At 38.3% G+C, this 60,948-nt stretch overlaps 1 protein-coding gene across 4 annotated transcripts; it reads left to right on the top strand.

The window, feature by feature from the left end:
* The first annotated feature begins 410 nt into the window (after positions 1-410).
* On the top strand, positions 411-31,134 carry si:ch211-86h15.1 (uncharacterized protein LOC558435 homolog). 4 transcript variants are annotated; one of them, XM_053483490.1, is made up of 5 exons: positions 418-731; positions 3,398-3,828; positions 17,393-17,478; positions 23,249-23,403; positions 23,511-24,389. In XM_053483490.1, the coding sequence occupies exons 1-5, from the start codon at positions 551-553 to the stop codon at positions 23,867-23,869; spliced, it is 1,212 nt and encodes a 403-aa protein (XP_053339465.1). In that variant the 5' UTR covers positions 418-550; the 3' UTR covers positions 23,870-24,389. The 4 variants fall into 4 exon arrangements, with proteins under 4 accessions (XP_053339466.1, XP_053339465.1, XP_053339468.1 ...); XM_053483491.1 differs by lacking the exons at positions 23,249-23,403; positions 23,511-24,389 and adding an exon at positions 30,707-31,134 and having other exon boundaries at positions 411-731; XM_053483493.1 differs by lacking the exons at positions 17,393-17,478; positions 23,249-23,403; positions 23,511-24,389 and adding exons at positions 4,829-4,920; positions 5,181-5,871 and having other exon boundaries at positions 419-731.
* Positions 31,135-60,948: the final 29,814 nt, after the last annotated feature.

Raw genomic sequence — 60,948 nt, 5'->3', positions numbered from 1 at the left:
CCCGCCTCAGCTAAAATCAGCTAAAAAGAAACATATTTGCTAAATACAATTTCATTCCCTTTCATGTAGTGTCCGTAACTTTTTTTTTCAAGTCTTTTAATATGCTTCTAGAAGCATACACAAATTTTTGTATTAATACTTAAAGAAATATGAATAATTTCATTTAATATTAAAAATGCCAATTTTTTGAGCATACATAAAAATCATGTCTCCAAACGGTTGAAATTAGCAACTTGTAGGTAAGATTGGTCACTTTCATGTGGCATAAACTTCAGAAGTAGCTTCTTTGGCACACACATTTTTTGTATTATACAGTATGTATAACAAAAAAAAAAGTTTTTTTTTTTTTTTTTTAGCACCAATACAGTGTTTTGGCCGTTTACCCTTATTTCAATTTACAGCCTCCGCTCCAAGCCATGTGATGGCGCTACAGAAGATGTTGCTTTTGACACACTAGCACTGTGAGCTGAAGGAAGAAGAAGAAGGACGGTAGTAAATCCAGTCTATTGTTGTCATTAAGTTTGCTGCGGCCGGGCTGTTTAACGGCGCCATGACAAACCTGCAGCCTTTAAGGATTTTCCTGACGGAGCGCTTAATGCTGGCGGCTCAGGAAATTTTCAAGGCAGTGGAAGTTACGATTACTGAATACCACGACGAAATTTCCCGTTCCAGACAAGAAAACGAGCTGCTGAAGAGCAGGCTGCTGGAGGCAGGTATCCAGGTTTATCCAGGTGAGTCCGCTGGGTTTGGGTTCAACACTTTAAACGCGGCTTACTGAGTAGCGTACGCTTCTGGCTCGATCCGAAATGGCGACACGGTCACTATCTAAGTGCACTATGTAGAGTGTAGAGGAACTGTGTGTACACAGTAGGCAGGGTATTAGTCAGTAGTGAGGGAATTGGGACTCAGCCAAAGCCTTTTAGGTGATTAGCTAATAATTGAGCAGTGTGTATGTTATGTTTAAACGCACAAACGCTTGGAGAAGCGTAAAGAGATAAAAACACTACACAACCGCCAGGTGAAGGGAATAACACTGATTAACAATTCCATACCCATATAAACTAGTCACGTGATCACGGTCATTTATGCCTGTGTGGGGAGAGCAAAGGCTAGCCTATCTGGTCTGATCACACAGAATCGACAATGTCGCACATATTCCTGAAAAAAAAAAAAAAAAAAAAGTTTAGGCTGCATGTGATAGGAAGGTATACCAATAGAACACACAATGCTTCCAAAAGTGGCAAAGCAAAGTTGTTGATCTGTCCAGCCAACTACCCAGAGCACCCATGGGATGCACTAGACAAACAAGGCTGATCCATGGAGGCCACACCTCGCAACCCATAGGGTTGCACCCCAAAGGATCTGTTGCCAACATCCAGGTGCCAGACACTGCAGAACACCCCCTGAGGTCTTATGGAGTCATGGCCTCGAGGGGCCGGAGCTGTTTTGCTGGCACAGGGGGAACCTACACAATATCGAGCAGAATGTTTTTAGCTGTTATATTATGGCTGATAACATGATAGTACGTACACGTTATTGTTGTTGTTAGTCTTTCGGCTGCACCCGTCAAAGGGGTCACAACAGCGGACCATCCGATCCGCACACAACTTGGCACAGGTTTTACACCAGATGCCCTTCCTGATGCAATCCTCACATTTGATCCGGTCTTGGGACTGGCACTGCATCCGTTGGCTGGGGTTTGAGCATTGGGTAGGTATTGAATCTGGGCCTTTTGCGCAGGAGGTGAGATACCTACCACAAAGCCACCAATACCCTTTCGTTGTGTAAGCATACACTGATCAAACTAACTTTATAATGTTATGTAGCATCGATCGATATGTGCATATATATACTGATCAAACTACGTGTACTGTATATATTATACAGTTCTCCTTTGTATCATCAAAGCGGCTCTGACCCCTCTAGGCATGAACTCCACAAGAACTCTGCATGTGTGATTCGGTATCTGGCACCAGGACGTTAGCAACAGATCCTTTAAGTCCTGTAAGCCGCGAGGTGGGGCCTCTGTGGATCAGACTTGTTTGTCCGGCACATTCCACAGATCTGGGGAGTTTGAAAGGCCAAGTCAACACCTTGAACCACTGAAAGAAAATGCTGCTATTAGAGAATATGGTTGCTGTGCAGTAGTGTACTCGGTCTGCAGCAATGTTTAGATAGGTGGTACGTGTCAAAGTAACAGTCACATGAATAGCAGGACACAAGGTTTCCCAGCAGAACATTGCACAGAGCATCACACTGTCTTCCAGGATGCCTTCTTCCTATAGTTCATCCTGGTGTCATCTCTTGCCCAGGTAAATGACAAACACGCACCTGGCCATTTGTTTTTCCTTTTACTGATTTTGGTAGGTATAGTAATTACATTACATATGAAGATTTTAGTAACAAACTTTCAAAGGTGTTTTTTTTTGTGTCGTGCTGTTTTGTCTTGTCATTTGTTTTGTTCTGGAAGCTGTCACTAAAACAAATTCTTTATACGTGCAAGCGTACTTGGCAATAAAACTGATTCTGACATGTGTTCACACATGTTGTTTATTTATTAGTTTATTTGACAGAAACATGGGACATTAATTCATGTATATGTAGTTGTACCAGAATTAGCCAAATGTCTATTTTTCATCTACAGTCCCTGGATAATACTGATCTGTTCAATCGTGGAAGTTAGATCACATGTCCAGCGTACATTGTCGCATGCATGCAGCATGCATCCCAAGATGAAGCTGGTACTGCTAAGAAACGCTAAGCAATAACGATGGAGGAAAAAGGTGAAAAGATGGGCAGACATTGCTTTTAAAAAAAAAAAAATTTATACAAATCTTTCAACCATTGGAATGATTCTAAAGAACACTGTACTGTAATGTATTGTGTATAGCCAGTTGTGTTAGTATCCTATTACCTAGATAATGTTCGCGGACTTGGACGAGCAAATTGGATTTACGAACGAGGTCTCGGAACGGAACCCGTTCATATGTAAGGACTTGCTGTACTAACCACAGTATACTAGGAACACCCTACAAGACCTGCTGTTTTGGAAGTTGCTCTGATCCAATTATCTAGCCATAACAGTTTGGTCTGTGTAAATTCTCTTAAATCCTTACAGTTGTCAATTTTTCCTGCTTCCACTACATGAGCTTCTAAAAGTGACCGTTCACTTGTTGCATAATATATTGCTTGTCAGATACCATAATCAGTGATATTGGCTTCACCTGTCACTGGTTTTAGTGTTATTCTGATAGATGTAGATGACTAGCGAAAGAATAAAAAGCATAAGTGGAGTCACAAAACAGAACTTCTACATGACTTGTATATGTTATACACTGACTGAGAGAGAAATTATCTTTAGATAATGTTTTTATAATATTGAACCCTTCTGTTTCAGAGTTGCAGCCTGGCCTGTCTGTCTTCCACAGAGAACCCTGTGCTGGATTAGAGAGAAGAGATCCAGGTGAGAAGATTCATGTGAAGCAAGAGCCAAGTGCTTCAAGGGAAGAGCCACGAGTTCCACCTCCTCAAACAAGCGTGCCTGAAGAACCAGTTTCCCCAGCTGCATGTCTAGAGGATGAACAGAAAATTGAAGAAATGCTGCATCCACAGATGACGGACATCAGTGCGAGCCCTTTGCTTGAGGCTCATCAGTGTATGCAGATTAAAGAAGAAACTGATGAATCAAAATCTGGTTTGGGAACTGAAATTTTCTGCATGACGCAGAGCAGCACGTCTGATGATCTAAGCAGTGCTGTTGCCTCTAATCATGCCAGCGTGCTTGAGACACAATTAGACAATCTTTCCTCAATGCAGAATGCCTCTGAGGTAAGTGACTTTAATTTGTGACCTTTTAAGGAAGTCTGTGTAATGACTAGCTGACTCGAGTCTGCTTTAAATTCCTAAAAAAATGTTTTTTAGTGTGAAACATTTTCTTTAGATTACCAGAATCTGGCTGTGTTTTATTGTTGGATTAAAATCATTTTTGCTTTCATTTGTTTGCTAAAAAGAAAAAATAAGAATACCATGCTGATTTCCACTGAAGTGATAAAGCAGTTGAAGACATACACTTAAGGTTTTGTTCAAGTTGTCTTCATTTATATTAAAAAAAAAAGAAAGAATTACTGCTAGTGTATTTCATTTCATGTTTTCCTCTCCAGTGTGATTGCTTTTCTGTCTGGTGTAGAATTTTCTGCATGCACCACTGACACTGGCAGGTCAAAGAAAGATGTGATCTTTTCAGCTTGATTTTGTTTAGGAAGGAGGCACCAAAACTAAGCTTGAAGAATCCTTTGTTAAATATTATATTACCAAGTCAAACTACATATGAAAAAAATATAATGTAGAATGTAGTTTATAACTGATTCTGTGTTTTATTTTGAAGACCATCATGTTAAAGGTTGTATATGGGGCTGCATCCTAACCTTATCGCAGAGACAACCAGCTTTTATGCTGAAATATTATGGTACATAGCTTAGTTGATCATTCCATCACTGATTCAAACATAAATTCCACAATGCATCAGTTATCCTACTTATATGTTTGATTGTTTGATGTATATGTCCTACACTGTTTGATTGGTGACTGTGGTGTTCTTGGAAACTACTACATACTAAGCTGATTGCTTTTTAACATATTATGTGAGGTGACCATCCAAGTCTAAATATTTAATCTGATCCTTTTAGAGTTGGATTTTAAAAATGTTTTGCATTTCAACCCAAACCTGGTTGCTTTTTTGATAGCTCTATTGCTCTTTGATAATGCATGATGATTAAAATTTATCCAGAGTTGTGCATTTTTACGATTCCTCTTATGGTACGACCATCAGGAAGAGGCCATTTCGAGATTTTTCATATTGAACACAATTCGGTACCAGGAGACATCATACAGCAACATGCCAAGACAGCGAACATCTAGAAGGTTTGTATGATTTTGTAAATTTTGAAAACTTTTAAGTAGTTGCTCCATAAGGCTGTCATGTCGTAAACAATGAAAATTACACTGTATCAGCAAACCTATATTTTTACTATAGATTTAATAGTGAACTTTAGTGAGACTTGTTTTTAAACTGACTATTAATATTTGTTAATATTTTGTACAATGTAAAAAAGAAAATGTATTTTCATATCAGTTGATGTCATTAGAATGTATGTATTAATTTGTTCTATTCTGTTTTCTAGGTTCCACTAAGTAGAAAAAAATGCACTTCACAAGTCTACCCCAACAGCACTAGCTGAATCTCTTGTTAAAAGAAATGTGTGAAGTATGTTTACAAAAAAATAACATAATGTTATAATGATGCACAGTTGTATTTTTATTTAGTGCTCATATTGTTACTTTTTTCCCTGTCCTCAACTTGTGAGAGTATAATGTTACTATGCATGCACTGAGACATGTTGGATATGTTTTTATCCTGAAAGAACTCCTGGTGATGCAGGTGTCATACAACTTTAAATGTTCTTGCTTAAAAATATTCAGGATGCACTGGAGATCACAGAAGATGTCAGTGATGAATGTTGAGGAATGTGGAAGTAGCTTGGACGAAGATCTTCACCCTAATTGCACTTTTGGCAATGAAGATATGGAGATTGATGAATCAAGTATGTCTGGTGATTCAGATGTGAATCAAGTGGTTTTCGATAAAGTACCGGTACCAAACATAAGTCCTGGGCTGCAAAATCCAACAGACAAAGAAGAAGAGGAAGATTAAATAAATGTTTTCTTTGCTGCAAGCTAAAACGTTTTCATCACTGCTGTAAATCTTTATTAAAAGACTTAAGTATTTTTTTTAAAGCTTTATTGTGACGTGTGTATATAACATTACAGACCTTTGACGCTAGGAGGAAGTATTTAGAAAAAAAATACCATAACATTTTTTTAAAATACCATACCATAACAATACCATAACGTTTTTAACATTGATTTATTAATTATACTGTATACCAGTAAATTTGACAGGATCACAGGCACTCAAGGCACACTTAGGCCTGTGGTGCTAAAGGCTAGTCAGTCTGGTGGTCCTATTAAAAAAAAATGCTAATGTAGTGGCAATTGCTGAAAAAGCAAACTTGTGGTTTGTGGGGCTTAGCAGACAAAGAGTTCAAGGTTGTTGATCAGCCCTTCAAATTCCCCAGATCTCATTCTATCCCTATCTTGATACTTAAAGGATCTACTGCTAATGTGCTGGTGCCAAATAGCACAGCACGCCTTCAGAGGTCTTGAAGATTCATGCCTTAATGGGCAGAGCTGTTTTGGTAGCACAAGTGCAATTTTGTGCTTAATGTTTTTTTTATTTTTTTTATTTTAATGTTATGGCTGATTGATCATCCATGTGGGCCAATTGGTCTAATTTATATCCCCAGTAATTTCCCTTTAAAAAGAAATAGGTCTGGAATCGTATTATTGTTTAAATTCTGACCTCGCCATCTGCATGTCACAGAAAATAAAATATTGACCTTGCCTACTGTGTCTTTGGATTCCTATTCTTTGTTGACAGGAATGGAACCCACTGTGGTTATCTCCAGCTGTATCCCTTGTGTTTCAAGGTTCAATGTGTTGTGTGAGATGTGCTCCAAGATGTTTTTCTGTTTACAACATTTAAAAAGGTCATTATTTTAGTTACGGTCACCAGAGCAACTGTTTCATCAGCTATCTTAAACAGTAAATAGCATTATTCAGGACAAGTATGTATTTGTAAGCTTGTGCAGGCGTGTGCAAATGTTGCAAGCTCGCATGTGTTAATTTGCATGCCTGTAATATTTTAAGTTCTTGAGGTCCAAACAGCAGTCATGATAATGTTAACGGTTTACGCTGCTGTCCTTGTTTCGTAATAGTGCTATATTGCCTGAGGACAACCACTAAATATGAAACTTTTTCTTCATAAACTATAAGATTTGTAATGGATTTAAAACAAAGTAAATGTGTTTTTTTTGTAATATTTTTCTACACAGTTTTTTTTTTTCAATTATTTTTTTTTCAAATCCATTATAGTACAATGTAGCCTTGAGGCAACAAACTGCTAAACTTGATTTTGTGAAACAAATCTATTTCAAGTAGGAGTAAATGTATAACCATTTTTTTTTAAAAACCACTGTAATAGTATCATAATATTATACCATAGAGGCTTTTAAATGGCTGGTTTTGTAAAGTTGTTTCCATATGTAAGCAGTATGGATTGGGAATTCACATCGTACTTATATATACAATATTGTACACCATTCTTTTAGCTACCTTGAAAAGAATAAATCTCTAAATTTGAATGACTGAGGCAGATAGAAAGAAATAAAAAGCGCAACAAAAGGCTGCGTCCTGAATTTACAGAGAAAGAAAAAATATGGCTTCATCTGACACCTTCCTTACCGGACATCCTCACTAATGGTTTTGTGGCTGAATAGTAAGGAATTCCCATATTCACACTCCCAAGTTTATTGGAAGGATGACAAAGGGGAACAGCAACCTCGGGCTTCTATAAGTTAAGCAGCCCATATTTGGCAGAGTTAAAATTACATGTCTGCAGTTTAACATTCCATAATTCTGGTCAAAATGATTACTGCTTTGCAGTATTAATGTATGTAATTTATTTTTTTTTATTTTTAAAAGAGACTTAAGTCAATTTGTACAGCGATGGTAGGAGGAAAAATGGCACATTTCTAAAGCTGGATATGTGCAAGTTAATTTATCAATCATTTGTAGTTGCTTTTACATAGAAATGTGATATTCCTTAAAATCCAGTTTCATTGAAATCAAAATTTGTTTTTTAATTATTATTAAAAATTATAATTTATTTCATTGGAAGTGCTCTTTCCTTATACAGATGAGAATTTTCATCTCTGGTTGTGTTTTTTTTCTCGGTGGACTATATTAAATTTAAATCAGTTGTGCAAAAAAAAAAAATTAATGAACTGGAAGGTGGGCCAGAAGTTCTGAGCGTTGCCAGAGGTGGGCGAAGTACAAAAATTATGCACTTGAGCAAAAGTAGAGATTCCCCAGGGCAGTATTATTAGTCCAAGTTGGAATCAAGGAAATCCTCCACTTACTTATGTACTAGAGTAAAAGTACAGGAGTAATAGCCTTTGAATTTACTTAAGTATGAAAATAACAGGGCTTATATCAGCTCACAGTAGGCTTTTTCATTGAGTTTCTTGGCTAGTGCATTTCCCACCATTGGCGGACAAACAAAAATACCTTACTTATGCTGATCATTATAGTCAGCTGACTGGAGGGAGCCAATGGAAGCTAAGCTGGGATTTATAAAGAATGTTGCATGGCCTTCTCAATATACACTTTATACATGTTTATGTTAAGATATTTCTGGAGTTTTCTCTCTCACACACACTCTCTCTTCCTCCCTCTCTCTCTTTCTTTTTTTCTGTCTGTCCCTCTGTATGCTTCTGATTTCAACCATCTTTTGCGTTTAGGCATGTCTTAAAAGAAAAGCAAGCCAGGCATTTATGCATAATACTTAGCAGGTGGCGAACTTCCCAGTTCAATACTACACAGTTTTGTTGTTAGGTAGTGCAATGATATGTAGGAATGTAGTTAAGTAAAAGTACAAATATTTGCTGTTCTTTTGAGTAAAAGTGACATATTAAGCTAAGTGCACATACAGTAAGTAAATTACAATATGTGAAATATGAGCTTAAGTACAGTAACAAAGTAAATATACTGTTACTTCCCACCTCTGGCCATGGAAAAGTAAACTGACTTGTACACAAATCAGCCATAAAGCGAACACCACGGCTAGGTGAACTGAATAACCATTATTAATTACATACTCATAAATTGGTGACGGGAGCATGGGCACACATGGCTAATTTATGCCTGTGGGGACCAAAGCTAGCCCATTTGTTCCGTTCCTACAGAAAAGAGAATTTAATTTAAATTGCTGAAAAAGTTAATGCTGGTTATGATAAAAAAGTAGCAGAACACTCAGTGCAACACAGCTTGCTCAGCAGGCAAAGAGCTCAAGGTTGTTAATCCGGTCTGCAAATTCCCCAGATTTCAATCCGACTGAGCATCCATGGAATGTGCTGGACAAACAAGTCTGATCCATGGAGGGCCCATGATGTTAGCAACAGATGCTTTGGGTGAACCCACAGCACCCAAAGGAAGTGTTGCTAACATCCTGCCAGGCACCAAAGCAGTGAGGTATTGTGGAGTCATGCCTCAAGGGGTCAAAGATGTTTTTGTGGAACAAAGGAAACCTACCCAATATTAGGCTTAATGCTTTGGGTTTTGTTATAGTTGATTTGTGTATACAGTATGCTTGCTTTTATTAAATTAATATTATCATTAAAAAAATCCTTATGTTTTGGACTCTTAAACTAATTGCCTCTAATTGTTTATTAGCTTTTGTAAAAAATAAAAATAAAAAAATCATTAACTGAACTGTCTCAGGCTGTTTTCTGTGTATTAAGGTTTTTCCATTGTAAATCAAAACGTTTTTCTTTTGACAGGAACTTAAATTGATTCCTCATAGTCTGAAACAAAATAATTATTTTCCACTTGCTTTATTATTATTTTTTTTCTTTAAATATATTTAAAATCAATTTAAGTTTTTTAGTAGTAAATAGGAAATATTCCTCATGGGTTTACAACACATTTTCAAGAGAAAATTTGTCACACCCTAAAAAAAAATACAGTAGTTCTAATTAGAATAGAATCTATAATAGAAGTCGTAGTTAAAAAGACAATTATAGTAAATATTTGCTGCAATAATAAACTATGATCAAGTTTATTTTTGTTTTCCTAGCATTAATCTAATTTATAATTCAATTCAGTTTTATTTGTATAGCGCTTTTAACATTTGTCATTTTTGCAAAGCAGATTTACACAATCCATATTTAAGTTTGAGCAACAGTGGCAAGGTAAAACTCCCTGAGATGATAATAGAAAGAAACCTTGAGAGGAACCGGACTCAACAGGGAACCCATCCTCATTTGGGTGAAACAGAGAGCATGAACTGATCTGCATTCATACTGTGTGTTAGGTGGCAGGCAGTTCAGCCACCGTTGATGTTAATTAATGTTAATATGGAGTCCAGGTAGTTAGTGGAGGCTGAGGAAGACTTGTAGGAAGTTCCAGTTATGAACTATCGAAGTCAAGTTCTTAGAGAAACAGCTGTCAACATCAGTCGAGGCCAGAACCGTCTTCATGGTAGAGTGAAACCGTCCCCAGACACCGGACGCATCCCTAAGAGACACACTGGGCATCCAACCAGAAGCGGGGCACCAGGATGAGTCAGACAGGTCCAGAGGGAATATGGATCACTGGCAGCTCAGGAACGACATGTGTAGCTCGACAGAGAGAGGGAAAGAGAGAAAGGGAGGGGTAGAGAACAGGAGAGAGCAGAAGAGGAGAGATAACAGTTCACAGTCACACAATGTAAATGTATATTTAGTGTAGAGTGCAAGCAGAGACTCCGGCAGGACTAACTATAACAGCATAACTAAAAGGGAGAGCCAGAAGGAAACAAAGACATGAGGGCTCCCTGAGATGTAAACAAAACAATCACCTCACGGTCAACAAACCTGAGTGATTAATAAGAGTGGGGAAGACAGCATCTAAATATACCAGTTTACCATAATATTCTACGTCCATGAGTCCCCCAGATCTGCTCCTTTACCTACGGCAAATATATTTACAAAAATGCTTGATTAAATAATAGGTTTTTAGCCTGGACTTAAACACTAAGACTGTGTCTGAGTCCCGAACACTATTTGAAAGGCCATTCCATAACTTTAAGGCTTTGTAAGAAAAAGCTCTGCCCCCTTATGTAGTTTTCATTATACGTGGCACTGACAAGCAGCCTGCACCTTTTGATTGAAGTAGGCGTGGCGGATCGTAAGACACTAGCAGTTTACTCAGATACTGTGGCGCAAGACCATTTAATGCTTTATTTGTCAAAAGTATTATTTTAAAGAACTGAAGATAAGATAGGTGTGATGTGCTCGTATTTTCTGGTTCTAGTGAGGACTCTCGCTGCTGCATTTTGGACTAGCTGAAGCTTGTTTATGCACCTAGTTGAACAACCAGACAGTAAGGCATTACAATAGTCCAACCTAGAGGTGATAAAAGCATGAACTAGTTTTTTTGCATCGTTTAGCAACAATACATTTCTTATCTTGGCAATATTTCTGAGGTGAAAGAATGCTATTCTCGTGATATTATCTACATGAGCTTCAAATTAAAGGCTGAAATCTTTAATCACACAGAGGTCTTTTACTGCTGCACTTGAAAAACAGAGAGGTCTTCTAAAGTTACAGTGTGATCTAAAATCTTACTTCTGGCTGTATGCGGCCCCATGACTAGAACTTCTGTCTTATTAGAATTAAGCAGAAGGAAGTTAATTAGCATCCCATTTCTTATGTCCTGCACACATTGCTCAACTTTAGTAAGCTGTTTTTTCTTATCTGGTTTTGCTGAGACATATAATTGTGTGTCGTCAGCATAACAATGAAAACTAATACCATGCTTACAGATTATGTTGCCCAAAGAAAGCATGTAAAGGGAATAAAGCAGTGGGCCTAAAACTGAACCCTGTGGAACACTAAACTCCACTAGAGAACATGTAAAATCATCACCATTTAAATCTACATACTGTTAACAATCAGTCAAATAGGATCTGAGCCAGGAGAGGGCTGTTCCCTTAATTCCTACTACATTTTCTAATCTGTGAAGAAGAATAGCGTGATCAATGGTGTCAAAAGCTGCACTAAGGTCGAGTAATACAAGCATAGTTACACAACCCTGATCAGATGCCAATAGGAGGTCATTTACTACTTTAATGAGTGCTGTCTCTGTACTGTGATGAGGCTTAAATCCTGACTGATACAGTTCATGTATGCCATTCCTATGTATATATGAGCATAGCTGCTCCGCTACTATCTTTTCCAGAATCTTATAGATAAAGGGGAGGTTTGCCTGTAATTGGACAGCTGGAGGCAGACAGTGGAATTGTGAATAAATTTCTTGTACTTAATCCGAAGAATATTATTAAATCTAAAGTGTGACTAGCTTTATGACTGGGTCATACTATACACTGATTTACTCCTACTTAGTCCTGTATGGACATAAATGCTGTTCTCAGAGGGTCTTCTGGATTCTCAAAATGAATATTAAAATCTTCATCAATTAATGTTTTGTCTACAGAAATTACTAGGTTTGTTACTATGGAGAACTTTAAATGCATAAAATTTGTTTCCGTGTTTTTGTACGATAGTTAGATCATCATTGTAAATAACTGCGCCTCCTCCTCTACCAGTTAGCCGAGGCTCGTGTATGTAGCTGTATACAGGAGGACTAGCTTAATTTCAAGCTACATACTTGTCTTGTTTAATCCAGGTTTCTGTTAAACAGAGTATATCAAACTCCTGATCCATGATAATTTCATTAACAATAGCTACCTTAGATGCGAGAGATCTAATATTTAACAGTCCTAGCATCAGATCAGAGGTGCCGTCTGCACATTCAGTGTGATCTGAGTTTGTGGTATCTATGTTCATTAAATTACTAAAACAGACTTTGAGTCTTTCTATATTTTTGCTTAGTCTCAATAAGGTGAACCCTGAGTGACGACTCTATGCAGCTAGAAGATGGTTTGTTTAGCCTGTCTGTCTGCTCCCTGGCCTGGGCTCTGGATTGTCACAGATTAACTAGGCCTCTTCTGAGACTATGAGCTATACGACAGGAGGATAACATCACTTGATCTCCAGAGCAAATCTTTGCAAAGACTTGTGCTGTTGGATCTTTTATTTTATTACAGAAAATGAACTGAAGTTGTATTGATTGTATTTTTATTTTTCAGGTTGTATCGATCTTAAAAAAAAATCCATTTAATTCATTTTTGGTTTCTAAGCTAAAGCTTTTTAATTTTTTACCATTTTGTTGTTGAGTTATTTAAAGTTTATGAGTTAAGCATTTATTTATGTTAATTGTAAGTTGTTCTGTGACGTCATTCCATAATTGCGCAGTTGCATGTCTATTACACACGGTAGAAATTGTTAAGATATGGAAGTTGTGGAGAACACAAGCTGTTGACCGTAATCAAAGACTCTGATCAAAAAAAAATTATTAGGTACAGCAAATAAGTTGTTTTAACCATAGTGGATTTATGCAAGAAAACTGTAAGAAGTGTTGAATGTTTGACGTTAAAAAATAAATGAAGAAGCAAAAAATTCATGGACGTCAACGTTGTGAGTAATTCAGTTCAATAAGAAAGATACGTGTCAGAATTTGTGGAATAACATGCCCGTACACACCGTGTTTTCCTATTGGGATGGTTTTAATAGCATGTTGCACAGTACCTCAATTCCTTATTCCAAATAGTTCAATCTTTGTGTCGTCAAACCAGAGGATTTAGTTTTCCATGGTCTGAGACTCCCAACAGGCTGTCACTAGTGAGGAATGGTTTCTCTTTGGCCACTCTACTATATAGGCCTGATCAGTCGTGTGCTGCAGTGATGGCTGTCTTTCTGTAAGGCTCTCTTATCTTAATAATGAATGTTGAATGATGAATGATGAAGGCTACCATGCTCCCAGGTGCTTTAAATGCTGCAGGTCTGTGTCTTTACACAATCCTGTCTCGCAGGTTTTTTTTTTTGGTTTTTTTTGATGAGTGTGAAAAGTAACGTGTAAAACTTGAAACTGAGCACTGTGTCCTGGATTTAAAAACTACACACATGGCTTGAATCCAGTTAGACAAATTCAGATTCCATGTGTGCGATTAGACTGGGCGCCATGTCCTAGATTTAAAAACCACGCACGCACGCACACAGAGAGAGAGAGCTTGAATCCAATTAGACAGGTTTTACGTGTGTGATCAGACTAAGCACCATGTCCTAGATTTAAAACACACAGACACACACGACTTGAATGCGTGTGCTTGTGTGTGTGAGATTCAGAAAATTGCCATGAATGTTATGATCAAAAGTGATATGCCAGAAACTGAGCTCTAGCTGAACATAGCCTAAATGTTTAAATGTAAATTTTAACTTGTGCATTGCATTAAACCAATTTTAATTAAAGTATTTTAATAAGTTGTAACTGGTGGCCAAGTGATTCTGATCCGTATACTGTACATTAGGGCTGGACAATAATTTGATATCAATATATGTTGCGATAGAAATTTTTAAACACTTTTTTGATATTTCTATATACATTTGAATATATATATATATATATATATATATACAGTGACGGACTGGCCATCTGCAGTACCGGGAGTTTTCCCGGTGGGCCTGCTTAGTCAGTACGCAAATATATAAAAAAAGAAGGAAACCATAATATTGCATCTCTTTCCCACTCGTATGGATGAGTGTGTCGATCGCACGCAAGTAGGGATAACTACAGGCTGGAGCAATAGGCGTGCCGAAAGGTCGGGGCGTGCCGAAGGGTAGAGGGCATGTCGAAAGCTTTCTCATTAGTAAAGGAGCTTCTACGTTGGCCAATCAGCGGTAATCCTATTTATATGTAAGTACCTTTTATTTTAGCGTGGAAGAACATGGCGGCGGTAAGGCTTGATGTGGTTACTCATATATAAATATATTGTTTTCTTTATTTTTGTCATTTAATTGTTTGTTTAATTGTTGTCAACAGACACACATTACTGTGAGATAAAACATGGACAGGTTTTCCCTCGAAGTAAGGGTTGGCAGTTTGTGTCCGTTTTGCGCTACAGTTGTTTTTAGGCCTCGTCATTTTATTCTGACCGAGAGTTAAGTTAAGTCTTTATTTGTCACTTAGTTTGAAGGATTCTGTTCCATGGACTGCTACTACAGCATAAATGAATGAATGAGCAGATTGAGTGTACAGGTTGGGTGGAGTACACTCTTAAACGGAGCAGCTCTGCCTCTAAATAAAATGTTTTATTGGCTAAAATTGTGTCTGTTTACTGAATAAGTGCCACTTCAAAGGTTACTAAACTGTACTCCTCCTCTTCCTTATTGTGTTTTTTTATGAACCATATTTATCCTTATCAGGAAATGTCAAAGTCAACGTTATTGTCAGTTCTGTTACATGTACAGTGCATACATACAGAGAATTAAAATTACTTTTCTCTTAACCCTTGTTACAAATAACACTGAAAAAACTTAAATAAACCTAAAAAAAAAAAAAAAAACTTTAACACAAACTTGGAGAACAACAGAGGTAAGATAATTGAGTTACTGTTCTGCAAAAAGGAACAGTTTACAACACAGAAGGCTGATATGGTGAAAAACAGTGCAGAAGAAACAGAAGAACAGTGCAATAAGAATAGTGCAAGTCTGCTTCATTTAGTTGATTAAAGTGATATTATAAAGAGCAATTCAAAACAGTATAAACAAGAATGTTTTTAGTTTTAAGGCACTTTTAGTAAAACTACAGAAAAACAACTGTCAGTTCAAAACATTCTAAATGACTAATTCTGTAACTTTTTTGGTCTTGTTTAACCAATACAAAGTTTATAGTATTCCAAAAATATTAAATTTTTTATGAACAGCTTATGGTACTATATTCTTTTAAATAATTGTAATTCGCTTGAAAAAGAAATACTGTACAGCTCGAGCTCTATTGGGCATGCGCACATCAATCTAACATTTTTTTTCCTCTTACTATACAACAGTTAAACTTTTTGTATTACAGAAAGGATTAGTTTTAGACGTGAAAAAATGATCCAATAGGTATAACAATTCATTTCATTGTTATATTCCGGTCGGAGCTACAGTATATATCCCTTTTAGCCACGACCATGACTCACGAGGATGACGTCAGTAACCCGTGGCAACGCAGTAGAATGTTTAGAAAGGAATATTTTACAGGAAAAGAGTGGAATTTTAATATAAAGGATTATGTTGGCTGCATTACTTAAACGCATTAGACAGAACAATAGCGTTTAATATTAGCCTTTAAACAGGCAACTTGTGCAACCAATCATGAAGAGCTTTCGGCACGCCCCAACCTTTCGACACGCCCATTACTCCGATCTACAGCTACCCCTGTCTCATCGCACGGGCGCCGCAGACAAAGCGTGTTGTTGCAAGGGGGGAAAAGGTTGATTTACGGGAGTGTAGTCCAGTGCAGGAGATGCATTGTGGGTAATTAGGTCTGCTGTGTGTGAACGCGAATGCGAGATGTAAACTGGGATATAGAGCCTGAGTTTTGTTTTGTTTTCAGTAGTTTTTAGTTGGATTTAAAAAAATCATTATTTGGAAATAAAAAAACGGGCATCGACTAGTTTGTCCTTCTCATCATTACACGAGCATAAATTAATGGGCTGTTACGCTGTCGCGAGCAACATTAAAAATAAAGCAGAAAAGCTAACAGTGTGTTTGTTACCACGCATGCGAATGTATTACCCTCCCTCAATATTAATTAGACACAATTTATGGAGGGAGAGATATTGATCCTTTCTCGATGCAGCGAATTTCTTTAAGCAAATTAATAATAATATAAATGAATGAAAAAAAGAAAGAAGAAAAGGTGGAGCTGAAAGTTACACGAAAATAAGAAAAAGCTGTGCAGTGCCATGGAAAAGTATATGCCCCCTCCTAGCCACCTCTAGAGCCTGGCATAGGGTGTCATCAACATTTAACAATGTTCTGACCAGAGCAATGTGTTTTTGTTGCTCACTCTTTATTTGTTTTATTACTGTTGTTTCTTTATCCTGGCTGAAGCAGTTTGTTTGTTGCTTCAATTTATATGAATAATCAGCCTGTTCTAGTTTATATGGAAATATATTATTGTTAATAAGCCGAGTCTGAGAGTTTTATTTATTTGATAGTTTATTTTACATTTCTTGTTTGTAAAGGCTAAATACAAATAAAAAGTGACCCTTATTTTTTTTGTACTGTTTTTATTTAAAAAAAAGTATATAATTTTAATAGGAGGAGCCTGGAGGTATTATAGACTTTGCAAATTCAGTTTGCAGACATCCATTGTGTGTGTTCTCGGCAGTTTTTTTCTAAGGCTTTTTAATATTGTCCATATCGATATCGGAATTATATCGTATCGACCAAAATTAAGAAATATATTGTGATATAAATTTTTTACATATCATGCGGCCCTACTGTACATCTATCGTATGCAATCTGTCGTTCTACTATTTATGTTTAAAATAACCTTTCAAGAATGAAACTAGACATTGTTAAAATGCTCAAATGCTCTTATCACTTCTATTTTTTGTGTACTTACCTCTATTAGTTTTTCTGAAACTATATGCAGTTACACTTTTGGCAGAATTTTGTCATGAAATACCACTGCATACGCCGTTCTACAAATTGTAAATCTGGTTTTTAAGGTGGCTTCTTCTGACCGAGAAGATTGATTTGATCAATTATTATTTTCCAGCTTTTGCAATGTTATCATAGCATGGAGTTAGAATACAAATAATTTTGTAACTTTTCTCTCCTTGCAGCTTCCATTAACAAGCAGAATGAACCCTGGTCATGCTAAAATGTGCACCAATTTTGAGCAAGATAAAGAACATCAAAGGAGAGAAAGGTAAGTTTTATGCATTTCATATTTTAAACCCTTTAACTGTCCACTCATTTACATTTGACTTGCATATTAGGGGAAAGAAAGTGGTGGATATTTTTCTGATAGCATGTGAAGAAAGTTTACAAAAAAATAATTTATATAGCTTTACCTGTTATTAGTAAGCTAAATGATTAATGTATCTGCCTGGTCAATCAAAAGAATTCGAACTAAGCTATCTCTACATACTATAAATTATAATACATAAGCTAGCACTTCATACTACAGCGAGCCCACAAAGTCTAATTAATATTTTACATGGAGAACCAAGCCATAACTCTTGGTCTTTTCCAAGGATCCTGACCATGTACTTTGTAATTTGATCTTGTTGTTGTGATTATTTTGACCCACATTGTCATTTCAACTGTAACTACTAAATGTACCATTTTTATTGTATATACTTTACACTAGTTTAGAAGACAGAAATATGGAGAAATTTCCCACCTTAATGAGCTGGTGTTAGAAGCTCTCCAGATCAGCAATTTCTTCCTCTTACATGGTCAGAAGACAAAAAAAAATTGTCGATTTTGTAGATGTCCTTTATGATTTACCTGTACCTGTAAAATACATACATTTTGATAGCCTTACCTGTGGAATGTTATCAGTAACCTAAATTACTCTTAAGCTTAGCTGTATTAAAACTTTTGCAAGGAAAATGTAGGCAACTTTAAATAACATTCATTATACCCTTTAGGGGACTTTTCCTGTTTCCTTCTTTTCTTGATTACTTTTCTTTTCTTTTAATAGCTAAATACTGACATTTTCAAATTTAATAAGGACTCTTGTCAAAAGTTATGCTTATGATAAAGAGTGGGGTACATGCTTTTATTTATTTATTTATTTTAATGGAAGACTCGCTCATTAGAATTCTGGCAAATTTTGTGTAAGATTTGAGTTGAAATGCTGAATTGTACAACATCTGGAAATTCCCTCTCACTGGTAAAAGATGTCTTTATTTAAGCAAAAATGCAAAATAGCTTTTTATATTTGAATGATTTTGGAACATGACCTCATTCTGATTCTTATTCTTTTGAACAAATATTATATTAAAGTTAGCTAGTGAATTTGAATTTGGGTACAATTAATTGTTTATCTGTTGTTAACTGGTTGGACTTCTTCTTCTTCTATAATATATATATATATATACTCAATAAAAAATAAACATCCCTTTTTAACAATAATGTTGTAAAAATCCAAATAACTTTACAGATCTTCATTGTAAAGGGTTTAAACAATGTTTTCCATGCATGTTCAATTAACCACAATCAATTAATTAACATGCACCTGTGGAATGGTCGTTAAGACCTTAACAGCTTACAGAAAGTAGGCATTTAAGGTCACGGTTCTAAAAACGCAGGACACTAGAGACTAGAGAGACTTGTCTACCGACTGTGAAAAACACCCAAAGAAAGATGCCCAGGGTCCCTGCTCATCTGCGTAAACGTGCATTAGGCATGCTACAGGGGGGCATGAGGACTGCTGATGTTCCTAGGGCAATAAATTGCCATGTCCGCACTGTGAGACGCCTAAGACAGCGCTACAGGGAGACAGGAAGGACAGCTGATCATCCTCGCAGTGGAAGACCACATGTAACAACACCTGCACAGTATCGGTACATCCGAATATCACACCTGCGTGACAGTTACAGGATGGCCACAACAACTGCCAGAGTCACACCAGGAACACACAATCCCTCCATCAGTGCTCAGACTGTCCGCAATAGGCAGTCTATGAGGAGGAGATGCCCTGCAGTACTTCAAGCAATATAAATAAATTATTTTTTTCCACTTCTTGCTGAAAGAGTCATTCTAAGCCTTCAGTTCTATAAATTCATGAACATTAAACTTTTTAAATGTAAAAATGTGAACAGTTGTGTTCATGATGATTTACAAAGTATTAAATATTTTAACGATATTTATCTTGATGAGCTAGCAATCATTTCCTTGCCTTTAGATTTGAGGATGAATTGTTGTCTATGCATTAGTGATATTTGCTTTAAAAAATGCCATAACATAAGCTTCAGAGATATTTTAGAAATCCAGACTTGTCAGAATCTTTTAACAAAGCTTTCACTAAACTTTTTCAAACTAGAATATCCTGCCTAGCTTAGTTTTCAATCCAGTGGCCAGATCACATTTCCAAAAGCTTTCTGAGCTCATGCTGTTAAGATATTTAATTTGGTATCAAACTTCTAGTGAGAAAAAATAGTCAACCATAAAGGTTCAAAGACTTGTGGCTAGAAATGTACACATACATGTTAGATTCTCTTTGAGCTGTGGCTGGAACAAATTTAGAACTTGATTCTGAGGGGTTCAAGCTATGTTCAGTTTATAGTTCACATGCTATACTACACTGCCTGGTAAAACATATCACAACAAGATTCTGGTTGACCACCTTTGCCTTTGGTTATGATGTGCCATATAATCGCCAATTGAAGGGTGAGAATATTTTTATGCTTAAAAGAACCCCTTATTCAAAATTTAAGTCCTGCAGTATGCCCATGACATCAGGAAAAGCAAAAGAAATTCAGTTGATGGGATAATGTGGTCATTCTTTACATTCAGGTTATCGGCTGATTTCATTTTATTGCCTCATAACGTTGCTGAGCCGAGTCCTGACCAACTGAACCATGTACAGTAGGGAATATGCATAATGGGTGCATATTGTCTGCTTACCGATCTTTGGAATAAGGTCAGTCTGGACTCATCAGGCCACATGATACCAAATGATGCTCCTACCTATATATAAGTCCTATCTTTATTCTTCCTAGCATCTTAAAGCCTTTTTTTAATGATTAGCCTTACTAACAGGTGATTTTATTATGGCCACACTGCTGAGTCACATTGTGTGAGTGAAAAATGCTCTTCTTTTCACTTTTTAACATGGGTTTCTATTGTAGATTTATTTACTTACAATGAAAGCATGTGTAGTCTCTTTTTTTAACCTAATTTCTTCAATGAAGCTAATGTTTCACCACTGTAATCAAGGTTTTAATAATGTGTCATATAGTTCTTAACCGAATTCCAGTAAATTCAGAAATTTCCTTAGCTTGATGCAGCTCAATAGTTTGACCATTCTGACTAGCATGTCTGATTTATTAAGTTGATAGACAATAATGTGCTATAATGGTCATATTGTGACTGCTTGGCTGCTCTGTAGAAGAGATTGGGACACCACAGGCCTGAAAAAGGAAGAATTATTTAAGCTGTATACCTTCTAGTTATGCATCGCCGAATGCCTCTGCAAAAGTGGAAGCACTTTAAAGTAAAAAAAAAAGTTGTCCCAGTTACACAATTATTGGTGCGTACAAAAGAAGAAGAAAAAAATGACCCACTGCACCCATTCCAGTTTTTGATGTGCGCCTGGACAGCACCTGCCACTTAATAATTATGGTCGGAAAGAAAGGGAAATGCAACGTACGAGTAGTGCCAGAAATGTGAAATCCAACTTCATTTTACATCAACCAGCAACTGCTTCCTGTGGTTTCACACTAAACAGGAAATTAGAACCTGCTTCATCAAAAGGAGAAAAACAGATTTAATACACGAACACGTGCAGATACACAGGAACATGCACTCTTGCACAAATACAAATGTACATGTAATGCTTGTGTGAAATGTTTGTTTGCATTTAACATTAGGCTTTATATTGCGATTTAATGAACCGTTTATGGATTTTTCTTCTAATAAACCAATTTTCTGTATGTGTATATTGTTTGTTTGCTTTTTATTATACACCTTTTAGCCATACCATTAAATTGCAAATCATTAAGCCTGATATTGGACCCCCCAAGGCATAACTCCCCAAGACCTCTGAAGGTTTGTGGTTGTATCTGGGACCAGAACGCTAAAAGAAGATCCCTTGCTGTAAGCTGCAAGGTGGGGTCATTCATGGATCAGACTTGTTTGTCCAGCACATTCAATGGATGCTCAGTCATATTGAGATCTGGTGAATTTGGAGTCCTGATCAGTAATTTCAGCATTTAATTTTTTCACCAATTTGTGCTACAACATAGCTGAGCCTTGGGTGCCCATGATTCTGTTGCCAGGTTACTGGCAAATCATTGATAGTCAATGTTGGTTAATTCACCTGTTAATGTTGTTAATGTTATGGCTGATTGGTGATGGACTATTAAAAACCTTGCTATTTTATTACCCTCAAAGCAGATCATAAACCTGAGGCAACAAACCAATACCTTGTGTGGGGTGATAAATTTTATGAGTGATAATTTACAATCCCAATTCAAAAAAAGTTTGGACAGTATGGAAATTGGCAATAAAACCAAAAGGAGTCATCTGTAAAGTCTCTTTCACCTTGTACTTTAATGAAAACTCTACAAGACCTTATTATTGTGTAAATTTAATTGTTTGTTAAATAATATGCACTTGTATTTTAAATCTGGTGGCTGCAACATCCTATAAAAAATTGGGACAGTTGACAGTTTACCAATGTTTAACCTCACTATTTAAGCATTTTGACACTGAAGACACCAGTTGTTCAAATTTAGCTAGCATAAGTTCCCCCCTTTCTTCCATTAACCAGGTCTTCAGCTGCCCAATTGTATGAGTCCTTTATTGCCTTTACAGCACCCATATTCTGTTTAGCCAGCTATTCATGTGTAATTTAAGCAGAATGCCCTTTAGCATAATCTTGCTGTAAAATGCAGGAATGACTCTGAAAAAGATGGTGTTTGAATGGCAGCATATGTTGCTCCAAAAAGAATTTTTTTCTGCATTCATGGTGCACTCACAGATGTGCAATTTACCCATGCCATAGGCACTGGCATACTCCCATAACAGGACTGATGCTGGCTTTATACTGTTTGAATAGTCCTTTTCCTCACTAATTTAGAATAAAGCTGTTTCCAAAAATTGTTGACTTCCAAGACCACAAAACATGGCTCCGGTGTGCCTCTCCCCATCTCAGATGAGACGGAGAAGCCTTTGAGACATCTGGACAGTATTTGTTAATGCAGTGAAAAACGGTGTTTGCGGATAAAGGTTTACCAAAGTGTTCCCAAGCCGATGATATGAAATCCACGACAGAGGGGTTTCACTTTCTGAGGGATCAGAAGTGTGTTTTTCTTTAATTTTTTATTGATAAATTGCAGGTGAATCTGTTGGCAAATTGGTGAGCCTTGCACAAGAAGTACTACACCCATCTACCTAACTAACTAATTGTATACCATCATATAATTGCTTCACCTGTTTAATCGTCCTGTAATTTCTAATTACACTGCTAGTCCTAAATTGGCCCTCTCCCAATTTAATTGTTTGTCAAAAAATATGCACTTATATTTTTTATTTGGTGGCTGCAACATCCTATAAAAAGTTTTTAAAACAATTTCCAACTTTTTGGGAATTGGGGTCCCGGAAAAGTGGGGAGAAATATTTCACCACTAAAAACAAAAGTAAAAAAGTAATGCCATTAGGAGGTTACTTGCAATAAGGAAGTCAGATTAGTGCTTGAATTAAAGTGATCCTGACGATGTGGTTGTACACAGTCATTAATGTTTCAGTCCTTGAAGGAAGAGAAAGGGGGTGGGGGGAGTTAAATTTTTGATGTATAAATTAAGTCTAACGTAATTAGAACTGGAAAGCAGAGCAAACCATACAGGGCTTGTAAATATCAAAAGAGTGGAAGTTAAAGGGGTAAAAATGTCTGTTCAAACAGTGTGTGTTACTTGTCAGTAAATGTCCAATTCTTTGTACTATGTTTCGCTCAACTTCAATTTTAGATATTCTATGATAAGAGCTCGTGGAATTGGCAAACTACCAAAAGTTGGAAGAGAAAGAAAAATGGAGCCAAGGATAGAAAATCAAAGGACATGTAAGAAAAAGGAAAAAGTCCCAGAAGTATTGATGTTGGAGGAAGAACAATGCATGCAAAGACGTAAGCTGATATGATTTCTTATGTGTGTATATAATATATATATATAATTATTGGCATAAATTATTACATGTAAATTGATTGTTTCTTTTACCTTGTGCTGATTTTAGAGTTACGTATAAGCACAGGGAGCATGAACGAGAGGAATGTTCAACCCGTCCACAAACCTTCTGCAGTTTACCAAAGTGATCCTGAAGCTTATCTGTGTGTCGTGTGCGGGAGAAGTTTCAGCTCTCGAGGACTTTTGAAAGTGCACCTAAGAGTTCATTCAGGAGAGAGACCATATCACTGTCCCTACTGTGATAAAAACTTCAGGCAATCTAGTCATCTTAGCGTACATATTAGGATTCATACAGGAGAAAAGCCTTACAGCTGTCTTTCCTGTGGGAAGAGGTTCAGTGATCGAAGTGCATGCAACAGGCATGTTAGGGCTCATCTGGAAAATGCTGAACTGAGCCATCCTACTTGAAAATATAAATGATTCAGAGGGGTGAGTTTTTTGTTTGTTTGTTTTTTGGACTTTTTCCCTTTTGCATTGCCTCTCTTTCTGTGATTATAGAAACACATAATCTAGTATTTTTTAAAAGATTTTTTAGCCTCACTTGAAACTTTTAATATATTCCAAACAATGTTTATAGTTTTAAAAGTAATGATTACAAAAATGCTAGCTAGGGTAATAGAAATTTTAAAGGTGATAGCATGGTCTGTATATGCCTTCCATGGGTCCTGAAATAATTTCCTATTTATTCATTTTTTTAGCCTTGTACCATTTGAATCAATATTTTTTGTATTGTATAATGTACATTTCAAATCCATTTAACTCACATTAATGTAACTTTTTGGTCTTCCTCAGTTTCTAATGAAAATTGTGGATGTTGTAGCACTGTTTTTGTTCTGTTTATCAATATTTACCACAAATTTGGATTGTCAAATATGTGTAAAGCTGCTGTCTTTTATTTTTATTTTTTTTAACTATTCCTAACATTATTCACAAATACAATTTGTAAACAATGTTGTTTTGTCATTTATTTTAACCTCCTTTCTTTTAACCTTTGGTTTTAGCTATTTAAAATGCACAGTGTGACTTCTAGTTTAACTTTGTGATTAGAAGTGAGTTAATGTCTAATTTATTTACTAAAGGAGAATGTTCAGCAGGAGGTAAATGGAACATTTACAAAGAAAACCACAGGTAAATTTTGAATAGGGCTGACTTGAATGACTGCAAATGAAATTGCATTTGGGGGAAATAGATTTCAGCAGCATTTAATCTTGTGCAAAATCCTAGGAATTGTAGTGAGCGAGTGTGATTCTTTTTCTTTTTTTCTTCCTCTAAACAAACAGATTCTTAACAACACTGCCAGGATTTTTCTGTACCCCACTGTTTGAATTCCCTGCGAATAAATCAAGTCAAGTTTTTATAACCTTAAGCCTGTACCTACTATACCTTTAGCTTTGCATACCCATGTCTGATGAACTGCTCAAACAAAATTTTTAGTGTTTGCAGTACTTGTTTCTAGCACCAGCTTTTCCACATTTAAATAGGGAATGTTACGGTGTAGGAGGCTATTGAATTTTGGAAACATGATCGGTTTAGATTATTTTGCATTAAACTTTCACCATGATAGAGAGTCAGATATGTTTTTCGGTTTAATTTCTGTTCTATATTCTTTATCGCATGCTTACAGCATGATCTTTGACTCTGGGTGCACAACAGACACAAGGCGAGGTCTTGTTGAGGGGGAAAGGAAAGTTTTATTGGGAAATTAAATAAATAGGGAAATTAAGGGATTTTAAGGAGAGAGGGAGGAAATAAGTAAGTATGTGCATGTGCAGCTCCAGAGGCAGAGTGTACCCACATTAGTGGCAGCTCCTGCAGGCTCCTTAATGCGGCTCTTGGCGGTCACGGCCAGCCCTCCTTGTCTGTGGCTGCACCCGGGAGTCTAAGGCAATATAGCCAACGTGCTGGTGATCACGGGTGGGAAAGGGGGCCTTTTCCCTTCGACAGGTGAGGCTGGCTCACAGTGAAAGTGCATTTTGTCCTTTAGCTGCTGTCTCTTGTGAAGTGATCAAATGGCAGCAAACAGGACTTAAAGTACTTCGTGGCTCCCAAGATTATAATTTATAGCAAATCAGTTTACAATTTTTTTTTTTTTTTTTGAAACACACAAAGATTGAGGCCAAAAGTTCTAGAGACCTTCCCAACATACACACATCTTTTCAACAAAAGAGACTTTCAGCTTCATCCTTTGAATAACATAAAACTTAACACGTACCTCCTGTTAAACAACAGCATAAATGAACTGAACAACTGTGTTCAGGAGGCTTTAAGAGAAGGACATCCCTGAAGCACTCTTAAATAGTTATCAGGAAGATCAGAACCCAAGTTCCTAACAATAATATCCCAAATCAGCCAGCCAGGATCTCAATCCTATTACACCCTGCCCCTGTGCAGAACAACTGTCTCACGTATTTGGGTGCATGTTTTGTTAATCCATTGATCTCAGTGCTCTGCTTCTTCTTGTTTTAAGACCTGTGCAAACATTTTGGTTGCTTGGTTGTACAGACCTCTTTTTGCATTACCAAACATGGCAAACAAAAGACCTAATTTGACTGGCTCGTCAGTCCCAGAGCTGTCCAGAATGAAAAGAATGTAGCTTTTAAACAAAACTCCCAAGAATTCTAAAGAAGATTTTGAAGCTTGTTGCAAGAAATGTGTAGAGGTCACATGGTTTGTGAGCCTTGGTCAAAACTGATTCTTTAGGAATGTAAATGTAGCTGCTTGGCCAGTACACCTATCAGCCATAACATTTAAACCAGCTAGGTTATCCGTTCCCTTTGTGCCACCAAAACACCCTTAAAGGCATGACGCCACAAGACCCCTGAACTTGTGCAATGGTTTCTGACACTGAAACATTAGCAGCAGATCATTTAAGATCTGTCAGTTGCAGGGTGGGGCCTCTTGGATCAGACTTGTTCATCCAGTACATTCCATGGATGCTTAACTGGATTGAAATCTGGGGAATTTGGAGGCCAGATCAACAACCTTGAACTCTCTGCCTGCTAAGCCCCATACACAGGAAGCTATGATGCATTAAGGGATCTAATACGTTGATATCATAGCCAGCGTTTCTGTGGGATCAGACCAGTTGGGCTAGCCTTTGCTCTTCAAAGGCATAGATAAGCTTTGGGTTTCCATGATCCTGTCACTGGTTTATTTGTATATAATTTATAAATAATGTTATTTACTTCACCTGGTGGTGGTGTTAATGTTATGGATAATAGGTTTAAATTTAATGTTGAACCTGCTATAAAAAATATTAATTTTAGCTAAAAACAATTAAAAAGCTTTAAAAAAAAACATTTATGCAAATTATAGCAACTTACATGTTTATCATTGTACGCATATTCCAAATGCTTGTTCTTTCTGGAGACGAACCATCATGGCAACTATTAGACTCATCAGGTTGAAGGAGCGACCCAATCAAATCAAACTGCATTGGTTTTAATTTCATACAGTATCTACTGGTTTTACACCACAACGCACTGCATTTTGCAAACGCAATCCACAACATGTTTCCGTGTTTCATTGCCAGCTACTGCAGCAGGTGTATCAAAAGTCACAAAAAGATTAGTTTGTCTTGATAGTTGGTCTTAAGGTTGTCAATATCCAAAATAGAAAACTTCTAATTTCTTTACCTCTCAGTCTCTTCTATCTTGGAGTTGAAGTGCACCCTTTGTTCTCCTGTTAATAAGACTTTCTCTTCCCCATGTACTTTAGAGGTTTTCAGCAAATTTGAAATGCTATTATTAGTCACCCTGGTGATCTCTTCTGGTACTCTAAATGTATACCCTCTGTCCTGTGGCAGACATGTAGCTACATAGTCTACCAGGCTATTGGCTAGCTGACAAATAACATTTATGTGCTTTGTCTTTCATCTATATAAAGTTCCCCAACATGACCAGGCCATTCAGCACCCTCTTTTTGTTTCTTTATAGAGCCTAATTCAAATGATCCTTCCTGAAAGAGTCAATTAGTTAAACTATTCACAGATGGAAAGAAAAATTCTGTTGACAAGCACTGAGTAATCTCACATTTGCCACATTCACCCAGTTAATGCAGCAAAAAGTCTCAAACATGGAACCACCAGGACTGCTCCACTTGTTTTGTGCCCAAAGCAGCAGGCAACAATTATTGAACATTCACCAGGAAAAAGCCTGCACTTTAGATTGGCACACTGAATCAGTATGTCTGCTAGCAAGCATACCTACAGTAGCAGCAGGTTGCTATTGAGTAACTCTACTGCACCGAACAGGAATGATTGGTTTGATTATTGTGTGGAAGCTCAGTTCCTTCTTTTCCCAAAAATAGCAAGTTTGACACGTCACGCTGACCCGCAGAATACGCTAAAGCATTCAGCAACAACATTGGAGATATCTGGGCTGACTGAATGGGACAAATCCAGTGATGCAACAGCTCATCCCAAATTTCCCTGAGCAAAATAAAACCAGTGATAGGCGTGGTAGTCACCAACAACACCCAATTAAGGGATTTGATTTTAGGGGAATTTAGACAGGGGTTACTTTCATTCCTGATGCAGGTAACCTTCACCCAGATTATGAAGAGCCACATGGCATCGTAATGTTCCATCCAAAGGCAATAATTTGTCATTATTTACCATCACCTTCTCCAGAAGTTGCATTTGCCCAAGCCAGAAGCTGATCCATTGGGTCAAAGGCGATCCACAGAGGTACCTGGCCAACCTGACTAAGGGGCTTAGAAACCCTTTTATCTTATTACTGCACCATACTTTTTACTTTTACTTTTACTTGAGTAGATTTGTGAAGAAGAAACGCTACTCTTACTCCGCTAGATTCGGCTACACTCGACTCGTAACTTTTCTACTATTTATTCTACACATTCCGTCGTTAGATCTACCGGATGACTGTTTTACCAATCAGACGCAGCAACAATAATCACATGACTCCGTTTGACCAATTACCCGCAATGACAATAATCACATGTAGGCATGGACACTTATGGACATTATTCATCTGTTCACTCATACACAGTTGCACATACCCTGGTACCGGACACTCATGGACATTGCACACTTGCACATACATGAACATTTGCACACTTTCTGAACATTTCCATTTATTTCTATTTTTATTTTTACTTAAACTGCTATTTGGTCTTTTGTACTGTACATATAGGTTTTTATATTACTTATATATTTTTCTTTGATATATTTTTTTAAAATTTTTATATTTTTGTTCTATTTTCTTATAGTTTCAACTATTTATTTCTTATTTCTTATTTTTTTTTAATTGTTTCTAAATTTTTAAGGTCACTGGCGGTTGTATAAGCATTTTACTGCATATCGTACTGTATGTGACGAATAAAATTTGAATTTAGTCAGGCGACATTCCTGGCATCATATTCAAAGCATGTTTCGCTTGCAAAAGAATAGCTTTATACTGCGGTGTCTTCTCTAGCTGCCAAAAGAGACAGACACATCAGCATATAAAAACACAACTTCTTACCTGAGGGAAAAAAAAAAAAAATATATATATATATATATATATATATACATATATACTTCCACTTGAGTAATATTATTTTGAAGTACAGCTACTCAGGACTGGACGCAGGACAGCCAAGGTTTCTCATGTTCTATGTTTCTTTTTGGCTATGGTACAGATGGAGAAACATTCTGCTACACACCAACACACATGACAGACAAAAAACAAGCACTGAGTTGGACATAGGTCTATGAATCAAGTTCAATTTACCTGCTGATGTTGCAACAATTTTACCAAGCACAAAATGTTGTAAGGTAAAACTAATTTAACAGTAATACTGTAATCTTGTGGTGTTACTATTATTTTGGCATGGACTATGCCCCTGTGTACCTCCAGTGTAAGAAGAAATGTATGCTTCCAGTGACACATGAGAACAACTTCTGTCCAGGGGCGCCGGGTCAATAAGGGGTGCTGGGGCGCCACCTCCTTAAAGTTAGGCAGAGAAGAAGAATGCTACTTAACATAACATATGCATATGTGTATATAACATATATAACATATGCTTAACATAATTTTTTATTTTAATAATGAAATAAAGTCATTTAGTCACAATATTCCACTGTATTTCTTAATATAATTTATGTACAATAAAAAAAAAATCTAAACTGTATTACGTTCATTTGTGTTTGTGTACGCGGGGCACTGGACAAACAAGTGTCTATGTAGGCATGCAGAAGCATGTGATTTGAGGCTGAGCCCTAATTGGCTTTTTTTTTAATCATCCTTGGGGTGCACCACTTTTGTTCTTAGCAAATTTATATTGTTTTTAAATATTTGGGCTCATGTGATTGGACCATTTTCAACGAGTCTTATTAACGGTCAGCAGATTGTTAGTTAATGTATTGAATAGTGATTGACGCGGAAGCCAGCTAAATATGAGAGAAAATTCTGTCATTTCTGTTCATTTTATACTACATAGTAGTAATGATGCTTAATCACCTGATAAATGGCTATTTACAGGCGTTTATTAAAAATTTTATTTTTGTTTGTGCCCCCCCCCCCCCCAAAAAAAACATTTGCACCCGCCGCCACTGCTCCTGTCTCTTTTACACTTTTACTTACATTGTTATTTTAAAAAAAAAATTGATAAGATAGTTCTGTTCCTAGATATGTGTATATTCATTTTAAGCATTTGAATTTATGAATTAGTTTTAAATGTTTTCATAATATTAGCAAGCAAATAAAATAACACTTAATTATTTAGGTAGCAAAGCAAAAGTGTTTTCGTTTGCCAACATTATTAATAGATCATATTTAAAACGAAATGTTGCTTGAATATTGATGAGTCTGCGAAGCAGTTTCAGCTAGCGTTATCAGGGGCATATCTTCAGTGACAGTGTATTTTTGTTAACTGAAATGCATGCTAAAGTACTGGAACACAGATTAGCATTACAGGTTATGAAGCTAAATAGTAGTTTGTCCTATGTGGGTTAACCCAACTACACTCTTCTTCAGCAATCTTTTGTTTTACTATGACTAGCAAATAACCTTGATGTACAGTAACAAAGATATGCAGTAAAAGGGAACCACGACTAAGCTTACACTCACACTCAAGTGATTATTTATGCTTCAAGGCTGCAATTTTAATGATATCAGTATAAATTACTAACAGAAAGAAAATAGACCAGACTTATTTGTAGATCAGAAATTACTACTAAGGTACTAAATCAAATAATGTTTGTACCATGTTCAGCTAATGTTTATTGACTGTCTCTGCTTATAGCCCTACGTTTGCCTTGAGGCTTCTGGATGAAGAAAGAGGGCAGCTGGTGCATAAAACCAAGCACATACATTGTAACAGTTACGAGCCCTGCACCACAAAGGACAGCCACCTAAGCTCTCTGGACAAAAATCAGTGCCGGCTGTGTGGAAAGATTTTCAGACGAATTTCAGATGTCAGAATACATGAGAGGGTTCATTCCGGCGAGAGACCATACCTTTGCCATTATTGTGGCAACAAATTCAAACAAAAAGGCCACCTTCGGACACACATTAGGATTCATACAGGAGAGAAACCGTTCATGTGCCCGAAATGTGGGAGACGTTTCAAAGACCCGAGTGTGAAGAACAAACACGTAAAGCGGTGTAAATTTTACACTGTAAAAATGCTGGAAATTAGAGACACTTGATAGATGTCTTTGTACATAAAAACCCCCCAAAATTTTATATATATATATATATATATATATATAGTTTTTTGGGCGGCACAGTGGTGTAGTGGTTAGCACTGTAGTCTTGCACCTGCATGAACTGGGTTCGGTTCCCGGCCAGGCTCGAATTCTGTCTCTGTGTGCATGGAGTTTGCTTGTTCTCCCTGTGCTTGGTGGGTTTCCTCCGGGTACTCCGGTTTCCTCCCACAGTCCAAAGACATGCTGATTAGGCTAAGTGGCATTCCCAAATTGCCAAATTCATTGTGTATGAATGAATGTGTGAGTGTGTGCCCTGCGATGGATTGGCACCCTGTTCAGGATGTACCCCGCCTCGTGCCCTAAGTTTCCTGGGATAGGCTCCCGGCTTTCCGTGACCATGAATACAGGATAAAGCGGTTTAGACAATGAGTAAGTGAGTGAGAGTGTTGTGTTTTAATATTCCCCCAAAAAATTAATTCATGACTTCAGTATTGTAAAGCTATGTATTTCATTCGTCATGAAGGCAACTAGACGAAAGCTTGCCTCATCCTGTTAATGTCCCTAATGCATATTCTTTATTATATAATAAATATATTTGTGATGTGTTCTGTAAGTCGTTTTCACAATGTTTAACATAGTCTGTGGAGTGGGATGTTTTGAGATTTGGTATAAGTAAATTGTCTAATACACTACATGGGACTGTACCGTAAAAATGTCTTTATGTATGTTATGCTGTTTCACATCTTTTTTTTTTTTTTTGTTCAGTCTCTTTATTCTGAACTGACTACATTATGTATCTTTTGTTATTACTGTTACACTGCAATAAAAACAATTTCTTTTAATAAAAATGGGATTTTGGCAATGTGTACTAAAAACACAAGGGGGCAGACATATTACACCATTTCTGTTACATACCCAGTGATTTTGTTCCCTGAGATTGGTCATGTGGAAATCTTTGCTCGCTTAATTTTTTTTCTTTTTCTTTTTACAGTATGTCTCAATTATTCTGACATTCCTCTATATAATATGCATTCTTTGGAACCCTAATTTAGCACGTAATGTCATAGCTTGGGTACATATAGAATTACATAAAGTGCAAATAGGACTATTACCAATAATAATAATAATAATAATAATAATAATAATATATAAACAAGCAGGACAATGCACACTACTGTAACTAGACAGGACAACAAAACAGTATTGGATGTAAAACCACCAGTAAACAGATGCTACCTCCTTGCAAGTGGGTAGAAAAGGATTTAGAAAGTAGCCGGAGTTACAAAAACGTTTAACTATTTTAAAACCTTGCATACTTAAAATAAACTAGGGATAAACTGCAGAAGAATGCAACATATTACACAACCTCCTACACAAATAACTAAAAGTGAAATGTTTAAAAGTCTTAGTCTTGGTGTCTGCAACATTCTCAGGTTTCACTTTTAATGCATGCAGGCATTTACTGAAGCTTGCCTGAGACATTCCTGCTTCTGTAATTATTCATCTTTTTTTTTTTTTTTTTTGCAACCTGTTGCATTATAGTGAAGTTGATTGTAAATTTCATTTTCCTTATAGTCTTTTCATACTGAGACTGCTCTGTGGGTGCTGTTTCAGGCCTGAAGGGCTTTTAAAGCACATGAAAGTATAAGCAACGTTTGTGTCCTGAGCACAGTGCTCGGTAATGAATTCACTCCAATTCAGCCACTGACTCTTAGCTGACCCCCTAACAGAACACTGCAGTGCCAGGAAAGTGGCTGTATGGTTCACTAATGGTTTAGGGAAGTAGAAGAAAAAGCTTGCTAATGATACATCTATCTTTGTTAAGCCATGATACACTGCACATTAACCATATCAGGTTCTGGTGCATTATCAAATTTAGGCTGTCTCCTGCAACATGATGAAAAGACATAGGCAATCTACTGTACTGTAGGTGATAGAAGCAGATATTAATTTAAATTTACAACTAGAGGCTAAAATTTTTTTTAAAGTGCAGGTGCTTTCCCAAGGCAGCACAGTGGCTAAGTGGTTAGCATTGTCGCATTGCACCTCCATGGTTCCTGCCTCTGTGCATGGAGTTTGCATGTTCTCCCCATTCTTGGTGGGTTTCCTATGGGTACTCCTTCCACACTCCAAAAACATGCAGATTAGGTTCCCAAATTGCCTGTAGTGTACATGTGCCCGGCGATGGATTGTGATAGATTGGGACTGTGCCTCGTGCCCTAAGTTTCCTGGGATAGGCTCCAGGCTCTCACCTCCCTGTGTACAGGATTAAGTGGTATAGATGATAAGTGAGTGAGTGTGGTGCTGTCCTAAGTTTGACCAACTTTTTTTAGTGTCCATCAGGAAATTGAATGCAACATTGTGAGCACAGGTTTCGGTATCTTCAAGGTTGCAATTTGATATGCTTTTCACACTACTATGCACCAGTTTTGTTGGTGTCTTCTAGTGTTGAGTGTCTTCCAGCTGATCACGAATGTCTTAAATTCACATTGCCCCAGTGATGTCTATTCTCCAATGCTGAATATTATTTGTAACTAACACCACTACTAAAGGTGCAGGAATTAATTATATTCTGACAATAATTATGGAATATCTTCTCTTGGTCCGCTAGCTGTCTGTTCTGTGTGCGTGCTGGCAAAAGACATGCTGTATGCAAACAGCCCTGGTGCAGACCCGCACCAAAAACCACTGCTCTAGCCAATCAGCACTAGGGAGACGAGCCTGTACTTGTGCACAGGGAGGGAAAAGTGGAGGGTAAAGGTAGATGGGACAGTGGCTTACAAAGAGAATACCCAGCAGATGGTAATGTTAAGTGTTTGTAATTGTTAGATGCAGACCTTTTTATTTACCTGAGTATTATATGGCTAGAGACACCTTGTGTTTTGTACACTTTTGAGGCCACAACCTTTAAGATCATATAGATTGCAGTCTGGTTGGATTCTTCAGACTTTCAGACTGTGCATTGGATTAAAATAATAATAATAATAATAATAATAATAAAATAGCATGCACTGTGAATTTTAACCCAGCACTGAATAGTAGCATGGGTCTGATCAGTCTCTGTTGCACTTCGATCATCTGTGCCTGCACTTGCTTTGCAAATACAATTTCAGTTTAAAATGTGGTTGTGTGCTCTTTATTTTTACAGTCTTCCATCATTGCCATAACTGATCAGGAGATCTGTTTATCAGAAAGACTTACATTTCCCTTAAACTGCCCTGGTCAGGATGTATGTACTGTAACATTATTGCGTACATTGCTAAATATTATTTGTAAAACTAATAGCACCAATAATATTTTATTAATTGTTCCATCTTGTTAGATTCTCAGATATTGAAAATGTTGCAGTTGTGCCATCGGACTATTGTGGAATTGTGCTGGAATGACACTTTGGGCAAAAAGAAAAAAAAGAAAAAGCAGTTCAGCAGTATGCTTGATTACAGAAGTAGGTGGCTAAAATTAAAAACCAACACATAAACTTAATTAAAGTAATAAATGTTGTTATTCTTTTGTAAGCATGTTTATTAATATTGTTGTCACCAGACAAATGAATGTGTCTCTGTAAGTTGGTGGTTGCTGGTGATTTGATTCAGTGTTTGTTTTACTTAAAAGACTTGTTCAAGATTTTTTTTTTTTTTTTAAATATAGACAAGACAATAAACATAGACAATATATAGACAAGCCATAGACTACCTCTTCTACAAGCTTGGCCTGGAGTACCAACCTGTTTGCCCCATCGTGATCTTGGCTGCCTCACTGGCCTCCAGCTTGAACTTGGCTGGGATAGCCCGCCAGCCTCTGGTGTAAGTAATAATAATACTAATACATTTTATTTATAATGCACTTTATATTTGAAGCAAATCTCAAAGTGCTACAAATTAATTCGACCCGAAAGCTCTGATTAAAAGATAAGTTTTAAGACCAGATTTAAAAGCGTCAACAGTCTGTGGCGTGCTCAGATACTCAGGGAGAGAATTCCACAGTCTAGATGCAGCTGAGCAAAAGGCCCTATCTCCCATAGTATAAAGTTTAGTCTTAGGAGGTTTCAAAAGATGTACTAATGCAGAGCAGAGATTGCGTGTGGACGTATGTGAGGTAATAAGTCCTTTGAGGTAGGGAGGGGCATCCCCATAAATACACTGGTGGGAAAGAAGGGCAACATTGTAATCAATTCTAAATGATCATATTTACGCCCTCTCATCAGCATCCTAGCAGCACTGTTCTAAATATACTGCAGCTTTTGTAAGGGTTCTTCCAGTAGTCCCAATGACATTTACATTTGGGCATTTGGCAGACGCTCTTATCCAGAGCAACTTCCACTTTATCTCATTACACATCTGAGCAGTTGAGGGTTAAGGGCCTTGCTCAAGGGCCCAACAGCGGCAACTTGGTGGTTGTGGGGTTTGAACCTGGGATCTTCCGAACCGTAGTCCAATGCCTTAACCACTGAGCTACCCCTGGCCAATGAGAAGTGCATTGCAGAAGTCCAGCCTGGAGGAGACAAACGCATGGACCAACTTCTCTGCATTAGCAAAAGTGAGTGCTGGACGCGGTTTTGCAATATTCCTGAGGTGGAAATAAGACGTTTTACACAGATGTTTGACATTAGCTTCATACGTCAAATAAGAGTCCATTTAAACCCCAAGGTTCATAAAGGATGTTGACAATAGGATATTCAGACCAGAAAAGGTAATACTGGTGATGTTAAATGTCCTAACCTGGTGTGGAGTGCCTACTAAAATAGCTTTGAAGTGTGCTTCCCATGGCCAGCCTGTTGACATCCGGTGAGAACTTGGCATTGGATATGTTTCCATTGGCCTCTGTTGTGACCCTTGCCTTGGGAGGCTGCCTGAATGTCCTCCAGCTTAAGCTTGGCTAGGGAGGCTGCTACTTTGTCCTCTGTTTTGAGCATGGTTGAGAGGTCGTAGTGTAGCCACAGGCTTGAGCAGAATGAGGGTAAACACTCCACTGACTTATAACTTGAGCTTGGCTTGGGAGGCTACCCCATTGGCCTCTGTTGTGACCTTGGCTTGTGGGGCTGCAGCGTTGGCTTCCAACTCAAGCTTGGCTAGGGAGGCCACATCAGCTGCCTCTGTTGTAAACATGGTGTGGGAGTTGCTCCATTGTGTGGCAGCTGCTCTACCTTGAGTGTGGCTGCAACTTAGGCTTGATGTGTGAGGGCTTCCCCGTCTGAGGCTTGAGCTTGGCTAGGAAGACTACCCTATCTATCTCAGGGTTGAGTTTGACTTCGAAGGCTGCTCGTTTTGCCTCAGGCTTGAGCTTGGCATGAGAGGCCACCCATCAACCTACTGTATATTGACACCTTGGCTTGGGAGGCTGCTCTGTTGGCTTTCAGCACATGTCAATATAAACAAGTATTAGACAACGTTGATGCAGGCACCATAGTGCTATAAACTGTTAGGTATGCTGAGACTCACAGCGCACAAAGCATGAAAATATGTGAAAAGGAAAACTGACTTCTGACATGTTTGCAGGTAATGTCTGTTTTATGCAAAACAGTAAATAGATAAATTGGATAAATTTATAAAGGAAAAAGTCAGAACTATAAAGGTGTAAAGAGATCAGCCAAATGGGGTGTTCTAAGCAGTAGAGGTATCCAAATGTTTTGCATTAAAATAAGTTATATATGCATCAACATAAAAAAAAAAGGTTTATCTAAACAATTTGAAGAAAAAAAAAAAACAGCTGAGCTGTTTGTCCTACTTGTCACATAAAACTCAACAAAATTTCGGAATTTGGCTGCCAAAACCAGTGTCATGCATGAACGTACTAAAAGAGCGTTGTTTATTGAACATGTTCATTTTTGGTGAATGGTGAATTGAACGGATCAGTGTTCAACTAAAGAACGTGAATGTCATTAACATGCAGTAATGAACATGAGTGGCTTGTTCAAACTTCCTGTTTACTTGGTTAGGTACTTCACAGGAAACTCAAAGTCTCACAAAGAAGGAACTTTACATTCTTCATTGTCCATTACAAACTTTTCAGGTGTGTAGGCACTTGGGCAACTATCTGGAATAATGCTTACACATTTCTCTTTTGTGTGAGTTGAGCTGTACAGGTATCAAATTCAAATTCAAATTCAAATTTTATTTGTCACATACACAAACATACACAGTACGAAATGTAGTGAAATGCATTATACGACTGCCATTGACCCTAAAAGAGAGTTAAATTTTACAAATAAGAAATAAATATGAATAAAAGAAATACGATAGAAATTAAATTAAAAATTTTAATTAAACTAGAGGTCAATGAGGTTTTGCAAGGTGGGATGCTTGTTAACATTCTGGAAGCAGAAGATATATAAAATATATGACTTATCACTTTAGTCAAAGCAGTCAGAGATAGAGGAGATCATGCAAGATTTCCCAGGTGAACTGAATTTTATTATTTTTTTTTTAAATGATGTCCAGTGCAGGTGGGCAGGGGATAGGTAGGTACAAAGAGCTTCTACTAAAAAAAAAAAAAAGCTCGGACCAGGGGGGAAAAACATCCTTGAATTAGGTCTTTTTTTTGGCCTGTGAACTTATTTAAAAATTTTAATTTGTTAAATATGAACATGAACTAGTTCATTTTAAAGTGTACAAACTGAACTTTTAGCTAGCACTTATAAAGTGTAAACTTGCAAAACACTGTTGATGCTTTGTTCAGCAGCTGCATGACACTGCAAAGTGAGCTGCAGTGCTAATGAAGAAAAACTCAGCAAACATGCCATTTATTGGTACAACCTGATCAGATCGTGAAGGTGGACATGAAGAATAACACAGGACCCTTTTTTCTTCCATTTTTGAGTTGCAAATTTTAAGACTTGTTCCTTGATTGGATTTTGTACCCTTACTGGATTCAGATTCACAAATATGCTAGTGTATATACGTTGTACAGACTAGGTCCATTATTGTTTCTTGATATTACACTTACATAAACTGAACTAATGTAACCTATTATAGTTATTCATTAATTCATTCATTAATTTATTCATCTATTTATCGTCTATACTGCTTATCCTGTCCAGGGTGGTTAGGGCCTGGAGCCTATCCCAGGCGACTTTGGGCACAATGCAGGGTACACCCTGGATGAGGTGCCAATCCATCATTGGGCACACACATACTTTCCTCACATTACAGAAAATCTGGGAATGCCAATTAGCCTAATCTGTACTTCATTGGACTGTGGGAGGAAACCGGAGTACATGGAGGAAACCCACCAAACATGAAGAGAACATGCACACTCCATGCACATACTGCTAAGCCATCATGTCGCCTTGTAGTTGATTAATCTATAACTAATTTAAATGTTACAAAAACTCAATTTGTTCTCATTCTGTATATTATTGTATATTATATTATATTCTGTAATATCTCAGTCATTTGGACATGATTTGTATTTGATAACTTTAGGTAACGCCTGGCATCAGCTTTGTACTTTTGTCAAATTAAATGCACAAGCATCTTATCTCCCATTCTGTCCCCAAATGACTAATAACATGCCTGTTAACAATAGCTTTGTCTATTTATAGCGTGACAGTGAAACTGTTAGGGAGGAACAATGCCCTATATCACAAGGTCTCATCAGAGGCATAATAACAATAATGTGGGGTATACCACACACACAAACACACAGAAGGGCACTGACAACAGAATCATACAGCTAATTGTGAGAACAGCTGAAAAGATCATCATGATCATGTTCCCCAATTTCAATCCCTTTTACAACAACCACTGAAAACCTACTACCTCCTTCCTCCTACTGTTTTGCTCATTTTGGCACAATACATTAAAATGGCACCATTTATGTTTAACATTGTGCATGGCCTCTTATAAATAAAATAATGAATAAGTGATCTCATATGGCCTCTTTATTCTCTTGCCATCTGGCAGAAGGTACCAGAGCATCTGTTGGCATAACCAACAGTTACTTACCTGAGGCAGAGAGGTAAATTACTCAACACCTTGCTGTCTCCAAATGCCTTACCTGAGTTATCCAATGCCCTAATCCAGGACTTGATACCATTGCACACCTGCAAATTCCAGTGCTGCATTAGTCACATTTTATTTGTGATACTTTTTTTTCTGGCTGCTAACATTGCTGATACATTGCAATTTATCAATATTACACTACTTAGAATGCACTGCATTATGTATCTCTTGTCCTGTATACATTTATATGTACTATTCGATGTACAGTACTTTTAAACTGTCATACTTGTGTTGCCCCGTGGTCCTGGACATCACATTTTTTTGGTGAATGACCCCTCAACTGGAATTGAATTCATTCCATTATAAGTTTTTTAAAGTTAATGCTCTAGGTGGTATGTGACTTGCCATGACTTTCTTTAATAACCTGCATGAATCTACGGTCATGGCTGGAAAGAAACCAGCCACAGCCTTTAGTGGTGTTCCTTGCAAAGCAAAGCATCACTTGTATTATCTTTAAGGCTTATTATAATTTTTTTTTTTTTTCTTCTTCCGTTTGGAAGCTTTGGCGCGTAACTAGTCCCATACCATTCGTTGTAGACCCTAAAAGAGGGTATAAGTTGTACCTCTGGGGCACAAGAGGTGCCTAAATTTGCCCCAATGACATATTATGATGAAGGTACTTACAGCTGCATTCCCTGCTAGGGTAACTTCCATAGGGTGCAAATAACACATTGTTCCATTAATGTCTTTTAATCTTCAAAACATCAAACACTGGGTCAGGACACCTGGTCACAGGTGAGTCGCCGGTTGATTATATTTCAGTCGCTATTGTCATGATTTATGTCTGCAGTACACCTTTAAGTCACACGGGGGAGGTAGTTAGTTTTCTACCACTGTCACTGTTTCTGTCATGCTTCTGCCTGCAGTTGCAAAACGAGTAGAGGGAATAAAAACAAGTAGTCTTCATTTATTTAAAGTCTACTTTTATTGTTTTCAATTACACACACACACACACACACACACACACACACACACACACACACTATATATATATATATATATAAAGTTGGTTTTATCATATGTTGCCAAATCCTGCTTTAAAAGTCAGGGAAAGCTTAGGCAGGCATTGCTGCAACATTAACATTAAACATATGGTAGATATGTGATAAATCTAGCTTTGAGATATCTTTAATGTATGAAGTATGTACAGCATGCTTTGGAGTTTGGGTTGTGTGTATCGATGTGTCCTTTATAAGCCTAGCTGTGTGTCTATGTACATGTTTTCAGTAATCCCGTTAGAATAAGTGTGTAATATAATTTATTCGAATCCCACTGTCATTTTTTTCAATTTGTAGGACAGCTCTATGCCTTGGGATTTGTTTTTTTCACTAATAAATGCTGTAAGAAAGCAGAGTACACATGGAGTTATCCATTTTTCCTATAAAGCCGCCTGGGATTCAGCATAACATTATACTTTGCTGATCCTAACTCACGTTACTTTATCTCCAAAGGGGTTCAAACTCACTTCTCTCACAGTGAGGAACTGATGGCATTTTTAGTCATACAGTAAAGCATTCGCAGGTGCCAGCATCTACAGTTTTAGACGTAGCATTTACATTTTTAGACCCCTTTGTTATGGTGATATGGGAGCCACCTAAAAACTGGTCACAAGCCAGGATAAATGGAAAAGTTGCATTAGGAAGGACATCCATACCTGTGCCAAGTTGAAAGTGCAGATCAGGTCCGCTATGGCAATGCTTTGATGGGAGAAGCTGAAAGAACCACAAAAACAACTATAATTATTCATAGCTCATGTCCATTTTAGGTTTTTTTTTGTGATAGAATTCAGTTTTTACATGCTAGGACATTCTTGTAAGCACTGCTGGAACCTTTAAGAATTTCAGTATGAACAGTGACTAAAGTGACACCGGCATTTGAACCCACTAGGAAGACATGAGGCAAAAATTGGGCCTGAAAGTACAAATTCAGTAAGTGAATTTAATTGTAACTTGAATTGCCAATATAAGACGTAATTAGGTTGGGCATGCAATAACCCAGTAAGTGTTATATTTATCCCTTAGGTCTTTGGAAATTTAAGTGTATTTGAGTACATATGCCCTCTGCAGGTGTCCAAATTAAGAGAGCAAGCAAAGAAATTTTGTTAGTGCCACAGCAGGGGTAAGTTCCTGTTTACTTTGCTGTCATTAATTGGGTCATAAAACTAAATAGCATTGTAATGATGTAATTTCCTGGGCAATCACATTTCACACCTAAAACTTCTTTTTGTCCATTTGGTTGTCTATTGACTAATGAACAAGGCATGCATACCTATGTGTGTGAAGGTCTAGGAAAACTCATTAGCTATAACTGCTGTGACTATAATTTCCTTACTGAACAAATAAACAAACATTTCTGTGCGCACATGGGTGAATATGAAGCTGGTATTTTAGCACACAGTATTAAAACAGGCTGCTTAAATTACATGTTCAAAGCTTTGTTAGCTGGGTGTGCTTGCGGGCATGCAGTCAATATCTTGCTTTGATCAAGTTATTGTATCACAGGGCAACAGATAAGCTTGATCGATTCAGTTTGTAAATGATCTTGACACAACGATGTGTTATGTGCATACTGTAGCTTACACTTTATAGAAAGCAGTTAACAAATATGTCATGTTTGAATTACCCAATCAAAAAACATGACAAATTTAGCTAACTCCCTAGAACACAGCAAAATCATTAATCAGGGACAATTTCACCACACATATTTGAGTGGATAGTAATCAGTGGAGAAAAGCATGACGATGAGGCCTGTGTTCATCCAACACAGTGAAGGACTTTTAACTCAGGAGATAAGATTGAGGAGACAGGTTTGAATGATGCTTACTGAGTAATTAGTCATTTCCCGGAGTAAGCTTGTAATTCTTTGATAAAGTGTGGCTTATGGTGTTTTAAGGGGTAGTTTGCTAGACCTTGGAAGCTTAGGAAGATAATGTATCTGGTGAAGATAATCACATTTACAGTCACATTTACAGGCATACATATTTAAACAGACAGTGTAATTCGTAATCAGTAGCTTAAGTGATTCGATCGGTAACAAAGGGCAATCAACGATCCTTCTCATCTCACATTTCTAAAATAATCTAGAAATACCTGGAAATGTTCCTGACCTACTGGACCACCATGGGGATGTGTTTATTCAAACACATATAATTCTAATTATGAACATATATAGAAATCACTTTAACACTACTTTATTCTAAATTTTCTTCTAGTTGTTGTTAATATTATTGTTATTATTATTACTACAATAAACCTGCAGCGACTACTGAGACAGCCTGGAGTTAGGTTGGAGTTAGCCTGTCAGTAGGTTACATATAAAGAGACATCCCTGATATCTAATGCTGATGTTTATATGATTTGATTATCTTATTTATTATGTAAAAATTAATAATGTGTTACCATTTCTCAGTGGAATAGAGCTTTAAAATGTTTTCACTTTGACAAGATTCACTCTTAATTCATACTTAAGATAATTAGACAATTAAATGTGAAAAACAGTGACTATGGTATGTTGTTTTGCATTTTGCTGTGCTGGCTTGTGTACGCTTTTCCCTATGACAGACACACACATATTATATGTCAGAATGGGAAAGAAAGGTGATTTAAGCAATTTTGAGCGTGGCATGGTTGTTGGTGCCAGACGGGCCGGTCTGAGTATTTCACAATCTGCTCAGTTACTGGGATTTTCACGCACAACCATTTCTAGGGTTTACAAAGAATGGTGTGAAAAGGGAAAAACATCCAGTATGCGGCAGTCCTGTGGGCCAAAATGCCTTGTTGATGCTAGAGGCCAGAGGAGAATGGGCCGACTGATTCAAGCTGATAGAAGAGCAACTTTGACTGAAATAACCACTCGTTACACCCGAGGTATGCAGCAAAGCATTTGTAAAGCCACAACACGCACAACCTTGAGGCGGATGGGCTACAACAGCAGAAGACCCCACCGGGTACCACTCATCTCCACTACAAATAGGAAAAAGAGGCTACAATTTGCACGAGCTCACCAAAATTGGACAGTTGAAGACTGGAAAAATGTTGCCTGGTCTAATGAGTCTCAATTTCTGTTAAGACATTTAAATGAATCAGAATTTGGCGTAAACAGAATGAGAACATGGATCCATCAGGCCTTGTTACCACTGTGCAGGCTGGTGGTGGTGGTGTAATGGTGTCGGAGATGTTTTCTTGGCACACTTTAGGCCCCTTAGTGCCAATTGGGCATCGTTTAAATGCCACAGGCTACCTGAGCATTGTTTCTGACCATGTCCATCCCTTTATGACCACCATGTACCCATCCTCTGATGGCTACTTCCAGCAGGTTAATGCACAATGTCTCAAAGCTCGAATCATTTCAAATTGGTTTCTTGAACATGACAATGAGTTTACTGTACTAAAATGGCCCCCAGGGTCACCAGATCTTAACCCAATAGAGCATCTTTGGGATGTGGTGGAACGGGAGCTTCGTGCCCTGAATGTGCATCCCAGAAATCTCCATCAACTGCAAGATGCTATCCTATCAATATGGGCCAACATTTCTAAAGAATGCTTTCAGCACCTTGTTGAATCCGTATTAGTATGGTGTTCCTAATAATCATTTAGGTGAGTGTATGTATACATATATAAATTGTATATACATACATACTGTATATAGATATTTTATAACAAGCTAGTCACATTTTGTACCATGGGCTGTATGGCATCCTGCTTTAATGTGCATTTAATCCTACAGCTGTGCGTGCCAAGTTTGAGCACATTCAGAGAGGATTCATGGCTTTGTTCCAAACTAGATAATACACACTAAGTAATATGCTTAGACACAGATGGTGTTCTGGCATACTATTTAGTATGATAGTATGGTGTTTGAAGCACGACTCTAGTGGTTACAGCTCTGATAATGTAATTTTGTCCTGCCATTCTCATGGTCTCCTATGCATTACTGAAGCATTCTGAGAAAAAAAAAATAATAATTCTTTCTGCACATCATTGTCACTTACATTTACTGATTACTAGATGAACGTGCAAAATCTGTCACATTCATCAATCCAGTTAGCTCACATTATTAATATGACTTCTCTTATTATATAGTATGAGACTGGAAAGTCTTGATGTCTTGACACAGTTAAATTCTTAAATCTGAATTCGCCAGATGGTGTGGATTCATTTTCTATAATTGCTCAGCTATAATTTAGTGTTATGGAAAATTAGTGGTTTATAATAATCCGTTCACTCCAATATGTTGTTGTTTCTACGGTAATGAATTAATACCAGAGACTTGTATGGCAGCTCAACAATAAAACTACAAAAAAAAGTGTTTACATAACAGTAAAAATGTAATCTGTAAAGATTAATTTACTTGCTTTTCCTTTTTAATGTCACCTGCGATGTTACAATTCCACACGCGCTTACACCAGAGAATAACATTATGTCATTAAACCGCGAAGAAGTCGCAGTTTTAATGAAGTACAGAATGCAAAGCCTCAGGAAATCTGATCTGTCTGTTTACACGACAATCACATTAGCACATATCTGATTTATATCTAATTTATTTCCAAATATGAAGGAGGCCTGAAACCGATCTCGAAATATCGGAATGCATGCGTTTTTTTCCTGTTGTACACGGACAAAGAACATATCCGATCTGTGTCACATATGAGCAAAATTGGGTCACATTTACCTAACAGTGTAAACGTAGCCATAGTTACGTAACAAACTTTTTTTTAACGGTTACAACAAACATGGTTCGAATTGTTTAGAAAATTTCATGACAATAAATGTAAGTATAATTCAATAAAAATGTCCTGTAATAATAATAAAAATATTAATAATAATAATAGTTAAAAAATTGCTGTGAAATACAACTTCAAGGTGCGCGGTTTTGTACAATAATTAAAAACGGAATAAGAATTGTAACTCTACAGACATTCTGTCTCTTTTACTGTCCCACTTCAATTCTAGTCTGTCACTGTGTAGCCTTTGTTGTTTTTACAAAAAACAAACATGATAATACATGCATTCAGGACACAGCACTATAATTTATTATTATGTTTAATTAATTAAATAATTAATTAAATTTATAAGGGGACTCTCCAGAGAGAGGCAAAGACTATCGGCACACTTTCTCTATAACTGGTGAGATCAGGCTACAACATCTTTTGAACACAACATGACTTAATTTGCCTGGAATCTTAATATTTCTGAAAAAATAAAAAGTCATATACTGTATAAGAACTTGTGTATATATAAGATATATATTCTTACTCCGTCGAATATTTAATGTGTCTGATGGGTAACAAGACGGCAGAGATGTGTGAGTTAAGTGTGATTAATCTTAAGAGAGATTGATCCATATTCATAAATTATAGATTAGAGATGTGGCTGATGAGACATCATGTATAAAATACAAAATCAATCAATTACAGTGATCTGAAAATCATTCCCTTTATTATACTTACACTCCATTTACCACACCGCAAATATTTTATGTTTAAGTGCATCCTAAAATAAAGTCAACTGGTTTAAACCAGGGAAAGTTATTTTTAATAATTCTTTTATTTTATATCTGACCATAGCTGCTTAGGACTAAGGCAACCGGGGAGAAATCATTATTCCTCTACAGTGAGAGTAACAGGTTATGAAATATAAAACAGTTTCATACAGCCATGCCACTTTCCACACACACACACACACACACACACACACACACGCACACACACACACACACACACACACACACTTCCCCTATGGAACTGGCAGTGATGTTGTGCTTTTATCCTAAAAGCCTAAATTATTTATGGAATTGTTCAGGCTATCTGACATCTTGACACACATTCATGTTGTGCATAATTGTTCAGATTTCTGCTGTGAGTTGTTAGTCGCTCTGGCTCATTGGTATATCCAATCCTCTCTTGAAGGCTGCATAGCCAGAGGCGAAGCACACTCATGAAACTCAAACTGACTCTGGTATTGTACACGCATTACACTTTTTCCTACAACTTTTAATAGTGACTAAAAACAAGAAGATTTATTGAAAAGCTGTAAGGATTTCACATACTGTGGGGAGAAATGTAATGAATTCTTTACATTATGGTAGGATTTATTGATAGTTGTTGAAGACAAAGGAATTTCTGGAATCATAGTGGCGGTGATGTGATTTGTAATGTGAAAGTCCAATCATGAAATAACAATCAACCGCATAACTTCCACTTTCTATTTAATGTTATTTTCGTCAGAAATTAAGTTTTTTGTTTTTTTTTTAACATTTGTTGGTCCTGGAACTTTATGTTAACATAAAGAAATTTCTTTACAGCAAGAGTACCAGCATGTTCTTATAGATTTAAAAGTAGTGCTCTCATTTTGATTGATTTGTCTTGAAGCAATTTAAGATGATTAAACATCATAACTTCTTAAAGGGAAAAATACACCCGAAATGACCTGCACATTTTTCTTTAAAATTGACATGAACGTCTGTGACAGCCAAGCTTTATTTTATAATTATCCACTGTGCAATTTAAATACCTGCTGATAGTGGTATTCATGCCATTTTTGGCTAAACCTAACTTTTATAATTTAACAAATTAGATGGTTAAATTTGTAACTGTTAACTTAAAAAAGTTAACTGTTAACTGTAAAGCCATGTACTTTACTATACTATAATAAGGCAAATAAATCATAAACTCATGATTACTAATGTTAGGTGGCTAGGTTGTTACTAAGAAAAAACACATTCTTTTTATCTCTACACTCAAACATATAAAATTAACCCATTATTTGCCACATACAGTATACATCAATGAACAGTAAAGAAAATTGCTTTGCATATCCCATCATGTTAGGAAGTGGGGGTCAGAGCAGACAGGGTTAAGGGCCATGCTCAAGGGGTCAACAGCAGCAACCTGGTGGAGCTGTGGCTTGAATGTGAACCTTGTGTGAGCCTTAACACACTGGGCTACCACTACCCCTATAAGGTTCCAAAACTGAAAATTCATAATAATACCACAATCATTAGGATCATGCAATAATTTGCTTGCATTTAAAGTTTTTATTAAGGTCTTACTGCATTTAGTGGTCAAACTGCAACAAATGCTAATAGTGATCCACAGAGGCAGGATTTTCTCTGCCCCATGCTTGCTCGATAAAACTTTTTAGTCGAGGAGAAGGAGGAGCACACAGGACAGTTGAAGACAATTTGGGCTAAAGCTAGTCAAAAAAAATCATGTTTTATAGCAAACACTTAAATAAGTATATAAGTTATAAATAACACTTAAATAATTATATAATAAATATAAAAAAGAAAAGAAATAATACATAATCTACAAATCAATAAAACTTTACACAATAGATGAGTGTATTGAATAAATGCAACAATACAAAAATGTGCAAAAATTATGGTGTTTCTTTAAGAAATCATTAAATACTAGCCTAAAGCATAACTTAAGTGTGATAGCTGCACAATGTAAATTTAATTTAAAACTATATCATTCTTAACGTCCTTATTAAAATCTATAGGCAGCTGATACAAGCATCAAAAATATTGTAATATTAAATATTTAATGTGTTTCTCGGTGAGTTTTTCTTTAACTAATTTCAACAGACAGACATATTAAAGGTTAATTTTCAGACATATTACTAAGGTTTATTATAAAAATGATATAAATTACTAAAACGTTAGAAATGGGGATTTTTTCTAATTCATCTTAGGCAGGAGTACCCTACATAAGCACTATAGTGGTATGATGTGAATTAACAATATGATTTGTTATATTTATTACACCTGTGTACTGTACAACTTCTTCCTACGTTGGCCTTATAAGAATTCAAGGCTTTGTTCTCTGAAAGTCTGTATTGTTACCCTGGCAACCACAACCTCCTCAGTTACAAGAGTGCTGCCACACTGAATTCTTCCTGCAATTCTAAACTAAAGTTATATATAAACACACACACACACACACATACACACACACATATATATATATATATATATATATATATATATATATATATATATATATATACACACCAAAATTAACCATAACTTTAATTCTACCTAGGTCGTATTGTGAAGGTCCCTATGTGCTGCCAAAACAGCTCTGACCCATCAAGGTATGGACTCCACATCTGGTATCTGGCAGCAGATGCCTAACTCCTGGTTGTGGGGTGGGGGCTTCATGGACTGAACTTGTTTGTCTCGCACATCCAACAGATTGTGGATTGGATTGGGATTTGGGGAATTTTAAGGGCCAAGTTAACACCTTAAACTCTTAGCTTTGTCACACCATTCCTTTCACATTTTTGCAGAAGGTGCATCTATTTGCTAAAGGCCACTGCCATTAAGCAATACCATTGCTAAGATGGGGTATTTGCGCCACGCCTCCTTTCATCCACAAAACATCATCACGTTGTTTATCACAGGATAACCAGCACATAACCATACACTCTCTGCGCTTGGATCCACCTCGGAATGTGCCAAGACCAGGCTACCTTCTTCTATTGCTCTATGGTCCTGTTCTGGTGTTTATATAGCATTTCTGGTCGACGGAGTCAGCATGGGCACTCAGACCAGTGGGCAGCTACCTAGTCCCACACTGTGTGTTTTGACACATTTCTATATTTGCTAACATAAACATTTTTTCAGACCTGACAGGCTCGACATTGATCCCCATGCAAATCAATGACCCTTGGCAAACAAGACCTGCTGTTTGGAGATTCTCTGAATGAGTTGTTTACCCATAACAATTTGCCCCATAACAATTGCCTAAGACTGCCCATTGTTTTCTGCTTTCAACAGATCCGTTTTGAGAATCGACTGTCGTCTTTGCTTTAATATATGCCACCAGTTAACTAATGCCATTGTAACAAGATATTCAATGATTTTAAGTTTACCAGTCAGTAGGTTAAAGGTTATGGCTGATTAGTGTGCACAGACAATTGTCTAGTAAAACCACTGAGGTAGCAGCAGAAAAAGCCTGGATTGCTTCCAACAGAATCAAATATTGGTTATTCCTCAATAAACGTCATTTTAGAATATACCCATGCCATCAGGGAAGAAAAAAAAAACATTGATGGAAAATCCTGGTCATTCAGTATCTTTAGGTAGCCAGCTAACCTCACTTTTTTTGGGCAGATAATATTGCTAAAGTTAGAAGCAACTCCTTCTAGAAGTAACTCCAAATCATAACACTGCCCCCACTGACTTGTACTGTACGATGCATGAACATCACATAAAGGTAGGAGAGACGATTAGACGAGAGGGCAGGAGACGAGGCGTAGAACGATCGCTGTGAGTAGCTGATCATAGAGTCCTTTTTCGTAATGGAGATCAGATGCTGGGTAACAGGAAATGAGGTGTATTTATCTTGTGCTGGTGATGAGGTTCAGGTTTGTGTGTTTAGAAGTCGGGTGATTGGGAACGTTGACTGAGGGCGGAGCCTGAGACAATTCCTGTGACAATCACAGTAATTACTGCAGTAACTATCCAATAGAAGGCTCTTAACTATTTCCTTAGTTAAATCCAGGTGGTGACCGAGCTGCATATAAATTCACCCACTTTAAATGGAAATAAGTGTCAATAATTTTATTACTGGGTATTTCTCAATAAATCTGGGCCATAAAATCATATATGGTATACCCTTCCACACCAAGCCAACTTGATTAATATAAAAACAACCTTTCACCCTCCAGCTTTTATATCTGCCGATGTGGAGAGTGAGAATGGCCACAGCAGTTAATAGGATTAGCTAAAGGTACATAGCACTGCGGTAATCGTTCAGGAAGGCATAACAGTGCACTTCATTTTTTTTCAAGCCCACATTAATTAGAGACATTTTCTTCAGCCTTTTGTTAATTGAGCCCTAAAATACTTCATGAGACTGGAGGGATTTGTTAAATGCAGTCAGACCCTTAGGCTATTCTTCATCACAGCTGTTGAATTATTGAGTGAGTGGAGTGTGTCGCTTATCAGCCATGTTTCTGAGGCCATGTTCTCTGGGTTTGCAATGCTGATTTGTTAAAAGGTTTATGGAAGAAGTCATGAAATTTAGACCTCAAACACTTATATATGGGATAATCCATGTCACACATGGGTGCACTTTTTTATATGTAACGTATAGACATTTTTCCAGCTTCTCTTAAAACCTTTTAGTTTATCGTTTGTTTCACAATAGATTTAGAAAGTAATCGTAAAGGGCACAATTAAGCAAAGTTAAAGTTATAGTTTCCGCATCATGGGGTTGCTTAAATTAAAGGTGTTTAAGAAGTAAGTTTTTGAGGTATTGTTTTTTTTTCTCAGATTGAAATATGAACCTTATGTTATTACACCTTAATTCTATAATCAGATTTTTTTCAGTTTAATTTGTAAATGTACTTATTTGAGATTAAAGTAAAGCTTGCTCTTTTCCGGCAATATGTTTTTTATAATGCAGTTTTATCTGCTGGATGTTTAAAATAAGGCATTCTTGGTCACCAAAAAGCCCATTTCAACTGATACAACTCTACGCCAATACTATAAGGCAAAGACCCATTTCTACTTCGGCACTTTCTTGCTGGTACAACAGAAGCCTGATGCTTGCAATCCTCAGCATCTGATCTTCCCATTAATAAAACACAAAGGCACCAGCTCTGTCAGTGTGCAATATTTGTGTGTGTGTGTGAGAAAGTGATGGGATTTGGGGAGCAGAGCAGATAGAAATAGCCTTAAGCTAAATACAGTATTTTTTCTCATTTATTTTTCCTTTAAATTTCAGAGTTTTAAAAGAAGGTAAACAACTAATAACTTCAATTCCTCAAGTTTCCACTTAAAACTAGCTAAGCTTTCAGAAGTTTTTGCAGCAGCATTTAATAAATCAGAAGGACAAAAGACTATTTTTAATGTCATAGTTAATTCCAGAGCCTATCCTTTGAAGATTGGGTATGAGGCAGAAATACACCCTGCTTTGGACACCATGCACAAACATTCACATCTATGTGTGGGAGTGAGCAAGTGAGTGTGTCTCATGGAATGGCATCTCATCCAGGGTGTACCCTGCTTCTTGCCAGGGGCCCCTAAGATAGACTCCAATCTTCCTGTGACCCTGTATAGTAAAAGCACTATAGAGAATAAGTGTGTAAGTAAATGAGTAAACTACATTATCTAAGGTATAGCGGAACGTCGACTCTAAGAATTTAGTCACCTGATCGAGTTCTGTAGGGTCAGACGGTGATCTAATCAAAGTTGATAACTCTGGGAGATCAGTGATAAAACTCTGTTTGGTAGTTGATGTGAATGTACGTTTAGTACGGTAGCACAGCGCTGTGTGTACTTTATTACTATGACACACTTAAATTGAGACAAGATAGTGATCTGATATAGCTTCAGACAATGGACTTGTAAATAAATTTCTTATACTTAATCCGAAAAATATTATTAAATCTTAAGTGTGACCTGCTTTATGAGTGGGTCCTACTACACACTGATTTACTCCTACTGAGTCCAGTATGGACATAAATGCTTTACGCACAGGGTCTTCTGGATTCTCAAAATGAATATTAAAATCTCCAGCAATTAATGCCTTGTGTACAGAAACGAAATCACAATTAGTGGAATCGACTGAGCTGACTTAATATTTGTAGCTGGACTTGTTATGTTACTATAGAGAACTTCAAATGTATTAAATTTGTGTCCGTGTTTTTGTATAATAGTCAAATTCACAAATATCACTACTATTCCTCTTCATAAATCTGATTACCTGGTATCCTTTACCATAACCCTTCCTATTCTATGTAAACATAACCACCAAAATGTCTCTCTTACCCGCAGAAACCTTCACTCTGTCTCCCCTTCCTCTGTCTACCTGCACCCTATCATTCCTCCCAGACCCAGACTCCTTCTCCTCTCTACCACTAGAGACTGCGACTGAAACTTTCCTCTCCTCTCTTTCCTCATCCATAGATCTCCTTTGCCCGCTGTCATCTAAACCAAGGGAGACATCTTGTCCTGCTCCTTGGCTATCTGATGTACTGCACAACAACAGGAGAGAATTAAGTACTGCAGAGAGAAGATGGAAGAAATCGAAACTTGATGCAGATCTCATCTCTTACCAGACTCTTCTCTCCAAATTCTCATGTGACGTGACTTTTGCCAAAACTACCTTCTTCAGAGAAAAGCTGGAAACTCCTGATCCTGGCAAACTCCACAACATCATCTTCTCACTACCCAACCCACCGACTCCTCCTGCCCCTTCCTTTCTGACTGCTGACGATTTTGCCACATTCTATGATGGAAAGATTGCAGCAATCCGCCAGTCCTTCGCTCTCAACCAAACTCCTACGGCAGAACCTCAGGACCTTCCCTTCCCTCCCTTAGCAGAACTCTCCAACCTGTCATGTGATAAGATTCAGCAGATCATCTCGTCATCTAACCCAACCACCTGCTCATTAGACCCAATCCCTTCCACAATGCTCCAGGCCATCACACGAGACCTCCTTCCCTTCACCACAACCATTCCATATCATCTGGTCATGTTCCTGCTGCTTTTAAGAAGGCAAGGGTTATTCCCATCCTCAAGAAACCCTGCCTGGACCCATCAGAAGTTAACAACTATCGCCCGGTATCACTTCTCTCTTTTATTTCCAAAATTTTTGAAAGAACTGTTTCTCTCACAGAACAACCTTAATGATCCCAACCTATCTGGATTTAAAGTGGCACATTCTACAGAGACTGCCCTTCTGTCAGTCACTGAGAAGCTCTATGCTGCTAGATCTGCTAAACTGTCATCTGTCCTCATCCTCCTGGACCTGTCAGCTGCATTTGAACGTGAACCACAAGATTCTATTATCTATTCTTACAAGCCTTGGGATTTGTGGAACAGCATGGCAATGGTTTGCTTCTTACCTAAAAGATAGGTCATATGAGGTAACATGGAGGGGATCTACATCTGTCCCACGTAGACTCTCTACTGGTGTCCCGCAGGGCTCAGAACTTGGTCCTCTTCTGTTCTCCCTCTATACCCTGTCTCTTGGTAAGGTCATACTATTGCATGGGTTTTTATACCATTGTTATGCAAATGACACCCAACCTACTTTCTCCTTTCCTCCCTCTGACACTCAGGTTTCCACCTGGATCTCAGCATGTCTGGCAGACATCTCATCCTGGATGGCCGCTTATCAGCTGAAGCTCAATCTCAGTAAAACCGAACTGTTGTTTATCCCTTTTGACTCATCCCCATGTCAAGACCTTGTGATATCCCTGGACAACAACCAAATCACTCCTTCAGCCACCGCCTGCGATCTTGGGGTAACCGTGGACAATCATCTGTCATTTTCCCCACACATCGCTAACCTTACTCGCTCTTGTAGATTTCTTCTTTACAATATCAGAAGAATTCACCCATTTCTTTCTTCACAGGCTACTCAGGTGCTTGTTCAGTCCCTTGTTACTTCAAGACTAGACTACTGCAACTCAATCCTGGCAGGCCTGTCTCTGTCCACGATTCGTCCTCTGCTCCAGAATTCAGCAGCACATCTCGTTTTTTAACCTTCCCAAGTTCTCCCACACCACACCACTTCTCCGCTCCCTGCACTGGCTTCCTGTAGCTGCCCGCATTAAATTCAAAACGCTGATGCTTGCCTACAAAGCTAAAAATGGCCCAGCACCGACTTACCTCTCTGCTCTAATCACACCACGCACTGCACCACGTTCCCTCCAATCCTCCAGCACTGCTCGTGTTATCCCACCCTCTCTCAGGGATCGAGGAAGGCATTCATCCAGGCTCTTTTCTGTTCTGGCACCAAGGTGGTGGAACGAACTTCCTCTAGATGTCCATACAGCAGAGACTTTGACTATTTTTAAACAACGACTCAAGACACATCTGTTCTCCAGGACTAACCCCCCCCCCACTCCCCCCCCAAAAAAACCTCTTCCCAGTTGTTTTGAAACAAATGGCACTTAGTTAATAACCTAGTTAACCCAGTGTAAGTATATATCCAATGATGTTAACTTTAAAGCACTTTTTGTAAGTCGCTCTGGATAAGAGCATCTGCCAAATGCCTAAATGTAAATGTAAATGTGTAGTATTTTAACTGGTACTGACTATTGTGTGTTATTGTCTGACTACCCTTCTTTAAAAGCAGGGGTTTAAAATCATTAGCATGATAGCATGTTCATAGTCAGGAAACAGAGAGAGAGAGAGAGAGACAGAGAGAGATTTGAAGGCTAGAGTCAGTTAATACAAACTTAGTAATTTTATTACTTAAGTTAATGCGAAGGTACAAGGTAGGACTGTGATGTGCTAATAAGCCCAGTTCTTCAATTCAGTTTAATTCATTTCATTTAAATTTTATTTGAATAGCACTTTTAATAATGGTCATTGTCACAAAGCAGCTTTACAGAATCAAAAGAAAAATATGAAATGTGTCTGAAATATGTGAGAAAATATGTGTTGAATGAAAATGCTCAGATTGTCTCTGATGAGCAAGCCGAGGGCAAAGGTGTCAAGGAAAGGCTTTGTTGAGATGGCAATAGGAAGAAACTTTATGAGGAATCGGACTAAACATGGAATTGTTTTGCAGTCATACTGTGTGTTAGGCAGCTGGAAGTTCTGTACAGTAACAGAAGATGTTATTAAGTTAATATGGATTGCAGTTTGTTATTGTTATTATCTCCCCCTCTCACTCTGTCGAGCTACACATTTTGTTCCTGAGCTGCCATTGATCCAGACTCCCTCTGCCCTTTGGACCTGTCTGACTCATCCTGGTGCCCCACTTCTAGTTGGAGATCTCGTCACATGGATGCCCAGTGTGTCCCTTTGGGAGGCTTCCTGTCTGGGGACGGTTTCACTTTACCATGAAGACGTTTCTGGCCTGGACTGATGTTGACTGTTGTTTCTCTGAGGACTTGACTTAGTTGCAGTTGGTCGATAGTTATAAGTAACTTTCTTAACTTTCGTAATTTCCTACGAGTCAATTAACATCAACTGTTATACTGAACTGTTATACTGAACTACAACTTACACACAGTATAAATGCAGATAAATTTCTGCTCTCTGTTTCACCACAGAGACATCATACTTCTCATCTTTGCAAAATTTCTAAAATGAAAGAAGGCTATCCTGGTAATATTATCTCACTTACTCATCTTCTATACCGCTTTATCCTGTATTCAGGGTCGCAGGGACCTGGAGCCTATCGCAGGAGGCAGGATACACCCTGGACAGGGTGCCAATCCATCGTAGGGCACACACATATACACACCCACACACTCATTCACACACTATGGGCAATTTGGGAACGCCAATTAGCCTAACCTGCATATCTTTGGACTGTGGGAGGAACTCGGAGTACCCGGAGAAAACCCACAAAGCACGGGGTGAACATGCAAACTCCATGCACACAGAGACGGGAATCGAGTCTGGCCAGGAATTGAACCCGGATCCTGGAGGTGCAAGGCAACAGTGCTAACCACTACACCATCGTGTTGTCCGGTAATATTATCTACTTCATATAAAAGATTGGTATTTATAATCAAACCAAGCTTTTTTTTTGTTACTTTTGTACATGATAAAACCATCCAGAGTTACTGTGAGATCAGAAAGCTTACTTGTAGCTGCTTGTGGTCCTAATACCAGTACTTCTGTCTTGTGAGGATTAAGCAGAAGAAAATTAATTTGCATCCATTCTCTTATGTCCTTCACACGTTGCTTAAACTGTCTTATCTCATCTGGCTTTGCTGAGACATTTAACTGTGTGTCTGTGTCATCTGCATAACAGTGGAAACTAATAGCAATATTATGAATTATGTTTTCCATAGGAAGCATGAAAATAAAGAGAAAGACAAATACTGTAGCAGTGGGCCTAAAACCAAACCCTGTCTAACACCAAACTTCACTTTAGAACATGCAGAATATTTACCATTTACATTTCTAAACTGATCAGTCAAATAGGATCTGACTTCCTTAAAGGGAAACAGAAACATGTTTCAGTAAATGTTAATATGATCTTTAGGGTCCTAATGAAAAGTTTGTAATATATTTAATGAAAAATTATTATTGGTGGGGAAAAAAAAAAACACTACTTTTAACTGGTAAAAACTAGCTCTGTTCTCAGCAACCTATTTCAGTGCATGTTTCTTTAAATGCTTATGATCTCTGCTGAGCCCGCCCCCCCAGTTCTGTGGGGCGTGTCTTTACAACACACGTGAGGTATAGCCACGGGAGTGTAGTCCAGTGCGGGCAATGCTTTGAACTGCATTACCCACAAAGCATGGCCCACAACGCAGTGCTTTGTGGGTAATGCAGTCCAAACTGGAAAAAGCTGAAATATAGAGCCTGAGCCTGTTTTCTTAAGTAGTTTTTGGTTTGATTTAAATACGGAACCTACGCGGAAGTTTGTAATATCGCCTGACAACGCAGAAATTAGAAAAATGGACATGCATCGACTCGATTTGTCTTTCTCATCACTGCATGGGCATGAATTAACGGGCTGTTACGCTGCCGCGAGCAACAACAACATAAAGCGAAGAAACTTACTGAGAGAGATACGGACACGATGTGTTTACTGATATGTTTACATGACTTCTTAATCTTTGACAGACATCGTTATAAACCATCTAACGTAACAAAGGTAAGCATAATATAGTTTTTCGACTACGTACACAGTTTGCAACTAGACAATCACCTTAATGCATTGTTTATTATAAACGGGCGATTAGGGATTATATAGAGACGGATGTACACAGAGAAGAAGCCATAACCATGTTCTATGAGAGTATAAGTTAACTTACACTCCGCATTCATTGTGATTATTAGAAAAGGCGATCTGCAAAGAGTCATAGAAAAATAAATTACTCACTGAGCCTGGTGAAGATGAAGCAGAAACACGAAGTTAGTACAGATCCATTTTTTAGGAGCAGCTTCCTAGTAAAACCTGCTTTATATTGACCCGCGTTTATAAAGCAGTCTGGTGAAAAATATTATAGCAAACATGAACAGATATCAGTAGTGAATGACGACTGCTGTGCTTGCTATTACACCCAACAACTGTACACCACACTCGCTTAGGCGACATTTTGCTCCAGCGGCGAAAAACAATGGCCGACAGCTTCTTCTCACTCGGGGCGGGTCTTAAGCACCAGTGTCAATCAACTAGTGTAGGAGCGGCCTCTTGTGGTGTGGCGTCACATCGACAGGCATTTGCGATTGGCCTGATTTCAGAAGAGGCATGTTATTGTAATAAATGAAAAGAAAACCACTGGGCGGCTCTTTATCATCGTAGAGTGGTTGTGTACGCACTCTCCTAACACACAGTTCAGTCCAAACAGCTTAAAAAAGTGCATGTAGGCCTGTATGACCCCTTTAACTGCTACCTTAATTCCTACTACATTTTCTAATCTATGACGGAGAATACTATGTTCAATGGTGACAAAATCTGCATTAAGGTCAAGTAACACAAGCATAGAGTCCGGTAGGAGCTCATTAACTACTTTAACAGATGCTGTGCAGTGATGAGGCCTAAATCCTGACTGATACAGTTCTTGAAAGCTATTTCTATGTACAGTAGATATGACTCTAGCTGCTGCACTACTACCTTTTCTAACACCTTGGAGATAAATGGGAGGTTTGATATTGGCCTATAGTTGAACAGTTGACAGAGGTCAAGGTCAGATTTCTTAACTAGGGGTTTAGTATTTAATAAAAGGTTTTGAAACGTACCCACAGATGACTAAAAAGTTAACTATTTTCAACAGGGCTTCCATTATTGCTGGCACTCTTAATTCCTAAGTCATCACTTGATATTATAGGGTAAGATTACCACTATATATTTTTTATAAGCAATTTAAATATTTTATTTGCAATTACATTGGTACCTTGGCATATAAATTTAATCCGTTCCCGAGGTAAGTTCTTAAGGCGTAATTTTGTATTGCGAAACGTATTTTCCCATAGAAAATAATGCAAATGCAGATAATCCGTACCAGCCAACCAAAAATATTACTAATATTACCAATTTCCAACACTTAAATCATATTTTTGCAATGAAAAACTATAAAAAAAAAAATTCATAAAAGACATGTAAATTGAGTAAAATATAAAATAAATGAACATTAAGTCTTACTTAACCATAATTTATGATTATTACTTTTGGCATCAGCTGCTTTAAAAAAACTGAAAGTGGCTTAGCTTTTTTTGCTGTTGCTGGGCTTGCTAACATTTATGGAACCCGTTGTAAGGAATAACCACTAGAGGGCGCTTAGCGGCCAAAGACTCTTGAGTTGTAGTTAAGTTGTGAATGTAATTTCCCATAAGGCACCTCGGGCAGGTGATGAGAGCACTTACCTGAATCGAGGTGACTCATTACTTAGATTATAAATAGCCTGTTTAAGTTGAGTTTAGCGTCTAGCATTTGTTGTGGTTAAGGATAGTGTGTGATACAAGTATAAGCATGAAGTTTTCTGTTGTGCTCCAGTCAAAAGTGTCTGTTTTAGTTTTGCTTTAATAATTTGTAATAAAAAATACTTTAAACCATCACCTTTGCCTCTGCATTTATGCCATGCCGACACAGACAATCCAGACGTGAAACCCGTGGTGCTATGTCTTTACTAAATCTTGCATCGTTTGTTAGACTATATTAGTCTTGACACGGCGTCTGCTGCCACATTAGATCAATCTCTCTGGGCTCCTTTGATCGGCTCCATTACCTAGTGTGGCTGGGGGCCGCAGTTCTGTCCGGTTTTGGTCCTGGTTGCTGATGCGGCGGGGGGGCATGCTGGCCTGGGGCGTCTGGGCGTTCTCGGGGGGTGGGTTTCTTGGGGGGTCCGGCGCTGGGGCTGCGGTCCTGGCCTGGAGGGGGCGTGGGTGGCTCCTGGGCGGTGGTTTTCCCTACCCTACCGTCCGCAACGCGGCGCTGCTGGGGAGGCCCGTGTCGGCGGACGTAGGTTGCCGGCCTGGCGGCCGCACCGCTCCAAGTTAGGTCCGGGGGGGTTTGGGGTCCTGGGGGCGCTCTACCTCTGGGCTGGGGTTCCGGCTGGGTCTGGGGGGCCTGGGTCCTGGCTGGTGTGCTGCCGGGATGTGGCTTGGTGCTTGCCCTGGTGCCCGGCCCTGGGCGGGGACCTTCGACGCATCGGTGGAGCTGGGGGGCCTCTTCAGCTGGTGAGTGTGTTTCTACCATCTCTTTGCAGGGGGGGGTCCATTACAGGAGGAGGATGGGCCTAACTTTGGTGTCTATTGTTCTATGTAGTCTGGGAGTCGACTGAATGTGGGGGTGGGAGTATTTTTATTTATTTATTAATTTTTTTTCCTTCTTCTTCCCCTCTGTTGTGGGGCCTGGTGGGCTGCCCCGGGCTCTGCGGTGGCCGGTGGGGCCGCTGCCATGGGCCCTGGTTTGGATGGACCTGGGCCCCCGGCCCTGGGCGTTTTTTTTTTTTTTTTTTTTTTTTTTTTTGGGCAACGGGGGTGCCTATGGGGGTCAGTAGGGGAGCTGGTCCCAAGGGGGGGGGTACTTGCCCCCTCCGATTATTTTCTCCCCATCCCCGATGCTTCCCTCTTCCCGCTCCATCACAACACCATACAGGTAGGGCTTTGGGGTGCGGGGGTGTTGCTGGGATGCAGGGGAGGTTTTCCTTCCCTGTCTCCTTGTGACCACCTGCATCTCAATTTTATATCACATCTTAGACACTCTAATTACTTACTGTCATGTTACACATACATATAGGGCCTTGGGGGTGGGCACACTGAATGGCGTCCAGAGGGCGGGCTGTTTAATCAGCCTTACCTCTGGTGCCAGTGCCCACTTCCCAATTTTAAGTGGCATGTAGACATTTAGGGTTATTGGGAGGGGCAGAGCTGACACGAGCTGCCGGAGGGTGGTTAGTGTTTTGCCCCTCCCTTGTTTTAAAGCACTTTAGAACAACACACACCAACACTACATTAGAGCGGGAGGAGCGAAGCGGGGGTCTTCCTTTTTTCACACCCCCGTTCTCTATCCGCGGTCCAGGGCCGGGGGCTGGGCTGGTGGTCCTTTCCGCTGCTGCGGGGACCAGGGGGGGTCTTTCTGTCCCCACGACGAAGGGGAGGGGGTATATGGGGAGTGTGAGTGTGTATACTGTCTATTTTTGTGTGTCTACATGTGTGAGTGTGTGAATATTTATTTGTGTGTATGAGGGTGGGAATGTATGTTTGTGTATGTGTGTGCCTGGCTGTCTACGTTTAGGTGTCAGGTCAGGTCCTAGACTCCACCTCTCTCAACATCCCAGGCCCCCCCTGCTTTGCCACCACACACAGCTGTGGGGTGCTCCCAGCCGCTGGTGGGTTGTTGGTTTCTGGCTCCGGGGCGGGGCGCTCGGGTGAGCGCTGGCTCACTCGCGGCGGTCGCTGGGCGGAATCTGGCTCTCCTGGCTTGGCTGGGCACCGGCTGGTGGATGGGGGGGGCCCTGGGATCTCTGGACCCAGGGACCGGACTGCCTCGGAGTGGACGACCACCGGCGGAGCCTGCGGTCCTGTCACCACGGCCCCCTGGGGCGTCTACACTGGGGCTGCTAGATGACCCCCCTCTGGGCTCTCCGCTGCCCCTTTCGGGGTGGGGGGGCTGTCCCTGCGGTGGTTCTCCTGAGACTCCTGTGCTCTGGGGGGCCTCTGGAGGTCTGGGACCCGTGTCTCCGCCGTATCTGCTCCATGCCTCGCGAGACGGGACTGTGGTCCCCCACACACACTATTAAACATTTACATGGAGGAGCCCTATGAACACAAGCGCGCTCACACACACAGGTGTGCACACAAACGTTCACACTGGTGTACAAACAGGTGCTCACACACACACTGTCTTTGCTGTTGCTTCAAAACAAAATGTTTATTTCAAAATATTTTATTAATCAACAGG

Source organism: Clarias gariepinus, chromosome 23 (assembly GCF_024256425.1).
Source record: "Clarias gariepinus isolate MV-2021 ecotype Netherlands chromosome 23, CGAR_prim_01v2, whole genome shotgun sequence".
NCBI classification, from domain to species: Eukaryota; Metazoa; Chordata; class Actinopteri; order Siluriformes; family Clariidae; genus Clarias; species Clarias gariepinus.
Note: the sequence above shows the minus strand (reverse complement) of the source record. Positions and strands in the feature narration are given on the sequence as shown.

What these genes read in the sequence shown, in the direction of transcription:
- si:ch211-86h15.1 (XM_053483490.1), top strand. Translation starts at nt 551, where the DNA reads ATGACAAACCTGCAGCCTTTAAGGATTTTCCTGACGGAGCGCTTAATG. An exon ending in AGGTATCCAGGTTTATCCAG is followed by an intron (nt 732 to 3,397) that starts GTGAGTCCGCTG and finishes CTTCTGTTTCAG; the next exon opens with AGTTGCAGCCTGGCCTGTCT. An exon ending in CAATGCAGAATGCCTCTGAG is followed by an intron (nt 3,829 to 17,392) that starts GTAAGTGACTTT and finishes CTCTCCTTGCAG; the next exon opens with CTTCCATTAACAAGCAGAAT.